At 53.7% G+C, this 54,649-nt stretch overlaps 1 protein-coding gene across 1 annotated transcript; it reads left to right on the forward strand.

The window, feature by feature from the left end:
- The first annotated feature begins 21,389 nt into the window (after positions 1-21,389).
- LOC111145687 (receptor activity modifying protein 1) lies at positions 21,390-47,674 on the forward strand. Its single transcript, XM_022500793.1, has 2 exons — positions 21,390-21,524; positions 47,089-47,674. The coding sequence occupies exons 1-2, from the start codon at positions 21,400-21,402 to the stop codon at positions 47,342-47,344; spliced, it is 381 nt and encodes a 126-aa protein (XP_022356501.1). The 5' UTR covers positions 21,390-21,399; the 3' UTR covers positions 47,345-47,674.
- Positions 47,675-54,649: the final 6,975 nt, after the last annotated feature.

Raw genomic sequence — 54,649 nt, forward strand, 5'->3', positions numbered from 1 at the left:
TAGTTGGAGGCTACTTGATGACAAATTATAAAAACACAACCCTAACAAAAGCTGAAGAAAAAAAAGGAAAATCAGCTTATAGTTGACAACTCCAGAAATGAATTCAGGTGTGGCTGGATCAAGAGGCTTCTGTCTTCATCTCTCTATGTCTATCACACACACAATCCTGAAATAATTAGTAATGGTTACAGTGTTCACCAAGAACTTCTGGGAAATAGGCACACAGGCAATGTTCCAATTGAGTACTTGGTATAGAGCTGTTTAACTTCTATTTATCAACATTTAGACTTACAAAGCAGTTGCAGAAATAGCACAGAGTTCACAATTTATAGAACCATAGCAAAGTAATCAAAACCAGGACATTAACATTGGCACAGTACTGCTGCCACAAACCTTACTCGGATTGCACCAGTTGCGCCCCTAATGTTCTTTTTTTGTTCAGGACCCAATCAATCCAATATGTCATGCATTTAGTTATTGTTTTCTGTACCCTTTCTAGCCTAGGTCAGTTCCTTAGTATTTTCTTGTCTTTCATACTTTGATGCTTTTGATGAGTATTGCTTGACTACTTGGTAGAATGCCTCTTAATTATAGTTGATCAGCTGTTTTCTCCTGACTAGACTGAGGTTATGCATTTTTTGAAGAGTGCCACAGGAGTGCTGTATCATCAGTACCTCCCAGCTGGGGGTACGTGATAGGTCTCTTACAGGTATGCCCTTCAGTTGGTTATGGTGGCCTCTGCTGGGTTTCGATGTAGGGTTACAATTTTTCCTGTACAATTGAGGGAGCTCTTTGACAGTATGAAAACACCTGTTTCTCTTAAAAATGTTTGCTCACTGCTTTCGGCATCCATTAGCAGATCTTGCCTTAAAGGATTATTCTTGTGGTATTTGTTTGATGATGATTTTGTGTCTTTCCTTTCTTCCACATTTATTACTTAGAATTTGCCTGTGAAGAAAAGCTGTCCTCCCCCCCACCATTTATTTATTCAATTGTGGAGATCAGTGTGGACTCACTGATGTCTATTTGGTCTGTGAGTTATATAATACAGTACTGTTATTTCTTATTTTGTTACTCAGATTATTTCTTAAGGGATTAGGAGTCATCAGCCTTTAGAGATTAGGAGCTGCGTTAGGTTGGGTTCTGTGTCTCTGTGAAAATCGTCATTCTTTCTCAAGTGCTCATTTTCTGCCACCACTATTTTAGGCTATTTTAGGCTCATCTTACCGGCCCTGCCCTGGAATCAACTACTTCTCCAACAAACTTCATTTTCCTTTTTTTTTTTTTTAATGTTTTATTTATTTGACAGAGAGAGATCACAAGTAGGCAGAGAGACAGGCAGAGAGAGAGGGGAAGCAGGCACCCCGCCGAGCAGAGAGCCCGACACGGGGCTTGATCCCAGGACCCCAAGATCATGACCAGAGCCGAAGGCAGAGGCCTAACCCACTGAGCCACCCAGGTGCCCCAGACTCCATTTTCCTTTATCGGAGAATGCTATCCAGGAGCCAAGCTCCAGTCAGCAGGGGTGCTCCCTGCTGTTGGAGTTGGTCTTGGGCCCTCTCTGCACACAGACTCCCCTCGACTTCCTCAGTTTGGTAGACACCTGAAGTGACCACAGTTCTTGGTGTCTTTAGCCTCACAGAGTGCTGTCAGGATAGCAACTGTTTCTGAATGTGCTCAGGTGTTTCCTATTCCTGACCGCCCCCCCCCCCCGCAGTGTGGTTATGTTACACATATGTAACAGCCTCACAAGAGGGGAGAGGGGTCCTCGGGTCATGTGTGTGCAATCTTATCTCTTGCTTTTCTGCAGTAGCTCTGGATAGGTTGACTTCTCTTACTATTTTATATAGTGTTGAGATACTTTAAAAATTATTTCTTGGATGTTTTATATCTTGGAAGTTAAGATTTAATCTGAGGGCCTGTGCCAACCCCTGTCTCCTGCCCCCCAGTTCTTCTCAAGCTCCCTGTGCTCACTGAGGTGGGCTGGCTGCAGGGGGGTGAGGGACATCACACTCTGGCATTTGGTGACTTTCCTCTTAGTTTTTGTGCAGCTCCCAGATTCTCCCAGTGACGCTGACAATACAGTTTTGTGCAGGATTTACTTTTCCCTTGTTTTTGTTTGCTTTTGGAGAGGGCATTTGGGGAAATCAGAAACTATGCAAGCCCTTCTCAGCCACTTGCAAGTCCCAAGTGTTTGGGTTTTACCAGCAAGACACCCTTGAGGGATTTGAAAAACTGAAGCCTGATGAAGCCGAGTGCTCCTGCGATGCTGTTCACGGAACAGAACGGAGTCATTACTGCTCATACACTTCTCTGGAACCCCCCATTCATCGCTGCTGCTGACTAAATCTTTACCTCTAACTCGCGGACCTAGTGGTGAGGATGCCAGCAAAATCTTCCCCTTTGTGTCAGCAAATTATTGAAAAATTGTACAGAACCCTTACAGTTTTCCTCTCCCAGTCCTTAATGCTGTTGCTGCGTCTGTGTCTGGTCGGTGCTGTTTCCCAGAAGAACGCTTCTGTCGTTTGAATCTGTTCCTCTGTATCGAAGGTGCTTTGGTCTGGCTGCTTGTAAGATTCTTTATTACTGGTTTTGAGCAACTGGATTGTGATGGGCCTTGCTGTATTTTCTTCTTCATGATTCTCATGCTTAAGGTTTATCTGTATTCTTAAATTTGTAGGTTTGTAGAGCAACATCTACACAGTAGTTTCCATATTGCTGTCTGACTGGACTCCCAGTCACATGTGGGTTAGGCCACGTGAGGTTGTCTTATGGTTCCCTGGTGCTTTGTTCTTTTATTTTTCTTCTCAAGTCTTTGTTCTGGGATGTAGTAGTTAATTGGAAATCATTTGGTTTGGTCAGTTCTTGCTTTTAGTCTTTGTTAGGTGGCCCCGGGGCAGTGTGTGTCATTTTTCTGACTACAAAGGCAATACCCTGCTAATTACTCCATCAGATGTTCTGCCTGTCTCAAGGTTTTTCCCCTAGGATTGGAGGAAGGTGGAGCCATTCCAGGCCCTGTGTGAGCTCTTGGGGATGGTGCCAATCTGTTCCTTTCCGGTGGTCCTTTTCTCTGCCTTAGGCAATGTCCTTCCATGTGAACACCAGTCAGTATTAGAGTCCCAGGCTCTGGTTGGGGGTGGGGGGCTGCGGACCTTCCCTGTGCAACATTCCTCCCCTGTACTCCCAAGCCCTGCCTCCCTAGCTGCCTTGGCCAGGCCTTCCCTGGACTCCCAGCATTCTCCTCGACTCCACAAGACCCCAGGCGCTGTTTGGGTTCCCAGCTCCCTGTGATCTAGAAGTTATAGGCAGCAAGCAGTCAGGCTATCTCACTAACATCCCTGCCATCCGGGATCGCGGTCCTGCCCTGCCTGTGGTCCAGTGTGACAACTGTGGCTTCATCAGTCTTGTCCAGTGTTTTTGTATAAAGGGGGGGATGGTAAATCTGGTTCCTGTTACTTCAGCGTGGCTGAAGCAGAGGTCTTCTTATGTTAAATTTGAATTTTTAGTAATGTTGAGCAGTTCTTGACCCCTCAGGGTTGTGTCTCTAACCTAGCTGTGCACACAGCCAAGCATCTGGCCATTTTCTCAGCTCTTCCATTGTGCACCTTCATGTCCATCTAGCTGGAGGTGCCTGGGAGTAGGATGGTTTTCCGTGCTCCCTACTAGAAGTCCACATGCTTCTGACAGAATCTAGCCATGGCAAAGTCACAGCCTCTTGTGTGCCATAGCTGTGGAGCAAGCGTGGAGATTGCTTGCGTTCCCACCCATGCAGAAGAGGGAACCTGTTGTAATTACTGGGCATCTCTTGACCAGACCCCCCAATGCAGACATGGAGACCCCAGGGTGTCTGCGGCACACCCACATACACACAACACACACACTCTGGCACTCTCAAGAGAATTGTGAACCTACACAGTTCATGAGCTTGAGAAGTACAGCTTGTTTTTTTAGGTGTGTCTGTCTGTTAGGGGGTATGTGTAGGCACATGGAGAGAGAAAGTGACGAATGGTCCCCCCCTTACCCTGACCTTGCGTCCAGTTGCTGTTGAGTTTCAGAGAAAATATTGCCAAAAAATGTTTCCTGCTCAGCCTCCTGATAAGAGTACAGGAGTCCCAAAGGGCCTGATGAGGAGAGGTCACAGAGAGGTTCATGAGCCAAGAGTGGGAAGGGCTGCGCCATCTATGAGCATAGGGCAAGTCTGATAGCCCAGCGATGCGTGCCCTTGGCCCTCCTGGTGGCTGATGTACCCTAGCACAGGGCTCACAGTGGAGCTGGCCCGGGGCTCTGGCCCTCACCATTCCCTTCCCGCTGGCCTGCAGTCCCTCTCCTGCACTGCCGCCGGCCAGCCCTCAAAATTCCCTACACTACAGTCGGGCCCGGTGTCCCACATCCCATATGTTCAGTTCCTGTATCTTGGCTTTTGGGTTGTTATCGAGAGTTTTAATTTGCCCATTAGATTCACAAACTGGAGGACAGGACCTGCATTGTTTACCTAGCAGAGTCTTGCTCACAGTAGGGGCTCTGTTGTCTATTAAATGAATAAAGTGGGGGAAGCCAGGCCGCCCAGTAAGGTGTACTTTCCTAAGGTTCAGGAAGAGGGGCTAATTAAGTCAAGAGAGCTTGTGCCCTGCCCCACCATCTGATGCAGACCCCTCACTCCTAGGACCATTTGGGGTCCCCAGTTGTAGGCATGCTGGCCCTGAGCGCCCTCCCAGCCTGTATTCAGAAGAAAATGGATGACTACCACCCACCATCAGCTGCCTCCTGTTCTCTGAGCGGACAGCAGGTGGCTCTGCTCCCTTTCATTTAGCTAGGAACCAGTCCTTCACTGCGGACCTGGGCCAGCCACTGGGCTAAGTGCATAAAGCCAATGTGGCCATTGCCCTCCAAGTAGCGATTCCCCCCGCTCCCGCCTTCAGTGAGCATAAGTTAATTTCTCAGAGTTCTCCTTGGAATAGGATGTTACAGGAAGGAACCCCTGGTGAGATCCAGCCACCAGGAGAGCTTTCTTATGTCTCCCATTCATGCCTCTGCACGGGAAAACCTCCTTCCCCAGGGCTCTCCTATGCATCCCTAGGAGCCCTTCTCTGACCATTCTATAAGGAGTGTACCCAGGCTTCTCGTCCCCTCCCCCTGTGAGTTCTCCAGGCCCGCAAAAGCCCAGAGTGACCGCCTTCCAAGGCAAGTCTAATGCTGTCCTCTTTCTGCTGGAGTTGGGAGTCTGGTGAGCTCCGGGGGCAGGTTCTCCAGCCTCCTCTGCCTCTCCTCAGCCATCCTAGGCAGCAATCCACGGGGGCGCCTTTCAGTCCTACCAGGACTCCCAGGGCCTTTGGGCACCCCTGACATGCCCCTCCTCCCCTGCGCCCACGCCATTGCTTATCCTGAATTTATTCCAGTTCCTCATTGTGTATCCTCTTCTGATTAGTAGGAGTCTCCCCAGGTTCCGGGGCTGGTTTCGTCCCCACGGGTGCCCCAGTGCCCGCACCTTGGGGAAGAGAGAGATGTAGTCTTGACCTTTTGCAGAGAAGACCCCCCCGGGGGCAGGAGCGAGAGGAAGAGCATGGTGCCCCTGTTGAGACTGCCATGCCCTGTCTAGGAGATCCTCCCTGACTTAAACAAGCTCGCCTTTAGGCAAACATTTCGGGAGCAACCCGGGCAGCGGTCGCGGCGCAGACTCCCCCCACCCCCCATCCCCCACCACTCGAAGCCCGAGCGCGCGTCCCCCAGGAAGGGTCCCGGCGACCCCGAGCTCGCTCCTAGCCGTGCGCGCTGCTCGTCGTGGGGTCGCCTTGTCTCGCGCGTCCAGCCTGCAGGTGCCGTCCCGGCGACCTGCCCGCCGCCCCCACCCCACCCCGGAGCCGCGGTGGGCAGGGCCAGGCGCGCGCCGCCGCTTCCCTCTGCGCCCGCTCCCGCCCCCGGCGCCGCGGCGGGCTCAGTGCTTGCTGGCGACCCGGCTCGGAGGCGCGCCATGGCCCGAAGCATGCTTGGCCTCCCACGGCGCGGCCTCTGGCTGCTCCTAGGTGAGTAGGGCCGGGGTCCTTCGGGGGAGAGGGGTCTCGAGGTGGGGGGGGCGGGGGCGCGGGAGTGCGCGGAGACACGGGCACCTTTCCCGCGCACGCCCGGGAACGCGCTGCCCCGCACCTGTGCTCCCGGCCCAGCGCCGCAGCCGCCGCGGGTGCAGGCGTCCTGGGGCTCTCGCGTGGCGTTGGAGGGACTCCATACTACCATACTACCGGGACTCGGATCCTCGGCCCACGGGTCCAGAAATCAGTTAAAGCTGAGAAGACGACTGGCATGTGCCGCAGTGGCTGATTTGCAAACAAACCTCCCTAGGATGCCCTTTGCAAACATGAGACTAACCTTCGCCCTCGTTTCCACAGCTTTTTTGTTTGTGAACTTGGCCTTCTGGCTAAGAGAAGTTCAAAGAGGGACTCTTGGTGAGGAGGCAGAATATACTCCGCTTTCTGTTTCCGGAGAGTTTATAACTGAAACCCAGAGGCAACAGGAACATGCACCAGACTTAGCATAATTTACCCTGAAATTATCCTCACAGGCTTTCCTGAGGCAAAGCTAAGAAGCCTTTCTAAACTCTTTTAGCCACTGATTCATCTCCTGTATGCAGTTACTTTTAAAAAAAAAGGGGGCACCTGGGTGGCTCAGTGGGTTAAGCCTCTGCCTTCAGCTCAGGTCATGATCTCAGGGTCCTGGGATCGCGTCGGGCTCTCTGCTCGGCGGGGAGCCTGCTTCCTCCTCTCTCTCTCTCTGCTTGCCTTTCTGCCTACTTGTGATCTCTCTCTGTTAAATAAGTAAAATCTTAAAAAAAAAAAAAAAGGCACTTAAATGGCAGAATCCTTCTGCCATTGGTACTTGTGGGCTTTCCCTGGAACAGGTGATGTGGGTCAGGAACATCTGCACAGGTGCCCCGAGTGCTGGTACTGGGGGAGGGCTGAGTGCTGTGCTGGCTTCCTAGCGGGGTGGCAGCTGGGGGCGTGTGGCTCCTCAGGGGAGATGGCCCAGGGCACCTGGAGGAGCGGGGCTTAGGACCACCTAGCAGCCCCTCGGTGGCCAGTGGCCAAGGAGTCCCTCTGCATAAAACCCTTAGCCTCTACCAGCCTGAAGTGTGATCAAAAGACTGATCTTGCCCCTTAAACTGTTTTGGCTGAAGTTACCTGTAAAGCAAAATCTTACAGTAGTATTCTCTCCTTTTGTGTTAAGATCCCTTTGGCTTGACATGGAATTTACTGTTTTAATCTCCTAAGAAATGAACATTTCTCTGCTAACAGAGCAGGGAGCTGGGTTGTGTCATTTTTTTTTTTTTTTTTTTTTTTTAGCATAACTGACTAAAGAAATGCTCTTTACTGGATTCCAGAAGCTGCACCTTCTAAAGACTGTGTAAATAAACACTCGGGCAGGAGTGCCTATAAAGACCTTCCTTGTTTACCGTGAAAATACACACGTAATGGTGGAAGTCCAGAGTTCTATAATCTTAACATTAGTCTGAGCGGTCTGGCTAATGTTATAGCTTTATTTTTCCAAATAAACACAACTCTGTGAGGTTATCAGTAAATTCATGTTATCAGAGCCCAGCGGTAATTAGTAGAATCATGGAGCACACACTGTTTTCTTCCCGAGATGTAGCAGAAGCCAGGTCTCCTTGGCGTTGCAGACTTAGCTTCCCAAAATAGCAATGTGGAATTTCTTTCTTTCCTTTTTTTTTTTTTTTTTTAATGTGCTGGTCTATTGGCTCAAGAACTTCTCTGTAACAGTCTTACAATCAAGCTATTGTAAACCTGGGCTTTGTGCATACTCTTCTGTTTACAGAAGACCCTGACATTACCACGTGCATCTTATAAATTTCATATACGGCCACTGAAATCTTTTCATCCATCAGCAATGAAGGACATTTGCAAAGCACCCAGGGTTATTCTCTGATGGCCGGGTCCGTTGTCAGTTCTGTCTGGCGCCCACCTCTGCTCAGGAGCGCTGGCTGACGCTGTCCTGGGAGCCGGGTGTGCCGGCTGCACAGGCACGTGCAAGAATGAGGACATTCTTGCAAGGCGGTTGTATTTGTTGAAATAAGGGACTCTGTATCGGCACAAGTATAACTGGGACGGGCTGGGACGTCGCAGGAAATGCAGTATATGTGACCAGATCATCGTGCTGGTTTGAATCTGAGGGTAGTTCTCACCCTGGAATCCAAAGCTGAAGGATTATTATTTGTGAATTTCCTCCCGTGTGTTTGTTTACTCTCCCTGTGCATTTAACTGCAGGGAGAAGTTTCTGGATTTTTGTGTCCCTTCCATAGGCACTTGCCTGTCAGTACAGGTCCAGCCAGTCCCAGGCCAGAGCTGTTGAGTGGCACTTACGTTCACACTGGAAGTGGTTGTGAGCAATTCTCCAAGGAAATGTGTTAGGTGGGACCCTTCCAGCAAAGAGCTGCTCTGTTCCTCCTGATTTTTTTCTCCCAGAATGAATCAGTTTCACAGCTTCTCATTAGTTGAAATTTGGGTCTGGCAGAGTGTGTGATGAGGTTCCGGGTTGTAGTGTGAATTCTACTGAAAACGCAGCACCCCCAAGCATGGAACCCCCAGGCTTGGCTGCCAGCGTCCCCCTCCAGTGGGGGCGGAGCCTGCCCTTCCTGGGGGCGCCCCCTGGCAGTGTGGGCTCTCCTCCCTGTGGGCCCCAATTCAGGCCTGTGCACAGGCTTGCCTGAGGGAGGGCAGGGAACCCTGGGGTTAAACCGTCTGTTTGCTGGATCCAAGGGAAAACCCATCTCTCTCATCACATCCCTCCTGCGAGCCACGGGTGGGGTTGGGGGGACCAGGACAAGACAGAGACAGAGCTCTCCAGACACCTTTGAGCCACTCAGATGGAGCTCCACCCTATGACCCCCATTACGTTTACAGGACAGCGGGTGGCAGGCAGTCCTGGGGGCTTGGAAACCTGCCCCAGGACCTCTTGTCCAGTGGGACGCAGGGAAGCTGTCCGGACGGGCAGTGCTGAGCTGAGAGGAGTGAGCAGCGGTGGGGAGAAGGGGAGAGGGGCAGCGGGCAGAGGCGGCAGTGGTGGCTTCACCTGCGCCAGTCCCTGTGCTGGCCGGCCTCTGCCCACGGCGTCCCCAGGGGCCCAGGGGAGACAAAGCTGCTGTGGCCACTTCAGTCTTCCAGCCCTCCCTGACAGGGTGACCTCTCGGGCAAGTCCTGTTTCTGGAGAACTCCCTTGTTCTTAGCGAGGAGGGTTATGTCAACAGGGCAGCAACAGGAGGGCTCCCAACCTAAACAAGACCTCGTTCATATTCACATAATGAAGTTACTGTTGTCCATGGAAGATTTTTTTTTTCCCCTGAGATTGTTTTTTCTTAGTATTTTCTTTGACGTGGAAGGACCCGACTCTCTTCATCCCTGGAAGCCCGGGCTGTGAGCAGGGGGTCCCTAGAGGCATGCCAGCCAGGACTCCACCAGGGGCCGGGGTATCAGGCGCCCCTAGTCTGAACCCCACAGCCAGGTCTGGCTTCCTTTGTTCCTCGAAGGGGACTGCCTGCCTCAGGAAGCCTTCCCTGGCCATCCCTGCCCCCCATCCCTGGGATGGGTGACCCTCCTCCCACTGGGTCACTCACAGGAGCTGGAGCTGGGGTACGGTGGACCCGGCCAGTGCCCACCCGTGCTCTCCTGGGCTCTGCACCCCAGGCCCACGAGTTGCCACCAGCAAGGAGTCTCCTGAGCCACACATGCCCGGGAGGGCAAAAGGCAGCAGCTGACTCAAGCAGTTGGGTACTGATGCCCTCCTCAGCCTGGGACAGCCCCTCGGCCCCATAAGAATGGCCCAGCACGAATGTCCATGGAGCTGAGGCTGAGAAGCCTTTCTTATAAACAGCATCTATGAAGAGTGCCCTTGACCTTAAAGGAAATGAGCCATGGGAGTGGAGCTGGAGATGGGGGCCCTTACCCCAACCCCCAAGCAGTTTAGAAAGAGCACCCCAGTTCCCCAGGATGGTTATGGAAAGGCCCTGAATCTTGGAATTTTCTGGAAGCCTTTATGGCTAAAGGTTGCAGAGAAGAGGGCATAGAGCAAGGCTCGTGTTGAAGGAGGACCCGGTTGGTCCTGTGGGCCAAGGTAAGACGTTCAGATTTTATTCCAGGGCAGTGGGCAACCCTGGGCTGTGCAGTGCCTCCAGTTGAAGGCAGGGGACTGGAGAGCGCTGGTGGGATAGAGGTGAGGGCAGAGGCTTGAGATGGCAGGAGTGAGGGGCCCCAGAGAGTCCCCAAGGTGACGGTGAGGGTCGCACTGTGGGGGTGGGGGTGGGCCACGGGGATGCAGGGAGGTGTTGGAGGGTGGGGAACTGGAGCTCCACAGCTGGCTCCCCAGGAAAGCACGTGGCCCCCGGTTGAATTCAAATGTTAGATAAACAACAAATTGCTTTGGTGTAAATATGTCGTGGGCAGTACTTACATACTTGTTTATCTGACACTCACACAGGACTGGGCATCCTGTGTTTGCTAAACCCGGCAGCCCACACCCCAGCAGTCGCATTGGGTTAGGTGTCCCCTTGGACACTCAGGGGACAAGGGCAGGCAGGTGTCCACGTGAGCCCAGGTCACAGCCGAGAGCTCTGGCCATGAGAGACATCTGGGATAGCCTTAGAGTCGGGAAGGTGTGAGAGCCACAGACAGAAGGGATGCAGAGGGGGTAGGCTGGGGACCAGAAGCCAAGGCGATGGGTGGATAGAGACATGGCTGCTGGGTGCCACAGGACACTTTGACAGGGCCAGTGTCCATGGGGTGGTGGGGAGGGCAGGCCGAGGTGGGGTGCTGTGTGGGCGTGGCCAGCTGGCGCCCCCTGGAAGGGGTGCGAGGGTCAGCCGGAGCATATGCCCCCCTCAGCCTTCCCCTGTGTGCCCTAGTGTTAAATATGCAGACTTCTGGTTCATCTGATGATGCGTCTGCGCTCGCGAAGTACCTGTCGCCGTTTGAACAGCAGTTGCCCTTACTTACGGACCGATGGGATTAACACCAGGACTGCCTGATTACCAAGCAGCAGTCAGTGCCTCCACCCTCTGGCAGGAACCTGTTTCTCCTGCAGAGGCCTAGCAGTCACTACAGAGGGAAGACTTTTGGGATGCCTGGGTGGCTCAGTCGGTCGAGCGTCCAATTCTTGATCACAGCTCAGCTGTTGATCTCAGGGTCGTGAGTTCAGGCCCTGCATTGGGCTCCACATCGGGCATGGAGCCCACTTGGAAAAAAAAAAAAAAAAAAACAACAAATGGGTTACTTGCCGCAATTTATTTCTACCCAGCCGCTGCTGGAGTATAATGAAGCTCTGTTTTGTGCATTTGAGGTGTGGCTGGCTGTGTCCCTGAACGTGTTCCTCCACTCCGTGTCCCAGCAACACTGTCTTCTGGCTTTGTTTTCATTCTCCCCCCACCCCACCTGCCCCCCAACCTTGACTTCTGCAGCAGATCCATAGCTCATCTCAGGAAGGCCGGTCTGGTCACCTTCTCCCAGTTGGGACCATTCATTTTGTTTTCTGCTCCCACTGGGTTGGAGGCCCTGCTGCTAGGGTGGGTGGGGTGGGTGACAGCAGCTGCCTCCCTTTGCCCCCTGCTGACGGCAACCATGCCTCCAACCTTCGTTCTCTCTGCTTTGGGCAAGATGCTTCTTACTTAATTCTGTCTCTGCCAGGTGGGAGGGGAGGAGGGAGTGAGGACGATCCTTCTTCCCACACACGAGGTCTGTTTTTATGATGGGAAGGAAGAATCCTTGAACAACAGCCTGTGTGCGGCCCCTCGGCAGCTGGCAGGATGGGGACACAGGTGGGATGGGGACATAGGTGGAGAGGTCTGCGGGCAGGAGTCTCCCTGTGTTTCTGGGACAAATGGAGTCTCCTGGGGCCTGGGAGTCTGATAACCGCTGCTCATTTTGAGTTTTGCTCGTGATCACTGAGTCAGGAGCCTTCGGCGCGTTCCAGGATGGGGCCTGGGTTCTCTTCCCCAAAGACATGCGTGAACCTCCATTCTGAGTTGGGGCGGTTTGCTCAGTGCCAGTGAGAGGTCCCCCGGGAGCCGAGGGGTCTTCGTGTCCACCTGCAGAGGCGTCTGGGTGGGACCCTTTCTTGCCGTGAAGATAATGGTGGGGGGGCGTCTTTCATGGGTTTCCTATTTCTTAGAGCGGTAAGGTTGTTTCACATTTTCTGTGAACTTGTCCATTTTATCCAACACATAATTACAGGGATAATTATCTTATTGTCCTAACTGTTCTCCATGGACATTCGCCCTTTTCAGCCCGACTCTATGGATAGATGACTTTGTGTTCGTTGGTCCAAGAGGATGGCTGCGTAGCTCTGTTAGGTATCCGCAAGCCCCACCCCAAAGAACCAGATCTTTTTCCTTGGGTGCCAGATGTGTTCGCTTTCGTTCTTCCTGCTTAGCAATGAAACTAGTCCTGTCACTCCTCTGCTTGGCCTCCGGGCTGCCTCCTGCGACTTTCTGTCCTCTGGCCATCAGTAATATTTTCTAGAGTTTCTGTGTTTGTGGTTTTAATTTCCTCTTTACCGTATGAATTATTTGGAAGCAAGTTTTTTAAAATCCCAGCAGCTCAGGCTCTTTGGATTTTCCCCCGGGATCCCTGCTTCTATTGTGTTGAGCTCGGGGAGTGGGTCACAGACCACCCCTGTGTGCATCAGGGTTCCTTCTTGGCCTTACAAGATTTTCCTTCTGTAAATGGCCCAGAAGCCCAGGAGAAGAGCGGGAGGTCTTGGGTGTCCCCTCCAGTCTTCACAGTGAACTCCGTTACCGAGGTGTCCTTGTTGACTGCAGTCTCCCTGAGCTATCTTTGGCCGAGAGCTGTGGGGAAGCTGTGGGGACCGGGAGGGCTCCCTGGTGGAGAGGCTGTGCTCGCCGGGCAGGTGAAGACCATGGGGCACGCATGTACCCAGCCCTGCAGGCCACGTCCTCCACAGCCCCCTCCTTGCTCCTTCCATTTCACTGTTGTATTTTTAATTGTGCTAAAATATATATAACATAAAACTTACCCTCCCTGCTGTCTGGGGCACGGAGGCCATTCACATCGCTGTAAATGCACCACGGCCATCGTCTCCAGAACTTTCCCATCTCCCCGGCCTATAACTCCCACCAGACTCCCACCCTGGTGAACCCTGGCACCTCCAGTCCTGGTTCCCGCCCTTCCACTCTCTGTCTGTGAAGTGGCTGCGATAGGTACTTGAGGTGAGTGGAACCAGGCGGGATCTGTGTCTTTGTGACTGCAAGATTCGTCCCCATGTAGCATGTGATGGCGGTCCTTCCCATCTGAGGCTGGACTGTTTCGTTCTTCCGTTCAGGTGTTGCCGGCCCTCAGGTTGCTCACCCTCCCGGCCGCTGTGACTAATACCATGCAGGGCCCAGGTACGCAGGGCCCAGGTGTGCACGTCCCTGTTGCAGTCTGGGTCACAGGGTAGCTCTGTTCACAGTTTCTGGCCACGACTGCATTCCCACCAGCAACGCGCGGGGGCTCTCGGCACCTTCCCCAACGCCTGTTCTTGTCCGGGTCCTGACGGTGGCCATCCCAACACGTTTGAGGCGCCCGTCGGTGTTTCGCAGGTGGAACCTGACTTTGTGGGGGATGCCAGTGTGGTGTCTCACTCCCTCCGGATGTTGTTCTGCATCACTTAGCATTTTAGCTTGATCAAGCATCCCGTTTTCTCATGGATTCGGGGGACACGGAAACGGGTGCCCCCATGTGCAGCACAGAACAGAGCGGCACTTCAAGGAGGGGAGGGGCAGAGGGGAGCAGGGTCTCTAGGCTACGGCAGGGGTGTGTCAGGAGGGTCCCAGTCAGACGAGCAGCAAATCTGCCTGATGAAGGCTCCGCCGGTGTGAGCTGCTGTTTGAACTGGAAATGAAAGGGTCCATGGGCCTGCGAGGGAACTTCCTCTTTCCCTTGACCAGCTGCTCTGAGCAGGGTCGGGAGCGGGAATTCCTCCTGCGGGAGATAGGGAGCATCTCAGGGGGAAGACGAGACTGCTGGAGGGGGGTCGGTGTGCTTCGGAGGGGAGCACAGCATCGGGGAGAGGCCCAGGAGCCATGTGGGCATTGCCGGAAGGGGCCATGGCAGCCACAGCAGCCACGCAGGGCCTGGCACAGGAGAACCAGAGCTGGCGTGAGGGAGGCAGGAGCAGCTGCTCTGACCAGCGGGAACACCCCCGCCCCACGCTGGGGGGCCTGGGCACCTAATCCTCTGAAACAGTTGTGTCCAGGGCCTCCTGGTCCTGACCCGTCAGTGAGCCCCCCACACAGGGATCTTGGCCCGTGCCGCTGCCCAGCATATTATCAGACCTAGTCCAGATCAGCTTCTTTAACTGGTGAGCTGTGAAAACAAGTTCGTAAAATCACGGAAACCTTTTGCCCTCCTGTGGCAGCATCACACGCCCCTGCCCGACGCCTGTGGTCTTGGCGAGGACGATGGGCTTGAGTTTGCATGGCCACACCCACAGGACTTGGAGGGCCCCAGGCCTCAGGGCCATGGGCCTCCCACCTCTGGAGCAAAACCCCTCTCGACCCCTCGTGGGGTAAATGGCCCCGAGGTGCCTCCCGTCGGGGGTCTGTAGAGGTGCCTTCCGTCAGGGGTCTGTGTGGATGTCAGTCATCCACAGGCTTCGGGGCTGCGGTCTCTGGCGCTGAGGGAGTTGCCCTCACTGTCTCTCCCGTGTGTTCTGAGATGAGCATGCCGAGAGCTGCGTACCGGCTCCTCCACTCCTGGACTGTGTGTCTCTGGGCAAGTCACTGAACCTCTCTGGGCCCCTCTGACCCACTCTGTAAAATAAGAGAATAATAATGTGGGCCTGACCAGATGCTTGCGAGGACTGAGTCAGCGAATGCCTGTGGAGGGCTTAGGACAGACTCAGGCCACGTAAGCTGTGGTTGTCACTCTGGGGCGGACATCCCCGGCAGGCAGTGGTGGGAAGGGAAGCAGGGAGTCCTCCAGAGCTGGGGGGGACCAACCTAGAGCCAGATCTACTTTTTATCTTTTGACACCCAACTTGCTTCCAAAAAGAACACAGATGGGGGCTCCAGACAGAGACACAGGGGTCCCAAGATGCCCGCCCACGACATGGTGTCACAGAGCACTGGGAGAGACAGGAGGAAGAGTATCTCAGAGGAGAGAAGGGAAAACCATTTCAGGAGACCCTGGCTGAGGTAAGGGTGAGGCCCGACCCACGTGGGGCTTTCCAGAAGCCAGAAGAGTCCTGAGAAGTGAAGGGGGTTGTCACAGGCCAGGATTGAGACGCCTCCCCACACATTCATTCCTTCACTTCTGGTGCCGTCAGGCCCCATACTGCCAGAAGCCTGGGGGAGCAGGCGCTACGTCCGGGTGAGATGCAGGCCCCAGGGTCCTGCGGTCAGCGGCTCAGGACAGGCTCTTGCTGGCAGTTACGATGGGGTCAGAGCAGGGCTGTGTCCTGGGCAGGGCCAAGGATGTGATAGCTCCTGGGACCTTGAGGGCTGAGTAGGATTTTTTACCAGGCACACAAGAATTTTAATTTTTTCAGTTTGTTGTTGTTTTGTTTTTATTTTCCCAAAAAGGGAAACATGTTGAGGGCAACATGTTCAAACCAAATTCTGGGTACATCGTGTCCTGGGGCACTCGGTGACAGCCCGGGCATGTCTCTTCCTGGGGATGTGGGTCCCCAGGGGATAGAATCAGGGGAGTCTTGGAAGCGGGCGGCTCTCTCCCCGCCGGGCCTGTGAGCAAGAAATGATTCATAGCCACCCCGAGAACCGGCTGAGCAAGGACTTTTCTGACAGCTCTTGGCAGATCTGCAGAGAACAAAGAGATCGCATTTCATCAGTTATATGCTTGTTTAACCTGTGGAAAATATAAAGGAGCATGAGGGAAAAAAAGCAAGATCTTCCAGAACCACACGGCTCAGAGATCCTGGCATTTCCTTTGCGTTTATTACGTGAAGCAGTGTCACTGAAGTCTGACGGACACAGAATAAACGCATTGTATTTAACGTTCACAGTTTGGACGGTTCTGGCATTTGTAAACACCTTCGTGGACCCAAGACTGAGCATATATCCCCCTCACCACTGAAAGTGTCCTGGCCTTTGTCATCTCCCCGTCCTGCCCTTCCCCATGACCCTCCCCATCACCCCTGCTGGCCACCAGGATCCAGGCTCAAGTGTCCCATGAGTTGCTAAGTGTGGCTCACGTTGAAAGCCCTGCAGAGGTGGGCTGCTTGTTCTGAAGTGGGAGGGCTTCTGAGAATAGCACATCCTATGGAACACAGTCCCGGTGGCCCACCTGGAACAGGAGGTTCCCACTTCACAGTCCAAGGAGTGAAGGAGACTGTCCATGCCCCAGGCCAGGCCGTCTCTGTCTGAGATCTCTGGAGACCCCTCCCCCAGCTCATGGGCACCTCGACTTGACATGGAGAGCTCGACTTGGCCCCCAGCTGTTCCCCTTCCCACAGCCCAGCAACCCCCCATCACCCCCACTGTCCCGGAGCCCAGGGTTCAGGACAGTGCAGGGTCTAGGCTTCTCTATCTGCAGATATGCAATCAGCAGCAGGCTGGATCCTTCCTGCTGGGTGAGCAAGCACAGACCAAGGACCCATAAAACAGGACCCATCGGGTTCACACTTCTGGGTCGCTCATTGCTCATTTGAAAACCCAAACCAAGGGTCTCCACGGGACCGTCCTGCTCTCTGCCAGGAGCCCACCCACCCTGTCTTTGTGGCCCCTGGTCCCTTCGCCCTGAGAGGTCTGCAGCCTCTGTGCGGCCTCCCGTCCGGTGTTTTTCTGCTGTGGAGAGAGGGAGCTGTTTCTTTGAATTCTCCCTAAAAGGACACCTAATTCTTAACTAACGCCCGTGCCAAGGAAAGTTCCTGTGCGAACATGCCGAGGACGGAACACAGGCTGCTCACGGCCCCCGCATTCAGCCTTTTAAAGACCCAACTTATGTACGAGGGATGACACTGGCAGCTGGGCAGGAATGGGACCCATTTGGCCCACACAGCTGGTTTTAAAACCATTAGGTACTGTCGTTCCAATGAAAGAAATCCCACAAGGCTGGTTTAAGAAAAACATTAAGTGCCGTTCTCCAGTACGTAAACAATGAACTTGGTTTCCAGATTCTCCCGGACAGCCCACCCGAGCTGGTTCCCGCTGTGGAATGGCCCGTGGCTCAGGGCTACCCCAGGACAGGAGCAAAGGGCAGGGTGTGTGTGGGGAGGGGTCTTTGAGCCCAGAGAGCGGGGTCCTAACCTGGGGAGGCAGCAAGTGTCTCACAGAGAGGTGGGGAGCAGCAGCGTCCAGGGGACTAGCCCAGAGGCCGGCCAGGGTCAAGGCCACGGGGAGGCTTGTGCAGTAGGGGTTGCGCTCACTGGGGTCTGGCATCACTGCTGGACCAACCAGACCGGGATGGCCAGGGGAGGTGGGGCCGGGAGGCTGTTCTCTGTAGCCCAGGGGACAACAGGAGATGGGCCTGAATGTACCTAGGCGGGGACACCACAACAAGAGGGACTGTAGGCTGAGGACGTGTCCCTGCACTGTACTCTCTGCTGGGGACCCCCCGCGGGGGAGATGGCACCCTGTACCCTCTGGGATGGTCTCTGCCCCTCCTGCTGTGAGCCCCTAGAGTCCTTTGGTGCTCACATGAGCCCACGTGGTTTCTGTTGCCAGAGCATCCTGACTGATAGGCACGATTGTCCTTATCCACCCTGAGTCTGACCATTCCAGAGCAGGAGAGGAGCCAACAGTGGGAAGCGCCCTCGCTCCACTCCCACGCAGAATGTCTGTGACATTCTGCTGGGGTCAGTGACGCAACATGGGACGATAGGAACGTGCAGAGCAGCTGCGTGCCAGGGAGGGCGCGCACGCATTTTGGAAAGGCTGGTGGAGAGGCGGCCAACGTTGTTCCAAGAAGAGGAAACCGCTCTAGCCCCTGAGTGAGGCTGAGGACGTGGATGGGGGGTGGGGGGCTCTGGGGTAAGTGGCTGGGACCCCTCGAAGGAGGAGGAGGAGGTGATGGCCATAGACAAGCCACATTCAGGCCTGGGGTTGTCTGGGGAAGGCCGTTCTTGGCAGGGAGACAGGCACGTGCTTGGGGCAGAGAGGCAGTGGGGACGAACAGAGGGGTGACCCTTGGAAGGAAGTTGGGATGGGCAACTTGGGACTCCTCCCATGAGTAGGTATCTGAGCCCTCCCCCACCCCCGAGCTCCCTGTGAGCCCCACACCGCGCCTGTCCACAGCAGGCGGGCTTTCGAGTCACTCTTTCCCTGAGCCTGCCCCGACAACACTAGGTGTCAGCCACAGCTGGTCCTTGGGGCGCACCCCCCGTGCCCATGTGGGCTCCATGGGACACACACCTGGGCTGTCGGGAAGTGGCAAGAACTCGGGTGGGTATGTGGCCCCTGAGGCCAGGGGAGCCGTCTGGCTCCGAGGCCCCCAAGAGATCCTGAAGTGCCCCGGGGATGTGCTCTGCCCTCCCAGCCTCCTCTGCTGCACCCTCTGGGATGGGGGAGGAGGGTGCTCCTTCCACGATGTCCAGGGATGGGTCACCTCACCCGCCTGTGGGTCCTCACCTCGGGAGACCCTCCAAGAAGCTTTCCCCACATGCCAGCCTTTCTTCTCCGCCCTCCCCACCTGCCCCTTCTCCCTAGCTTCTCAGGCCAAAAGCCCAGGAGCCTTCCAGGTGCCCCGCCAGCCTCAGCGGGACCCATCCCCAGGGGACTCCCTGCAGTGCTGTGGGCACAGGGAGGGCTGGGCCTCCCCTCTACCTCCGTGTGTCATGGGGTTTGCTGTGTGTTTTGTCTGGGTTTCTCTTTTTCTTTCATTGCTATGAGATTTCACTGTGGTGGCTTCAGCGCCCTGTGCAGGTGTGTGCTGCCGGACTCTGTCACTTCCTTAGTTCAACGAATTCGTTTTCCCTCCCAAGCTCATCTCATGTCCTGGTGGGATCGGTGGGCCTTGGGGCCTTCACGTAAATCCTCTGAAAGCCCGCAGAGCCCCCAGCCACTGCTGGGGTTCCCTCACTCTATCTCTTTCTGGAACCCCCAGGCTATCAGTTCCCTCGGACTGTAGTCCTTCTCTGACTGTGAGGCACAGCGTGTGGTTGCATGCTTGGGGCTGGCCACCTGTCCCCTTCCTGAGAGCTGCCATTTCCCTGAGGGGACAGCTCTTGCCCACTTGTGACATCTTGGCCTGTCTTCCAGAAACACAGGTTCTGACCAGACATGGGCCGGCTGCCTAGCCTCCGTCAGTCCCGCACCACCTCCCTCTCCGGGGGCTCCGGGAGGGCATGGGGAGGACACACCTGAGGGCAACTTCAGAGCTTTGCGGTCAGTGCTCCCCCACAGGTGGCCTCTGGCTGGCCTGCCCTCCAGGTCCTCAGTGTCAGGCTGCCCTTGTGTTGAAGCCTGCCAGTCGGCTCTGTTACCTGTAACCAAGGCTGTACTTTATCTCTTCCTCTCCCGATTTGGCACCTTACCTTGTGAGCCAGTTGTCACCCCCACCCCATCCAGGGCTTTGGCTTCCCACTCAACACTCCATTCTGGCATGGTTATGGGCTAGGTCAGAGCCCTGGTCTGCCATGTGTGGAATTCATTCATCCTCCCACTCACCCATCCATTTACCTACCTATCTTTCCATCCATCCATCCATCCCTCCAGTCATCCATCCATCCATCCATCCAGTCATCCATCCATCTATCCATCTATCCCTCCATCCCTTCATCCACCCACCCACTCATGCACCCTCCTTTCTGTGCACCTACTTATCTACCCATCCACCTACCCACTTGCCCTCCAGTAACTAGCCATTGAGCCCCCAGGAGTTGCATTCTAGAATGGCACTTCACAGCCTGCCCCTTCATCGTCTGCCCTCTCCCCAGGTCTGCAGCAAAAGATAGGTCACGCCCTCCACTGCACTGCCCAGCTTCTTGTCCAGCCCTCAGCCTCTTGGGACTGGGAATTGGTTGAGTGTGGGGCCTAAGGCAGGTGAGACAAATTCAGTCAAGCCTATACCTCTTCTGGGCTGGGACCTTAGGCCCGCTTCTGCACCCCAAAGCCTCTGTTTCCCCATCTAGTAAGTTCATGATCACAGTAGGACCTGCCTGCAAGATCTGTGCGCATATAGAGAGCTTTGAGCAGGCTCATGTATTGTAGGGGCTGGAGTACCATCTCCGCATTTTGCTCCTGAAAGATGGAGTCACATGGGGGGGCAAGAGTCTGAGGGGCTGTGGGACAAGCCCACTCACATACACACCACCTTCTAGGCCGTGTTTCAGAGTCAGACCCCAGAGCTCCCTGCATAGTCTGAGTGCCTGGAGGGCCACCACCCTCCCCTTGGGTGGGCCATCCCACCCACTGCCTTGTGGGCTTCCCAGACCCAAGAGCTGCAAGGAGCAGCTGGGTGTCCACACAAGCCCATGAGGCCCGACGTGGAGTCCAAGAATTCCTCTGGTAGCCCTGGCTTCCCAGCTCCAGGCCTCCTTCAGGAATCTGGAAAGGCCATGATGGTAGGGGTCCCGTGGGCAGAGAGCCAGGATAGCCTGATGGGCAGTAGGTGGGCCAGGCCTTGAGGAGGGATTGTGAAGGACCCCCACTGCCCTGGCCCTGCCTGGTCCCGTAGACAGGCAGAGGAGGCTGATGTGCAGCCTGAAAAGGAAGAGCAGGGAGGCCTAGGGGTGGGGACCCAGGGGAAAAATCTTCCTCACCTGTCAGCAGCCACCTGAGCCAGTTGTGGGCTTAGTGGGGAAGGGAGTGAATTTTGGTTTGTGCAGTGCCTTCCTTACCCTTTTGAGCTCATATGTATCAAGTTGGAGGATAGAGCACGTTTCACATCTTAGTTTGTCGGTGTGGTTTGTAACCAGTAAGTATCCAGACCTCAGCGTCATGAGCTGGGGCTCCTCAAGGCAGGTGGGCTGTCCCTGGGACTGAGAGCCAGAGCCTGGACCCCACGTTCTGGCCCAAATCGGCCAGAGGCCTGGTGGCATCAAGGGGGAGGAGACTGTTTGCAATCCCAGGGGTCCTTAGTTTCCCCACGTGTGAAGGGGAGGTGCTGGGGGCTGTGTCGGGGGGTTGGAGTGAGGATGGAGTGGTACCTGAGTGTCAGACCCTCCTGGGCTGCTGGGCTTCCTGCTCCTGGCGGTCAGTGGCCTCGAGGGGAGTTGCGATCCCCTGGCGCTGTGCATTCAGAGCTCTGGGAGGCGCCGTCTGGCCCGCAGGCAGCAAGCGGGGCTCTGGCTGGGTTGTGCCGGGTCAGTGCGCCCAGGCTTCCTCTCCCCAGATCGGGGGGAAGTGGGCTCTGGGCAGGCCCCTCGTGGGTGCGCAGGGAAGGTGGGGGAGGGCGGGCGGGGGTCGGCTGACGGTCCCCGGACACTCTCGTTGCAGTGCACCCCCTCCTCATGGCCACGGCCTGCCAGGACGCCAACTACGGCCCTCTCCTCCAGGAGCTCTGCCTCAGCCAGTTCCAGGTGAGCATGGATGCCATCGGGAAGACGCTATGGTGTGACTGGGGCAAGACCATCAGGTGAGTCTTGTGTGTCCCCTGGTTGGGGGTGGGCATGGCTGGGGTGGGGGCCCCAGACCTGGTGTGAGGAGTCCACTCAAGGCCACCGTGAGGGGTTCTACTCCATGGTCTGGGGTGACAGAACATGGCCACGGGTGGGGACAGCCTTAGGGTGAAGGAGGATGACAGGAACAAGTGAGTGTGGATAGAGGAGGCTATGTCCATGATGGTGACAGATGCCCCCGCTTACAGGGGTGTCTCTGCTGGTTCCCTTGGTCCCCGTGGTCAGTGTGGGGGAAGGCTGTTGCTATCACATCAGTATTTTTTTTCAAGGAATTGGTTTATACGGCTTGGGGTTCTGGCAAATCCAAAATCCGTAGGGCAGGCATGTATAGGTGGTATTGCTGGCCAGCAGGCTGACACAGAGACCTGGCCATCATAAATAAATAAAGATATTCTTTAACTTTGCTATGCTATGTCTTTATCTTATACTACATATTATTTCTGGTACTATACAATAGATATTTTTAAATCTTTTGTTTAAATTCAATTAAGTTAACATATTCTGTATTCTTAGTTTCAGAGGTAGAGGTCAGGGATTCATCAGTTGCATATAACACCCAGTGCTCGTCACATCCCATGCCCTCCTGAATGCCCATCCCCCAGTGACCCCATCGCCCCAGCCTCTCTCCCCTCCAGCAACCCTGTTTGTTTCCTATAGTTAAGAGGCTCTTATGGTTTCCCTCCCTCTCTGTTTTCCTCTTATCTTATTTTTCCTTCCCTTCCTCTATGCTCATCCTGTTTTGTTTCTTAAATTCCACATATGAATGAGATCATATGGTATTTATCTTTCACCAACTGATTTATTTCACTCAGCATAATACTCTCTAGCTCCATCCATGTCATTGTAAATGGCAAGATTTCATTCTTTCTTGAAGGCTGAGTAATATTCCTGTGTGTGTGTGTGTGTGTGTGTGTGTGTGTGTGTGCGCGTGCGCGTGCGCGCGCACACGCATGCATATGCACACTACCTCTCCTTTATCCATTCATCTGTCGATGGACATCTGGGCTCTTTCCATAATTTGGCTATCGTGGACATTCTGCTATAAACATTGGGGTGCAGGGGACCCCTTCAGATCAGCATTTTTGTACCCTTTGGTTAAATACCTAGTATTACAATTGCTGGGTCAGGGGCGCCTGGGTGGGTCAGTGGGTTAAGCCTCTGCCTTCGGCTCAGGTCATGATCCCAGGGTCCTGGGATCAAGCCCCACATCTGGCTCTCTGCTCAGCAGGGAGCCTGCTTCCTCCTCTCTCCCTGCCTGTCTCTCTGCCTACTTGTGATCCCTGTCTGTCAAATAAATAAATAATTTTTTTAAAAAAATTGCCAGGTTATAGAGTAGCTCTATTTTCAACTTTTTGAGGAACTCCATACTGTTTTCCAGAGTGGCTGTACCAGCTTGCATTCCCAGCAACAGTGTAAGGGGGTTCCCTTTCTCCGCATCCTCACCAACATCTGTGGCTTCCCAAGTTGTTAATTTTAGCTGTTCTGATGGGTGTGAGGTGGTATCTCAGTGTGCTTTTAATTTATATTTCCCTGATGCCCAGTGATGTTGAGCATTTTTTCATGGGTCTGTCGGTCATGTGTATGTCTTTGGAGAAATGTCTGTTCATGTCTGTTGCCCGTTTCTTGATTGGGTTATTTGTTTTCTGGGTATTGAGGTTCATAAGTTCTTTGTAGGTCTTGGATACTAGCCCTTTATTTAGATATTCTTTCGGCATTTTGTTTTCACCTACCGGTCTATGCTGGAAATCCATTCTAATCAGTGCATAGAGAGCTGCAGCACGCATTTTTGCAGCTGAATAACGTTGCTCTGTGCATAATTTTCCAAGCACTTTCCCAGCAGGAGGCATTTGGTTTTCCCAGTATTTCTGAATTTCAGGGAGTGTTGAAGGGAATGACCTGTGTGTGTGCATAGTCGTGCTCATGTTGTGGCATCTGCGTCCCCGCGCTGATGCCCTGGGTGCAGGGCTCCCGGGTGCGAGGTGGGAGCATGCCCTGCTGAGCACGCCTTGTTGCCCTCCAGGAGGACCAGGGGTGGGCAGCTCCACCCGCAGCATGAGGGAGCCATTTCCCACCACCCACCCGCACACCCCACTGTCAGGCTTGAGTCCTCGCTGCCTGCTCAGGCTGTCTCCCTGGTATGTTGTTTTGGGTTTCTCCAGCAACAAGTTCCTCTTCTGTTCTCTTTTCTGTGAATGTTTGTTTGTGTCTTTCCTCCTTTTCTGGTCAGGTTTCTGATCCTTTTTAAAGAGGTGTTTTTTTTTCTTTTTCCTAAGATTTTATTTTTAAGTAATCTCTACCCTCTATATGGGGCTAGAACTTACAGCCCCGAGACCAAGAGTCACGGCCCTGTCCACTGACTACACCAGCTGGGTGCCCCATAGAGGTGAATTCAGACCCTTGTCTGCCGCGCCTGAGAAGTTCTCTCCCAACTCAGGCACTGTCTTTTGACTCCCTTTCTGGCATTCCTGCTGCCACATAACCTTGTTTTCACATAGCTGTGCACATCAGCATGTCATCCCCCCGGATCCAAGTCACAGCCGCACGGCCTCTCCCCACGCCGGGGTTCCAGAGGATCCACCCCTGCTTTCCCCTCAAGTCCATGTGGTTTTGGGGACACATCTCTGTCACTGGTGCCTCTGGGCTTCATTCTGATGGGCGGCATGCCAGGAAGCACACTCTCTCTTCTTCCCGATGAGCTGCCCCGTTGTCCTGTTCATTCCTGAGCCCATCTCTGCCCCCCGTGGGTTGTGATGGCCCTTTGTCCTGTGTCATCTCCCTCCACGCTTTGCCCACACCTTCATCGACACTCCGTGTTTCAAGCCTTCTCCTATTACGTCCATCTACAGCCTGAATTCTCCTCCAGAACAGTTAGTCTTTACTGTCTACCCAAGCCTTACTTATCACTCACACCATTTCAAGAAAAGAGTTCGTTATTACAGCTAGCACTTATTAAGCACTTACTGTGAGCTCAGCATTGTGACAATCCCTCAGCCTCTGTCATCTTGTGTAAGTGGCAACCTCAGGAGATGGTAGGACAGTCATAATCCCTGCCTTATCTGCCCAGGGGCACAGCTCACAAGGTCTCTTTGGGTCCAGAGTCTCAACTCATGACACTCCCCAGGGGTACAAGATGGCTCCCTCCTGATTCTCTGGGGAGGTGTGGGGACATCCCAGGGAAGTGGTTGATGGCCTTCAGTGGCCATCTCGGCTGCCGCCAACGTCCAGGGGGCCTGGTGGGGCCCGCATGCAGTGGGCTACCAAGCCTGGTATTCAGGCCAAAAGCAGACTTTCCAGAGTCCCCTGGAACAGTAGGGGCAGTGGGGCCAGGGGATAGCAGACAGGGCAGGGGTCTGACAAAGGGTGCAGGTACGGGGACAGACCCCCTCCCTGAACCAAGTGCAGCCGGGGCCTGTTGCTGGGCTGCAGGCAGTGCCCCAAGAGCAGACCTGGGAACTCACTGGGGCCTGGGATCGAGCCCCAGGCTAATGCTGCGGGTGGAGAAATCCAAAGGGAGTTCAAGGCCAGAGGTCCCCAATGCCTGCTGCTCAAGGTGATGGCTGTCCTAGCAACTGGGCTGGGCCTGCAGGTGGCTTCAACATGGCCGAGGGATGTTCTGGATCCTGCTCTGAAGTCAGAGGATTTAAAACAGCTGCATGGCAGAGGGGACTTCCCTCCTCCCAAGTGACAAATGAGAGCCCACCAGACTTCCTTAGGATGCATGCTCTGGAGGAGATGGGGACAAAATCCTCTGTGGGGCACATGGGGGCCTGCTCATGCCCTCTGGCCCCCAAGCTCGCAGTGCCACCTCCTGCGTCACGGCAGACTGAGAGGGGGGCCCTCATTTGCCCTGCTTCCCTTAGGACACTGGATGGAAACATTGGGTTCTTTCCAAAGTACTTCTCAGCAGCACCGTGCATCACTGCTCAGAGAGAGAGCCCTGGAGAGAAAGCAGAGGGCTAACGAGCATTTGGGCCGTGTTTCAGCAAGAGGACAATGACCTGCTCTGGGACTGTGGGTCTCTTTGTTTTTGCATTTCAAGAGTTGTAAGGGAGCTTATCCTGGGACCTTAGCTGTCCAGCATGGTTCTGCATTTCAATCAGTCCATGGCCTTGGACCCTGACCCTTCTCTTCATCTGAGGGTGGCTTGGGGGCTGCTCCTGAGTCCTTTCTTGTCTAGGGATGCCTTGGATTTCTGATTCCCCCGGTTTTTGACCTGTCCTGGTTTCACGTCTCCTCAGGGCAGATGCACTCAGCAGGACAGACTGCCCTGCCCCCTCCCCCACCCCACCCCCCAGGCTCCAGGCCCAGCCATGATTCCCCAGGGGTTAGCTTGTTAAACAGCAGGCCTGGCGTGCTAGTGGAAATGAAAGGTCATTCAATGTATTAACTGGGAATATAATCTAATTTAGGGAGCTACAGAGAACATGGGAAAATGTGTCATCAGAAACTCTCATCTCCAGAGATGTTCCTGCAGGTTTTGGGGAGGGAGAGAAAGAGCAGAACAGATAAGGAGAAGAATCTCGAATGTGAGGAACTCAAGCAGTTTGATTTACCTGCATATGGATCTCCTCCCCAACACGGAAAGTGCTGGGGGGCTTCAGGAGGCACTGCTGCCGCTGCCACTGCCTTCCCGCCCCGTCACTGGCTCCCAGGTGTCACCTTGGACAGGGGAAGATGTCAGAGGGGTCCCCAGGGAGTGGGTCACCACCTTCCATGACCAGCCATCAGAGAACCCAACTTCACCTTCACACCCCTCCTGTCTCTGTCTGGAAGCTTCTAGGTTTGTCGCTGCTGACTGGGTCCTGCTCAGTGCCTGGCAGCTCCCTAACACGGTCTCCCTGGCCTGGTCCGCCTCCCTGCAGTCCCTTACTGTGTGCAGACCCTGTGCAGGGTGTGGAGAGGCCTCCAGCCCAGACCAAAGAGCACCCCAATTCCGAGGAGCGCTCTCCCACCCTGGGAAGTGGGGGGCAGCCTGGTGTGTCAAGGGAAGGACACAGAGCGGGGTTCTAGGGGACAGGCTGCCGTGCTGTGTCCTCATCCAGGAGCACAGGCCCCAAGCTCCCGTTCCCCAGGGACTGCTGACCAGAACAGGGTACCTTGGCCCCCCTTGGGGTCCGCTCTCTGCTGCACAAGGAGCCTTCTTCTGTGTCTCCCTTCAGAGTCAAGTCAGGGAGTTCTTCGGGCGGGGCAGCAGGCCCGAGCAGCTGCTCTTCTTAGGAATTCCAACAGGAACTGAAAGGGAGGCATCTTTCTCCAGGCGCAGAGGTCTCCCCAGGGCAGTGGCTGTGTCCTCCAGGGACTCTGGCTGCACCCGGCTGTGTGGCCGAGACCTCGGGTTGGAGCACGTCCAGGGTCCTCCACGCCATTCTCTGGAGCCTGCGGGCCACCTGGCATGGGACGCCTGTCCCCATGGGGACCTCCCATCAGGCTGCGAGCATGGCTGGCTCCAGGGCTGGCTTCAGTGCCGTGGTGGGTCTGTGCTGCAAGGCTTCTGCCTCGGGAACCTGCGCCATGCTCACGAGGGCTCAGCCCGCCAGCTCGTCGGCAGGCGCCGGCACAGGTGTCCACCCCCTGCCCCTCTGCCCACCTGGCTTGGGGGGAGCCCTTCTGGTGTCTGCAGAGCCCAGGCGCACAGGGATCCTGACCTCTGGAGGCCTTCAGGGAGGAGAGGGGCTGTCCCAGGAAGGTGACCCAGCCTGCCTTTGGAGCCAGGCTCCTTCTGCCGAGGCCATTCCTCCTGCGCCCCAGCCCCGGGGCCTCATTGCGGGGCTCCAGCCCTGTGGGAAAAGGTGTGGACACCGCCTTCCAGCACCAGGGTGGGTACCCTTGGGTGAGGGTGTCTGCGGTGGTCCTCCACAGCTCTCCACGCGTCTAGGCTCCCCCTCCAGTGCTCCAGGTATGCAGCCATGGAGGGTGGGCATTCTTCTGCTGCTGGGGTCTGCAGAGAGGAAGGACCCCTGAGCTGGACCTGGAGCTCCCAGCAGCCACCTCTGGAGTTTGTTAGGCCAAGGCTGTGACAGAGAGGCACTGTGGGACTCAGAGTTCGGTGGGCGGGCAGAGGAAAGGGGGGCCCTTTTCCTCCACCCTCTCGAATCCAGCTTCTGAAAGTCAGCACCAAGGTGGCTTCTTGAGGAGAAGTGTACCACTTGCACCACCAGGACCCCACAGCAGCAACAGGGTGGGGGGGGTGCTGTCGTGAGCAGGTGTCCATGCAGGCGGCAAGGTCAAGGCCGGTTGGGCCCATCCACCCTATATCCGGAGCTCTGCCACAGCCGACCTGTGGTAGCAGATGGAGGCTGGGGCAATGGGACCAACCACGGGGGAGCGTGGCAGGCTGAGGAAGGAAGGAAGGAGTTGTCTCAGGCTTTGTGCACCTAGATCTGTGTTCACAGGCAAGCAGGGGGTGGGGGGGGGACAGAAGGTTCTGGAAATCCACTTTCCCCCAACGTGCACCTAGAGCCAGCCCTGGGCAGACAGATGTGGGAAAGAGTCTAGGGACCCCCTAGGGGAGAGCCTCCGACCATGGCTCCCAGCCCCACCCTGCCCCCACTGTGTCTTCGCTCCCCCACAAGGTAGCCCTCTGGCTGTGCCCCAGCAGGCAGAGCTGCTGTCTGCGTGTTGGGGGTGGGAATCCCTCAGGGGCAGCAGTAACATGTTGGGCTGGGGTTGCCTCATCTGTGTGCCTGCTCCAGGGGGGGTGGTTCTCAGATGATCACAGAGGGTCTATGGATGGCCACCTGCTGGACTTGAAGCTTTTAGGGAGTGGGGAGGAAGAACCCCACTCCTCCTTGAGAAAGCTCCCAAAACGTGTGTCTACAGAGGCCAGAAACCTAGCAGTCCTGTGTGGCGGGGGGACGCTGGGAGCCATCGAGGAGGACCACTGGCCCTCGTTCCTCCATGTCCCTGGGCCACTGCCTCATCCTCGACCTCCCTTCCTGTCCGCTGGCAGCAACAGAGGGCACGGATGCTTCCCCAGACACGGCAGTGACCACGTAGCACCACGCCTGCTTTGACATCTGTTTCCATCATGGGATGCACTGCCATCTTCCCCACCTCCTTGGTCTGGGGATGAAGTCACAGTGTAGGAGGTCAGCCATGGGGCGACACTGAGCAGATCCTGGCTGAGCCCACAGGAGCAGGCAGGTGGGACAGATCCTAGTGATGGGGACTTGTGGCAATGTGCCTTCCGCTCCCGCCTTGGAGAGGCTGTTGTGACTCCCCACACACCACCCCCCCTTCCCCCAGGAAGGCCTCAGAGACGTCCAGGCTGTGAGCACAGGAGTTTGCTGTTGGGGAGGGGCGCAGGCTGGCTCACAAAGGGCTCCCCTGAGCCTGCTCTAGGGCAGCCCCCCCAGGGCTGTGTGCACCTGGGAGGGGCAGGGAGCACGAAGTGGGGAGGATCAGTGGGTGTGGCAGGGCGGGGTTGCAGCAGCTGCCCCCTCCCACCATTGATAACCTTCAGCCCAGCTCTGCTCCTGCCCGCAGGGTCTCCCAGGACCCCTCTGTTCATCCGTCATTCTGTTGGTGGCCGTCTTTCTAGCGCGCTTGGGCCCAGCGACATTCCATCCACTGGCAGGGCCCCGGGGAGCTGTGGCATGGGGTGGCCGACCACCTTCCCCGCGCTTATTTTGAAGACCGCTTTCTCCCTCAGTGGCTCACAGGACTTCAGCCCTGGACGCTGGCTTACAGGGTGCCCTGCCGGACATGCTCAGGTGCCCACTTCTCTCAGCCAAAAAAACAAAAACAAAAAACGGAGAACCCACTTTCTTAAAAATACACTCCTTTTGAGTAGTAAGAGGGGAGTTTACCTTCGCTGCCCGGGGCCAGCTGGACGCAGCCTAGCTCAGTAGCAAGAAGGCCAAGTTAACATCCTGATTTTCTCAATCCTGTTATGTTGGGCCATTTCCAGGTTTTTACTGTTATAAATGATGCAGCTCTGAGAGCTTCTCTACATGCAGCCTTACTTCTTTTTTTGACTAATTTCTTTAAGAATTCTTGCAAATGGACTTAATACAGCCCGTGCCACGAACATTCTGTAGGTTTTTTAAAAGATTCTATTTATTTATTTGAGAGAGAGGGAGCACAAGCAGGGGGAGCAGTAGAGGCAGAGGGAGAAGCAGGCTCCCCACTGAGCAGGGAACCTGATGCGGGACTCGATTCCAGGACCCTGGGATCATGACCTGAGCCGGAGGCAGATGCTTAGTGGACTGAGCCACACAGGTGCCCCCATTCTGTGGTTCTTGATAAGTTTTGCCCAGTTGCCATTTTATTTTATTTATTTCATTTCATCTCATTTCATTTATTTTGGTGCAAAGAGGTGGTTTTATTAAAGCATGGGACCCGTGGACAGAAAGAGCTGCCCTCCCAGTTGCCCTTTTAAAGAATTATACGAATTTTTATTACCAGCAACACACGAAACTATTTATTTCCTCACATGTCCCTGAGTATTGAGTTTGTAGAGATCCTGGTTTTGCAGGTTTCAAATGAGCCTCCTCTCATCTGTTGTGCCTGCCTTCGGCTGTCGGGAAGGAGAACTGTTCTTCTGAACTTCTCTGCAGTTTGTTTCTTCTCAAGTGCAAAGTATTTGAGCATAACTTTAGCTACTTTATCTTCTGAGTCACTGGGACTTTTATTAACCTTATTTTATAGACTCCTGAACGTGGTAGAAGTTAGCTAGTTGTTGTTTTGTTTTAAATATTTTCTCTTCACATGTCCCTTGTGTTTACTGCGGTGCTGTTTGTGTCCCGTGTGTGATATATTAATTATTCTGCTTACGTGTATGCCCTGACTCACTCCTCAGAGGTCTGTGACTTGGCCACTGTCCTATCTGTTCTGGAAATCCAATTGTCGAAATTTGGAGGGAGTCCTATGGCCACAATGTTATGTTCTGTTTCTATTTAGTTGTCACGTGTTTTGAAATAACATTTCTCCTTCCTAACACAGTGAGTAGTTTACATTAAGACCTGAATTAAAATTTATTTCCTTCCTACTTCGATGATGCTAACATCATTTGTTAAATAGTATTTCTTACCTCTGTTTGGTAATGCTTAGCTTAAAACATAACACATTCGGGGACGCCTGGGTGGCTCAGTTGGTTAAGCAGCTGCCTTCGGCTCAGGTCATGATCCCAGCGTCCTGGGATCGAGTCCCACATCGGGCTCCTTGCTTGGCAGGGAGCCTGCTTCTCCCTCTGCCTGCCATTCTGTCTGCCTGTGCTCTCTCTCTCTCCTTCTCTCTCTCTGATAAATAAATAAAATCTTAAAAAAAAAAAACACACATTCGTGTGTGGATTAAGATCACATCAGTTGATTTTTATTTATGGCTTGGGGCCATACCCTCGCTTCCCATCACCGTGCTCTGTAATATTTTCTACAGTTTAGACGATCTCATTCGCTTTTAGTGTGTGCATTCTCATTGCATTTCACATTACGTTTTGCTTTCTTTGATAGACGTTCTGCCTGTTTTTCCAAAAGAGTGAAAAACCATTCTGCAGGGGCGCCTGGGTGGCTCAGTGGGTTAAAGCCTCTGCCTTCGGCTCAGGTCATGATCCCAGGGTTCTGGGATCGAGCCCCGCATCGGGCTCTCTGCTCGGCGGGGCGCCTGCTTCCTCCTCTCTCTCTGCCTGCCTCTCTGCCTACTTGTGATCTCTGTCTGTCAAATAAATAAAATCTTTGAAAAAGAAAAAAAAAACATTCTGCCGAGTTCCATCAGAGGTCGTACTAAGATGCTAATTGAGAGGGCCGTCACCAAGCAGTCCACTAGAGAAGAGCCATCTGCTCGCAGGGATCTTCCCACGGCGAGCGTCTTTGGCCCCCGCGTCCTGAAGAATGGCAGCAGGCCTACTTGGCCTCATTGGCTGTTACCTTCAGATGTTGTCTCAGCAGTTAGTACAGAACTCACACAGTGGACCGGGCAGAGAACTCAAATGGAACCCACTGTTCAGGAACCCTGCTGATTCCGTCCCTGCCCACCCGCCGCAGGCCTCTGTTTCCTCCCCAGGAAAATGAGTATAAAAGTATTCACTTCTTTAACATCTCCTCATTTCCCTCCGTACAAGTTTCCCAGAAGTTCTAGGATTAGGGTCATCGTTACCTCATGGAATATATGTGCTCAGCTGACTATTGGGGTCAAGAGGGGGAAATAATTCATCTGACGGGATAATTATTCATCCCTTGCAAATGTGAATGAATTCATCACTAAAACCATCAGATCTGCGTTGGGGGGTGGGGAGGATTTCTTTTTCTAATTTCACTGTTGCTCCATTTGGGCTGTTTTTTGTTTCATGTTTGTTATTTCATCAGTGTTTATCGGGTCTGTATTCTTCGCATTCCTCCCTGAAACATAATGACACATATCATCCCCTTAAATGTTTCAGATCTTCTATATTCAAAATTGTGTTTAATCTTTGTGTTTTTCTCGTCCTTTGTGTTCTCTGTATAGAGGTCATCTGGGTCAGCAGAGGCAGATGACAAGAACCACTTTTGTATTCATTGTGCCCATTCTTAAAGGTCTTTAGAAAATGGGTAGATTTTAGATAGCAATGTCTTTTAAAAATTTTTTGGCTTTAACTTTCATCATTTGCTTTTCCCTCTTTTTCGCTTCCCCCCCTTTTGCTTCTTTCACGACATAGAATTTTGATGCTTATTGTATCATCATTTTTTCTCACCTTTTTTTGAACCTAATGAGGCCATGTGGTTTCTCCTTCTGGACCTTCTTTGCCACTTTCTGCTGGTTTTGAGATGTCTGTGTTTTCGTCGTATCAGACAGTTTTTTCCGTAGACAAGTACATTTTCATTCTCAAATGTTGTATTTCTGTTTGGTTCTTACTCTCTTCTTCTCTTGACAGAATAAGAGAACAGAGAGCAAATAGTTCCTGCTTCCATATTTTTGTTGAGATTTTCCTTGAGATCCTGCACATGACGACCTTCTGTAAACACACCGCCAGTCCTTGAAAACGAACCATATTCTGCTCGTTCTGTTTCATTCCCACTGAAACAGCAACGGACTCCGCACTGTTGTGCTACTCAGCTCCTTCCCGTGTTCCTGAACTTTCTGTGTGCTTGATAATGAGCAGTGGATTCTTCAGTCCTGGACAAACTGGCATGGTTTCTGTGTCGTTCTCCCAGCAGGTGTGCATGCATAGATCCTGCTCTGTTACTATAGCATTTAGATGCCGCACGGTTATGCTGCTGACATCAACCGTGAAGTAAGGTTACGACTCTTGCCACGTGGGATGGTTTTTGCCTGTGTTAATCTCGGCCTGGTGTTAGCACTGAAACGCCGGTCTGCAGCCCCTTGAAGCTTACTCACACCTCCTCTTCCTCTTCTGGTGTGTCTTGTGAACAGCATGTTGCTGGATTTTGTGCTTCCGCAGGGAGAGCAGTGAGCCTCATAACTTGAGAAATGACCTTGTATTTGTCCTTTCTGTTCAACCTTTAGGTGCTCCTTTTTTTGTCTTGATTTTTTATGTTACGCTGATTTCTTTTTTTCTTCCCATTGTTGAAACGTGATGTCTTTTCTATTATCTTTCTGATGAGGCTGTCGGAAAACTTCTTTTCACTCAACCAGCCGTGAAATGTGAAACACAGATGCTCTGATTTCTGTGCTGGTTTTCTTACAGGGTCAGACCACATACCCTGGCCTTTCCCCACCACCACCACACCGTGGAAGCCTACCCCCCCACAGAGTCTCTGGGTTTTTGGATTCCTGGACTTTTGCTTTGTGTCTCTGTCTCTCTTTCTCTTTCTCTCTCTCTCCCCTCATTGATTTGGGTTAATGTTCTAGTATTTTCTTTGTCTTTCTGTCCTCTATTTTGTTTTTATTTTTCACCCTGCATGGTTCTGACTTTTGTCAGTAATAACCCTTGGTCTGATCCGGCTCGTGGCTACTCATCTTTGCAAATAGGCTGTTAACTCAAGCATGTCTTACTATTTTTAACTCATCGTTCCCTTTCACACGCGCCTTTTAGATTCCGGCAATTATTCGAAGTAAATCCTAGGAATAAACTGTATGATTAATACGTTCTCAAAAGCAAAAATTTTCTAGGGCGCTTTAAAAAGCTGCCTTTCTCCAGGAGTGACAGCTTGGCAGGTAATACAATGTGATGAACAGCCCGGTTTTCTGAAGTTGGTGTAGCGGGCGTTCCATTGTCTCTGGGTTTTTATCATGTCATCAGAGAAGGCAGAGAGATGGTTTCTTATCTTGTAAGCATGACCTCTGCTTTCCAGGGTTGGGGAGGGGGGTTGCTTGCAAGTTGCTAGAGGCAGGGACTGGGAAGGGACTGTGAAGACATGGGGTGGGCAGGAGGCAGGCCCTGAGCCCCATGACTGTTTAGGGACTGCCTTCAGGGGGCCTTTGGGCAGTATCCAACACAGACCCTCAGGCCCTGGACTGACCCTCAGACCAGCGCCTGACTCCCCTCCTTGGACCAGGACCAGCTTGTTCTGGTGCCACTGGGGGGGCTTCAGGACCCCCTCCAGAAAGCCAAGTGGGCCTGCAGGTCCTTGTGACCTTGATGTCTCTGTGTTCCCATCCTCCTGGGCTGCTGGGGCTGCTCCAGGTGCACACTTGTCCCAGGCTGATTCCCAATCACAGAGAAGCATGGCGGATGGCTGGAATCTTCTGTCTCGCTGTGGGCAGCCTCAGCCTCCCAGCTTGCAAGAGCACACGCTCGCTGGGAGGTGGGACAGAGCGTTGGCAGGCCAGGGGCCGCTGGTGGCTGCTCTTACCGAGTCCCAGTTGTGGTTCCTCCTTAAAAAGTGAGATGAGGGCGCTCGGGTACCATGAAGGAGTTCAGAACCAGATATTTAAGTGCTAGCCTCTGCTGCGGACCCCACAGGGGGCGGGTCCATGCTGTGGCTGGTGGGGACCCAGGGGCAGGACCTTCAACCCCTCCTGGGGCTGCACCCCCATGGGTTTAGGCTTCAGCACCTGCCACACGGTGGCTGCTGGGGAGCCCCTCTTTCTCCCTCAGGGTGAGCCCTGGGAGTAGATGGAAGGTCCACAGGTGAGGGTCTCGGTGCTGGCAGGTCTCAGCAGAGTCAGGAGGGAGAGGATTGTTCCTTCCTTCCCTCAGGCACACTCCCTCCAGGCCGGTTCTGGGGAGACAGTTGGTGCCTGGCCTCACAGGAATTCTAGGCTAGAGGCAGAGGCTCCCCAACAGCTATGGGGTCCCAGTGGCCAGGTGCCATGTGTTCAGGGAGTGTCCAGCTCAGAGCAGGTTTCCCCAACTTGCTGTTAGCTGGGGACTGCTACGTCCCCCTGACAGCTGAAAGCACAACAGCTCAGTCCTTGGTCTCACCACCGGGCCGGATACTGTGGTGTGGAATGTTCCATGGCCCTGCTCTTCCCCCTGTATTTGGTGTCACCCCAAACTCCGAACGCACTAAGACTGGGACAGTGAGGGCACGGGTGGCAGGGGCCACTTGGACGAGGAGGCCACAAATGGTGGGACATGGCGGGAGGGCAGGACAGGTGTCCCTGCGGGGGTGGGCGGAGTGGGGTCCCAGCTGAAAGTGGCATCACAGAGACAAAGGGGCTCCAGGGCGGGACGGGCAGAGAGCTGTGGGACAAGGATGGGCTCCAGGGAAAAGCCCTTCCCTCCCATGGCCTGCGTAACTTCACAAGGATAATGTCCTGGGGTGTCAGTGTCCAAACATAGCGCCCCACTGTCCACCTAATCCTGGGACACAGACTCATGGACACCCACATCCCAGCAAGGGTGGGAGTGGTGGCTTCACCTTCCTAGACCTGGTGTCTGCACCGGGGTCCCAGATCTCCACAGGGGTCCCAGCGAGGACAAGGGTGGGAGGGGGCTCACACCGATGCCTGTGTGACAGCAGGCACAGCTTGGTGAGCTTGGTGATCAGCCACAGTTCCCTGGCTTCTCAGATGCCTGCTGGATTTTACAAGTGCAGTTTCATCGCCCTGAGCTCCAGACCCCAGGAGCCTGGTTCCTGCCCCAGCCTGTTCTCAGAAAAGGCATTGTGCCCTCGCCCGCACAGCAGGCCCTCTCCGTGGGGAGCCTGGTTGGGCAGCATCCTGGGCGCTGTGTCTGCTGCCAGCACAGACTGCGCACGGGGCCAGGAATGGATTTAGAAACCTCTGCTTCCTCCCAGTGTGAACAGAGGCTCCAGAAGCTGTTGGGCGCAGAGCCAGGGGCAGGAGTCGTGGAGCAAGACAAATGAGGCCGGGCCCCAGTTGGGTGCTTCCTCCCCAAAAGGGGCTTCTGAGGCCAAGCAGGGGAGGAAGGTACGTGCATGGAGGAGCCAAGCAGACATGGGTCAGACCCCTGGGCGCCCCCTTCACTGTCACCCAGGGTCACCCACACGGGCCACCTCCGCAGCTCACTTTGTAAGAAGAGGTTCGGAACGCTGGTTCAAGGAGTAACTTCCCATATTCTATGGGAATGTGTCCTAGGATCTCCTAGCCTGTGGAGGGCAGAGAGCCAGGGCATCTGCAGTCCTGGGTGGGGACTGTTGCCCTTAGCTGCAGGGAGGCGTGTGGTTGACACCCCAACCTAAGTGGGTCCCCATTCTGTATGCCCACAGCTCCCTGGATGGCTCCATGTGACCTCCTTAGTTTCAGGTTGTCCCTCGCCCAGAGGACCAAGACTGGGCTTGGCCTGACCCCAGGGCCAGGCAGCATGTGCTCCCAATAGGAACCCACAGCCTGACCCCAGCAGGGCGGCTGGAGAGCTGCCCCACCACCTTCTGTGTCTCTGTGGCCTCAGGTCCCCACAGCCTGATCTCCCAGCACAGTACCCTGTGGTGCCCCAGTCCCTTTAGGCACACCCGTCCTACCCACCAGTGTTTGCAGGCTGCTGCTCTGTTTGCAGACCCCGAGAGGAGGGTGCTCAAGCCATACTCTGGCCCGATGGGGGCCAGGCTCAGGAAACCAGGGCTGGGCCTAGAGCTGTCTGGTATGACAGCAAAGCTGTATTGTCCACCAAACTCTGATTAAATCTTCCAGAAACACAGAAAACACTGGGGTCCCCTCAACAGACAGCGGTCACCTTGACTGGAGCTTCCCCCATGGGTTTGGGGGTGTGAGGGCCTCTGGGTACATTGGCTCCCTGGTCTCCAGCTCAGCCCTGTGATGGTCTTCTCAGATGGAGAAACCACAGCTCAGAGACACTGAGTATCTTATCCAAGGACACACTGTAGCTTGGCGGGTTGGATCCTTCACAGGGCGGCTGGCCAAGGTGGAGGCTGAAGCCACATGGCCTGCCTGGAGGAGGGGGCGCTCTTCCCCATTCCACACAGGGCCCCATGTACTGCACGGCTCCCATGTGTCCCCCACCCACTGCTTCCAGGTAGTGCCAACCAGCCTGGTTGCAGAGCTGAAAAATGTTCCCAGGGAGTCTCCTATTGTTCCCCCAAAGTGTGCTCTGGGTTCCAGGCCCAAGGGTGGGCTCTGGGACTGGCACAGGAACACACAGTTCTATGTGTAGGGACTGCGGGTCTGTGCTTCTGAGACATGGGTCTAGTGGCCTTGGGCCCGCCTGCAGGCCCTGTATCCAGGCAAGGAGCTCCAGGACAGCCCAGGTGGGAAGGGACCGTGCCCTCTACCACCTCTCCCTCCTGGCCTAGGTTTGGGGATTAAGGGCTCCAGATGGTTCCTTTGGGGGGGCCCAGAGTCACAAGCATATCAGCCTTGTGCACTGAGCCCTACTGTGCCCCCACACAGGGACCAGGATTCCACGGGGACCTGAGAGGAGCCACCCCATTTCCCAACATCCCAGTCCGGTGGGGAGGCAGATAGCAGACAGGCAGCTGCAATTGGATGGAGGGGATAATATGGGGGTTGCGGGAGGGGGCACCACAGGGTCAGGGGACTCAGCCAGGGCGCGCATACCAAAAGCACCAGGCCTGAGTCCTGTCTTGAGAGGAAATAGAAGAACACGGGCAGGGGGTTTGGGGGGCTTCAGGAGGAGAGCCACAGGCCTGTCCTGCCACCCTGCGGTGGAAGCCGGGTTGGGGGAAGCCAGTCCTCTGCAGGAAAGGAACCATGGAATCCTTTCTTCACGGGATGGGGTCACGGAGCAGGTCGTGCGTATGTGCATCTTAAGAAGCAGGCAGAAAGCAGAACGTGGGAGAGGAGCCAGGTTCAGGCTCCCAGTGTCTACCACCCACATGCCATTGGGATGGGGGTGTGGGGGTCACTTCCAGGGGCAGGGCCCTCAGGACCTTGTCTGTAGTGGGTGAGAGGGCATTGCCCACCCCCAGGCAGCATCTTTCTGGGCCAACACGCAGGGACTGAAGTGGGGTGACCCTAGACCGCTGCCTTGCGGTTTTCCCCTGTAGAATGTCTCTGGGGATGGGAGCCCAGGCTGGCTTCGGGCCAGGAGATGGGAAGCCAAAGGTTCAGCAGGGTGGGAAGGGGGAGCACTGGCTGGAGGAGGCCACAGAGGGCTGTCCCACATCTGTGTTCTGCAGTGGCCTCGCAGGGCGAGGTCTTTCCAGCTCTTCCCTGACCCACTTCTGCTGTTTATCAGCTGACGCACATCCCAGGTGGGGTGCAAGTGGTTCTCGGGACTGTCGCCTCCTAGCCAGCGTGAAAATGCCAGCTGGTCTCCATGGGCCTTCCTCTTCCCTGGGACCCTCCCGGGGCTGTTTATTCTCTGTTCTGTTCATGTTCTTCATTTTCTGAGGCAATAGCACTTGCCTACCTTCCTCGGCCAGGGCCTGGGGGTCAGGGAGGTACGGTTGACCAGGGAGCTGACATGATATGAAGTTACCTGCTGCTCACAGGGTTTTGTATGAAGCCTGTCGAGCTGTTTCAGTTCTTTGTGGCCCGAGTGTTGGTAGAGACCTTGTAGTCTGTGCCCGTGAATGCTGCGAGTCGTGGGCCAAGCTCCCTGGGCACACGGGTCTGCCAGGATGTCCGGGGTCCCCGTCTACAAAATAAGGAGATCCGCCATGGGAGGAACCTTGGAAAAATGCATTTTTCCAGTACGCGTTTGCATGCAATGGTCACACTAATGCCAAAGCCTTCTTGTCTGAGCGCTGTGGCTCAGCCCTGGGCGGCAGAGATGCTCAAGGCCTCCTATCCCTGGGCCTGGTCACAGACTTCCTTTGACATCCCCCAGCATCAAGAAAAACAAAAGATGTCCCATCTTGTGCTACCTCCAGGCAGGAGGGCCGGCCTCCTGACTCCCTTGTGTGGGGGCCCACAGAGATAGAGACCACGTTGGCTCAGTTAGCCACCTGCCACCCCCCCGGTCTCTCTGGGGTCCGAGGCCCTTTGTAGCAATGAGCCAGCCTGGCACGCTCACTCCAGGCCTGACGCTGTGTGGTTTTGCGTCACCAAAGGAAGTAGCCCCAGCGGTGGCCAGCCCCGTCCTGCCTAGGAAAGGCTGCGCGTGACGACCCAGTTGTGGGTCGGAGCCTTGACCCCAGAGGCGGAAACCACAAGGGAGAAGACATGACCACTTGAAGATGAAGTCCACCTGGCCTGTGATGAAAATGCCCCCAGGGTTCCAGTAATGGAACCCTGTGGTTTTACAGGGTTGTTTCTTTTTTTTTTTTTTTTAAGATTTTATTTATTTATTTTGACAGACAGAGATCACAAGCAGGCAGAGAGGCAGGCAGAGAAAGAGAGGTGGAAGCAGGCTCCCTGCTGAGCAGAGAGCCCGATGTGGGGCTTGATCCCAGGATCCTGGGACCATGACCTGAGCTGAAGGCAGAGGCTTTAACCCACTGAGCCACCCAGGCGCCCCGGGTTGTTTCTTTTTAATCAGAAATCAGAAATCAATGAGGGGCACCTGGATGGCTCAGTCATTTAATTGTCTGCCTTTGGCTTAGGTCATGATCCCGGGGTCCTGGGATCGAGCCCTGCATTGGGCTCTCTACTCAGCGGGAAGCCTGCTTCTCCCTCTGCCTCTGACCCTCCCCCTGCTTGTACTCTTGTTTGTTCTCTCTCTCAAATGAATAAATAAAATTTTTAAAAGTCTTTTTAAAAATCTGAGAAGAAACATGGGAATGTTAATAGAGAATTACTTTATCTCTTTTTAATTTTATTTATTTTTATTTGTCAGAGAAAGCACAAGCAGGAGAAGTGGCTGAGGGAGAGGCAGAAGCAGGTTCCCTGCTGAGCAGTGCATGTGGGACTCCATGCGGGACCTGAGCGGAAGGCAGATGCTTCACCAGCTGAGCCCCCCAGGCGTCCCACCCCTACTTTTCTTCTACCGTATAGGATTTAGAAATATGGCTGGTTTCACTGCAACTATTTTTCTAAAGAATCAGCATTTTAATTTGCTGATTATTTTACTATTTTTAAAAATATCCCTAAATATTTGTTTCTAACAATTAGTAATGCATTTAAATGATTTGCCCTTTGGAATAATTTACTTTGCTGTTCTTTTTAAAACTGTCTTGATTTGGAGACTTTCTTCGTGTATTTTCATATGTTTTTGTTTAGTAAGTAAGTTTAGGAGAACAGATTTTTCTCAGGATTGTTTGTGGGCCATCCCCTAACTTTTTTTTTCATCCCCTTAACTTTTACAAATAGTATTGCCATTGTCTTCTTAATAGTGTGTAAATGAATTGTCAAATTCTCCTCAGACCTCAAGATTATAGGAGTCGTCTTTAATTTCTGGACAGTTGACTTTTTTTAACTTATCCTTTTCTTACTAATTTCTACTTTTGAATATTGTAGTCAAAGACTACTAATGTACAATTTCTTTTTGGGCTTCTGTCATTGTTCTTTGCTGCCGCAGTAGAATCTGTGACTTTTGAAAAGGTGATTGATTCTCTGCTGACCAGGCACATCACAATGCTTCAGTGAATGTGGTTTGTTCACATTATATCGGTTTTAATCTGCTCAGCGCTGAAAGGGAGTTAAAGTCTCCGACGTGAAGGTGTGGTCAACTCCATCTCGTGCTTCTGACATATGTAGGCTGTCTCTACACTGGGGAGATCTCAGAACACTGTCACAGTGGGAATGTCACTCTTGGCGCCCTTCCATTGAGGGATGAGCAAAGGTTGGCCTTGGGAAGATGGGGTTAGGAGCCTTCCAAGCAGAAAGCAAAGACCTTCCAAGCAGCATGTGCAAATATCCTGAGTCAGAAATGTTAGCCAGCCAAGCTAGCGTGTAGCCAGTGAGAAGGACAGGACATGGTTGAGGGTGGGTAATAACCCATGAAGACAAGTTACTTCTGCCTACTCCTGGGCCTAGAGATAGGGCCACGCAGGAAGGGAGGGGACAACTCTGGAGGAGGTGAGGAGAAGCCCATGACGCCTCAGGAGCTGGGCAAGGTTTCCCAGGTGGTGGGAGAGGGGGCTGAGGCAGGGATAGCCTGGAAGTCAGCTGTGTTGACAGCTGGATGTGGACAGAGGCGAGTTTCACATGCAGGTGTGGAGGGTCACAGCTGGCCCAGGAGCCAAGGAGCCTGCAGAGTATGGATACCCCTCCCCGCACGGGGTAGGTAGCAAGGACAGGGGAGCCTCTCGGTGGGGACAGGTCAGGCTGCTGACAGAGGGTAGAGGCTCAAGGGAGGAGGTGGCAGTCAGGAGAAGCATCCCCAGGAGAGGAGACCATGGAGAGGAGCTGCCCAGGAAGAGCGCTCTCTGGTGGCCCTCCTGAAAGGCTGCGGGTGGAGCTGGCTGTGGAGACCATTGGTGGGGCTGGGAGCCCCCAGGAGGAGCACAGGGGAAGCTTTTAGAAGCAGTCTCCTTCACCCCTGTCCAACTGTTGGCTGTTTTTCACAATCAGAAAGTTGCAGTGAACATCTCGTTACGTGACTTGCGTCTGCATTTTATGGTATTATTTTAGAATAATTCCTAGAAACAGAATTCTTGGATCAGAGGGTATCCCCAGTTTTGAGGTCATTGACACGTACTGCCAAACTGCCTTCCAGAAAAATGTCATTTTATCGATTAGTGATGATGTAAGTGCCCACCTCATTCCACTACACTGTTGTCAGTGCAGTCTTATTTTTAAATCTAGGAGTTCACTTTTTTTTTTTCCCCTAAGCAGTGAGGTTAAAGTTCTTCACAGATGCATATTAGTTGTTTGGATTTCCAGAATAGCTGTCTCACTAGGGGCGTCACGGGTATCTGGCTCTGCATCCCGCACCCACCCACAGGCTTCTCCCACTCCCCAAAAGCCTCCCTGCCCCATGTCATCTGGCACTCTGACAGGCTCTCAGGCCAACTGCTCTCAGGCTGCCAGGCCACCACCTCCCCTCCCCACAGGGGTGGGGGGGGGTGCAGAGCCACTGGAAACACTGCACAATACATGATCCTGGACAGGTGGAGTCAAATACTGAGGCAGATGAGCTAAACCAAAAGCACTTCCTCCTCCGATTTTGGAGGCTGAGACACGTGTTGCCTGGTCAGCGTTTGCTCAAGTTGATGGAACAAGAAGCGTGTACTTCAAGAGTCACACGCCAGTTGTCTGGGAGGAAGCGATGAAGTAACATGCATTTATTGGGCACCTGCTGTATGTTGGGCCCTTGACCTCATTTAACTTGATCCGCCCTGTAACCCTGCCAGGTAGTCTCCTCATTAGAATAGAAGGAGGCCAGGGCTCACTCGGATAGGGGTCATGAGATCCCCAAGATCACTCGTGATAAGTCATGGAGATGGGATTTGAATCCAGATCTGTGGGGTGTCAGGGCTCAGACTCAGATACCCCACACATCAGGGCCGGTCAGGGCTAGCTGGGGTAAACACCAACCACAAATGTCCCCAGAGCACACCACTTGTCTGGGGCATCCATGGGCATCAGCCTTCTTGTCGATAAGTAAACACCCGTGAGTCATGGCACCCTTGACTTGGGACCCAAGTATATGGGAAGCTCCCACCATAGTGTTCAGAAACATGCCAAGCAAAGTTTGCTTAAGGGCCCAGAATAGAAAGACTCATATTAAAAAAAAGGGGGGGGGTAATTGTTCAGTTACGTGAGAACTGAAAATAGAGGGTTAAGGCAAGAATATTTTTCATGATTATTTTGGGCCCTTCAGTCAGTACTATGTTCTGCTGAAGAGAAGAATGTCTGCGCTCTGAGGGAATTCTCTTATCACACCCTTGCTGACAGGGCTCAAAATATTTATTGAAAGTTTCAGCTGTCACTTCTATATAAATAAACAGAATGTGGATGGCCAACTGCATGTTAGAGATATTTTTAGACAGGGGTGGCTTTGCAGACTGGAGGGATAACATTTCAAGGAGAAAGCGCCTGATCCCAGAATAGTCCACCAGAGGCTCACCTTCCACATGGCCTCAGTGTGGGGTCTGATGAGTCTTGTCTCTTAGGTCGGGAGCTCTTCTCCATCCTGGCTGGCCAGCCCAGAGATGGCAACCCCAACCCCTCTTTGTAGGGACATCCCATCTCCTTTCCTTTAGGCACAGAGGATGGGGAACGATGTTTAGGATGGATTGTCACTGGTCCCGCTGACTGGATGGGTCTGCTGGGCCTGAGGCAGGGGAGAAGGCAGTCATTCAGACCAGCGCTTATAACACGTAACCCTGTGGTTGACCAACAGCCAGCCCAGAAGGCTGGACTTGGGGCTTTTACAATATGTGACACGTTCAGCGTTTCCCCGGGCCAGCCACTGGATGCACGCTGGTTCCTTCCCTCTCCCAGTGAGACCCAGCCTGTCAGGATTTCCTGCCACTCTTCCCACTTCTGTTTTTACTTGAAACATGAATCCTTGCTCACTTGGGAAAACCGCACACCCCGGTGGGTGTGGGTCCCCTGCAGGTCCACTGCTGCCACCTCAGCCCACTCTCCCCCTCCTGGGGCCTCCACACCCCGCCCTCCCACATGGACTGAGGGGGCCCCATGGTCCCTGTGCGCTCGCAGCAGTGACCCAGAGAGCATCCAGGGCAGAGAAAACAGTGACTTAGCGATTTCAAGGCTAAAAGGAGCTATGTAGAGGGGGCACTCAAGGCTGCAGACGCCCTGGCCTTTTCCATGCAGCCTTTTCAAGCCTCCTTGGGTAGTTCCTCTGGTCTCTGCTCCCTTTACCCACTTTCTACATCAAAAATCAGGAAGATCAGAAATGTATCTTTTAAAGATCCTCATTTTTACTTTTCATAGAGCTCTTCATCTTGCTATGTTCCTCTGACTGAAAATCTCAAACGTTTCTTATAACCCAGATCTGCTGGCAGTGAATTCTCTCAGTCTTCAGTTCAACTTCATGTGTGGAAGCTATTTTTGCTGGGCGTGGAATTCTGGGCAGACAGAGGTGTGTTCCCACTGCCACTCCCAACACTTTGTCACCCCGTTGTCCCCTGGCCTGCACAGTCTCAGGTCAGAAGTCTGCCGACATCCTGTCATTGCTCCTCCGTAGGTGTATTTTTTCTTGACAGGCTCTAGGATTTTTTCTTTTGGATTTTTTTCCTTTATCTTTGGTTTTCAGCTGCTAGTTTGAATTTGATGTGTCTATATGGCTGTTTATTGGCTGTTCCTGTCACTTTGGTTTTTGCTCTATTTGGGGTTCTCTGACTTCTTGGATTTGCAATTTGATATGTCACTAATTTTGGAAATTTTTGAGCCATTATCTCTTAAAAACTTTTTCCGTCCCATTTCTTTTTTTTAAAAGATTGTATTATTTATTCGAGAGAGAGAGAGCACAAGCAGGGGGAGGGGCAGAGGGAGAGGCAGGAGCAGGCTCCCTGTTGAGCAGGGAGCCCAATGTGGGGCTTGATCCCAGGATCCTGGGATCTCTGACCTGAGCCGAAGGCAGATGCTTAACCAACTGAGCCACCCAGGGGCCCCTCTGCCCCATTTCTTCTCCTCCTTCTGGGACTCAGATTACAAACTGGAGTTGATATCATTGGCAGTGTTATTAATTCGCCACAGACATGCTCTGTTTTTTCTCTTTGTGTTTCTGTTTAGTAATTTCTGACCTACCTTCAGGTTCACCAATTCACTCCTCAGATGTCAGGTCTGCTGATGAGTCCATCAAAGGAGTTCTCTCTGTTGCTGTGTTTGTTTATTTGTTTTCTACACCTTGCATCTCTGCTGAACTTCTCTGTTTGTGTCTGTTGGCTATTTTCCCCACTTAGACCCTTTATCATAGTTTTCCTTTGAAGTCCCTGCATGATCGTTATGACATCTCAGAGTCTGATTCTGTGGATTGATGTATCTCTTGAGAAGGGGTTGCTTGGATTCTGTTGCTTTGGAATGAAAGTTCATGATTCTGTATTGAATACTGAACATTCATGTATAGGAAAGCCGAGACTGAGGTAACTACTGTTTCTACCTGGAAATGGGTGAGCTGCTCCTGCCAGGCTGTTCGGGTGGGGTTTTGAGTCAGTCTTGTCAGGAACTGGGCTGGGCTTGGGGCTTGTGGTTGTCGCGGAGAGTTTCCGAACACCACAGGCCTCTACATCTCTAGCAACAGGCTACTGTGGCCTTGTGCTCAGAGTCGGGCCTGGTGACATGTCCTCAGTGCAGCATCCCACCCTGCATGCCCGGGCCACACACAGTGGGTCTCTCCCCACCTTGTCTGGGCAGCAGATGGTTACTGCTTGTTGTCTGTGTTATGCCCATATGAGGGGGCAGAGCCTCAGTTCAGACAGGCCCCTGCCTTTGGGCCTCTCCCATGGTGGCCAAACCTTGCCCTGTATCTGTGGGGCCTTGGCGAGGAGAGTCCTGCCTCCCTCCCAGTGGCAGGAGACCTCTGTTTGGTATCACCCAGGATCCTAGGCCCAAGATGGGTTCCTGCTGCTCTCCCAAGGGAAGACAGTCTTTTCCCCATCCTTCCCTCAGCCACCGTGCATCTTTCTTGTGCCCTGGGCTGACAGGCTGTACCATCCCTCCCTCAGCAGCTTCAGGCTTTTGCTTCCTGGGAGAGAAGGGCCTGGGAATGTCAGAAAGGCTATGGGTCTTTTCCCTCCTGTTCCTCCAGGGGTCTAAGGCTGTCAATTCTTACATGAGAAGTATTCAAGAAACATAGAGTGCCGGGCCACGTGTGACAGTCTCCTGCCTGCCCCAGTCCTCAGGAACGCCCATCGGCTCCTCATGGGAAGACGTGATGAGTCAGTGTGTCTGGGGCCCCAGAAATTCCAAACTGACCTTCTAGTCCACAGTTGGCCTTTGGTAGTTTTTTACAAGTGGATTTCTTCTCGCATCTGGTATAGCAGCTGTGTCTCTTTCCCACGCGTGGCCCCAGGTGGGACAGTTCTGTCTTGAAATAAGTTACTTTACTGCTTTGCAGTCTCAGCTCTCTGACGGATTCCAGAAAACATACCATTTCTTAGTCTCTTTGGCTTTTTTTTTTTTGGTTATCATTCAAGTAAGAGCAACACGCTTTGCAGCTTTCTGCCTGATAAGCAGAAGCAAAAGTGATTTGCCTTCTGGAAACTACATCTTCCTTTCCCCCCATGTTGACTCTTCACTTATTAAAAAGTAATTTACCCAGAGTGTTAAATGTAGACCCACCGTATCCAGCAGTTACACACTTGGGAGTACACCCAAAAGAATTGAAAGCAGGGTGTTCAAGAGACGTTTGCCCACCCATGTTTGTACCAGCTGTGTTCCTCCCAGTCGCTAAACGTGGAAGCAACCCAGGTTGTCCATTGTAATGGATAAACAAAATGAAGTAGGTACAAACAGAACATGATTCAGCCTTGAAAAGGAAGGAGTCTGACACCTGCTACAACATGATGAAACTTGGGGACGCTTTGCTTGGGGAAATAAACCCATCACAAAAAGACAAATACCTTATGATTCCACTTACCCAAGGTCCCTAGAGCAGTCACAGTCAGAGACAAAAAGCCGCTTGGTGGGTGGGAAGGGGGAATGGGAAGTCAGTGTTTCATGGGGACAGAGTTTGTGTTTGGGAAGCTGAGAAAGGTCTGGAAATGGTGCTGATGGCTGCATGACAGCATGAATGTACTTACTGCCCCTTACTGTGCACTTAACAAATGGTTAAAATAGTAAAATGAAATTGTGTTATTTAAATTTTACCACAATAAAAAAAGAAAGAAAGAAAGAAACAACTGCCTGGTGATTGGCGTGTGCTGAGTGCTCTTCCAGGCTCTGCGATTACAGGTGTGCAAAGCAGGCCGGCCCTGTCCTCACGGCGCTTACATATGATACATACATCCCTCCGTACAACAAAGGGTGATGGACCCTGTGGGAGATGCCAGTGAGAGTGGGAAGATGGGGGCTGGGAGATGAGGCTCCTGCCTTCCAAGCCGAGGGGCAGGCATGGGGCGAGGCTGGAGAAGCTGCGGATTTGTGCGCGGATGGCTTGTTGACCCAGGCTGCTGTCTGAGCAGGCCTGACTGGCCCACCTTTCAGGCTGCCCTTACATATGGCATCCTAGTCCCTGGCACCCCGGAAGCATGGAGGGATGGCCCTAAGCCCCCGCTCACCTTCCAGGGCCTGGCCACGTGCAGGACATCTGGGGATCCCCCACGACACCGTCTGGGGCCCCCCTCTCCTACAGCCAGGGCTGCTGCCCCTGGGCCTGGACTTCTGGGAGTGCTCACCATGGTGGGCAACTGGGTCCTCCCATGGCCCTCGGCCCACTCAGGGGCTGATGAGCTGCTTTCCCATCTGCAGGAGCTACAGTGAGCTCACAGACTGCACCAGGAACGTGGCGACCCAGCTGAACTGCTTCTGGCCAAACGCAGCTGTGGACACGTTCTTCGTGGCCATCCACCAGCACTACTTCAAAAACTGCCCCGCGTCCGGCAGGGCTGTGCGGGACCCGCCCCGAAACATCCTCTGTCCCTTCATCGTGGTGCCCATCCTGGTGACCCTGCTGGTGACAGCGCTGGTGGTTTGGAGGAGCAAGCGTCCGGAGGGCATCGTGTAGACGCGCAGCCCCGGGGGGCCAGGCGGGGAAGGTGGGGAGGCCCAGCCTGGCCTGGGGAGAGCTTCTGGGGCCCTAATGTCAGTGCAGGCCCCCGATCCCCCTCACTTCTCTCCAGAAAGAGTAATCAGGATTTCAGGGTGGTTGCAGTACAGGCATTAACACAGAAAGGCTGGAGGTCAAAGCGACCGAGGTGGGGATCCCCAGTTCTAGGAGGGAGCAGGAGTGTTACCATCACTGTACCTGGGGAGGGTCCCAAGTTCTGTCTCCCAGTGTCCCAACCTCAAGCCAGACTCTGGATAAGCAGTTTGTGATTAAAAGGATGTCCTCAAATGTGGGCAGCATTATTATTTCTGGGGATGGATCCCTGAGGGAAGAAGTTTGGAGAAACACCAGCCCCTTCAGATTCCATCTGCCTCTGTGCGAAGAGACCATCCCAGGGCCCTGTGGGGGGATGATGGGCAGCTGAGGAACTGTGTGCCCCGAAGAGGCTTCTGAGGGACCCTAATGCCCCCACGCCCCCTCACCCTTACCACAGGAGCTGGAACCACTAGCCCTGAGGACTGCGGTTCACAGCCAAGCTGAGGCCCCTCCTCGGAGATGCCTCACCAGCCCTCAGGTCCAGGTACCCACCTCCATTCTGTCCCCAAGAGCTTTGCCGGCTGTTTTCAGGCGGCTGCTGCTCTCCCATTCACAGTTCTTTCCAAACCCTGCTTACAGCTGCCTTCCAGAAGTTTCTGAATCCACCAAGGGAGATTCCATGCTGTTCCTCGCCGATGTCTTCTAAGCTCTGACCTGTCCTCTGAGGTCCCTGCCGCCCCCAGCCTGCCCTGCCCTCCAGGGCCTCCTGGCCCAGGACCTGCCCCTTCTCAGGATGACTGATGGGATGTCACACACACACACCTCAGCCTCGGCGTCTTCCTCTGCCCTGCAGGCCAGCCCACCCAAACACGGGCCCAATGCCATTACCTCTAGAATGTCCAGCAAAATGGCCCACAACCACGTGGGGTCACCCACCACCCCACTCAGCAGCCCAGTGCCCAGCCGGACTCCCCCAGCCTCTTCCTGGGCACCTGCAGTCCCAGCACGGGCAAGTCTCTGGTTCGCAGATGGTTCCCCTCATGGAGATTCTCAAGCTTCTGCGCTGAACCGTGGGTACCCAGAGTGGTCGTGCCTTCTAGGAAAGGAGCCCAAGTGGTCCTAACTGCAGGACAATCACCTCAGGAACCAACAGGGACTCCATGTCCACATATGAGGACCTCAGGGAGGGGCTGGTCAGGCTGCAGTGTTAGGCCCCAACTCCCTCTGTCTTCACATGTACACTTGGGGGTCACGTGAGCTGGAAGGAAATGGGCCTTTGTGTCCCTTCATCTCTGCCTCTTCCCCGAGGAAGCCATGGTATGAGCGGGTTATGGTTCAGGCTATGGGCAAGGAAGCTGGTGGACGAAGAGCTTAGGGCTCCAGGTGTCCATGGGTCTTGGCTATGGGCGAGACCTCAGGAGCAGGAGGTGGCAAGGAATGGGTGTCGTGGGCTGGACGACACCGTCACCAAGAGCAAAGGTGACAGGAACCAGAGGTAAGAGGACAGCCCCCAGCCTGACCTCGCTAGTCATTTGTCCTGTCATTAGTTACGTGTGTATCCACTAAATGTACTGGTGTTACGAGCCTGCAGGTCCTGCTCCCATCAATGCTGATCCAGAGGCAACTTTCAAGGAATCCCTCTTATCCAAGATCATACCCCTGGTGACAGGGACCCAGGCCCCCAGCTGCCAGGGCAACCCCATCATCCTCAGGCCCCTGTAGGTGGTTAGTACCCCACGTAGCCCCACTGCCTCACGGGGGCTGAGTGAGGAATCCTTCCAGAATCAGCTTTAGGGCTATGGCATCTTCACGGACAGGGCCCCCCCTTCTTCCTAAGTGCTTTGCTGGCCTGAGGTATGTGTGTGGTATGTGTGATGTGAGTGCATGGGTGTATGTGAGGTGTGTGGGGATTCTGTGTGCAATGTATGTGGTGTGGGAGGATGTGGTGTGGGGGATGCATGGTATGTGTAGGTGGGGAGTGAGGGGGTTGGTATATGTGAGGTGTGTAATGTGTGTGAGGTGTGTGGTATGTGTAGTGTGTGTGATGTGGGTTATGTCTGATAATGTGTGATGTGAGTGTGTGCATGTGAGGTACATGTGATGGGTATATGTGGGCATATGTGTGGTGGGTGTGGGTATGTGGCATGTGTGGTGTGTGTGGTGTGGTATGTATAAGGTGTGTGATGTATATGTGTATGTGGTATGTGTAAGGTGTATGATGTGTGTGAGGTGTAGGTGTGTGTGGCGTGTGTAAGGTGTAGTTGTGAGGTAGGGGGTGTGGTACGTACAAGGTATGTGATGTGTGTGTGATGTGTATAGTGTGTATGATGTGTGTGTAGCGTGTGAGATGTAGGTATGTGTGGTGTGTGTGAGGTGTATGATGTGTGTGGTGTGTGAGGTATAGGTATGTGGTGTGTGGGAGGTGTGCGCAGTGTGTGTGTGTGCGTGCTCACAAACATGGTGACATTCCAGGAGGAATGAGTCCAGTTTCTGTGGCTTCGTGGGAGAGTCAGACGTGGGTTTGTTGGGTCCGGGCAGTAGGGGGCTGCTGCGGTTGGGATGCCTGGGTTGCGCTTGGTGGAAACGCTGCTTCACGCCTCTTCTAGGCAGATGCTCTCTTCTGCTGGTGCCGGTGGCTGCAGATTAGTAAGATCTTTCGGCTTTGACCGAGGAAAGTAACCTTTCATGGGACAGCAGACCCTTGATGCTCACGTCTTAACAGGAAGCCCCTCACAAGCCATCGTCACAGGAACAGGAAACTAAAGAGAACCGGTCACTGAAAGTCAAGAGGCCTGTTTTATGTGTAAGAATGTGTTTTCAGAGCAGATGAATCTAAAAGTTCCACTCAGAGATTTTACCACATCTCATAAAGTTCAGAATGTTGGGTGTTCTGGAAAAATAACTGTGTGCCTATTTTTAAACCTTCAAAAAATGTGTTTCCTGTCATCATAGCTGTGAAGAAATAATTACAGTAAACCTAGCAGAAGAGGCTGAGCTCAGCCTCAGAAGTGAGCCCCCTTCCTCGCTGCCCCCGCCCCCTCTGTGCTTCCATATCCTCATCCATGAAATGGGGATGAAGGCAGGGTGTCCCCTCAAGGGTACTACTGAGGTAGCTCGGATGTGTCCTGGTCCGGGTGCCCGCAGGCATCAGGGCAAAGGCCAGGGAGGGAAGCCCTATGGGGGAGGTGCTCTGAGAAGGCTGGGCAGGGCCCTGGGGTCAGAGGGTCCCTGGGCCAGCACACCGGCCAACAGGACTCCTGGGAAAGCAGGCCTCGCTTGACCTCACCCGCCCAGATTTGGGGAGCAGCCCCTGATGTTTTGCCCTGAGATAAGGCCATAGGGTTTTGGCGGCAGCAGGGGCCCTGGGGCAGCGCCCTTGTTCACAGTTGTTAGGACAGAAACACTTCACAGTACCACCACTGAACAGTGTGATCACTTCAAAGCCATCCAAGCTAATGGAAGAGAACAGAAGGATCATTTTTAAGTATCTTGGTGGTTTCATGAAACGTATATTAAAGTACATGAAAATTGGGTCTTGAATTTAAAGATTTTTATGTATTTACTTATTTATTCATGAGAGACTGAGAACGAGGCAGAGGCAGAGGGAGAAACAGGCTCCGTGCTGAGCAGGGAGCCCAATGCGGGACTCGATCCCAGGAGTCCGGGATCATGACGGGAGCCAAAGGCAGATGCCGCTTCCAGTCGGCGACGGGAGAAGAATTAGGCACAAACAAGTCAGCTGCAAGAGATTGGGAGCCGGGGACAACAGTCGAAAAGACTGCTGCCACGAGCAACTCCACAGTCTCACTTTTATTGGATAGAAGCAATAGCCAACAGAAGGACCGATGAAGGTCAAACTTTAGTCACCTGTCTTGCGGACAAGCAAGGAGGATAAAGTTTATAGTTAACCAAGCACATTCTAAGGACTCATCTAACAACGGGTGCTTCTGGGAAGAGAAAAGAGCGATAAGAGAAAGGGGAAGCAGGCGGTATTTCGTTCCACCCTGAGCTGACTGGGCGTTCCCGGGTGCTCGGCTTCCCTGACGCTGGCGGCGTTCAGCCCCGGGCAGGCCGGGCATCCCCAGCTGCCCAGCTTCACGGTCGTATATTGTCCTTCTCCCCAAAGACCTGTTGCCAGTATAGGTTTTTCTTAAGGCCATATCTAAATGTGCTTGGCAACTAGTAAAATCCTCCAGGGGTTATAGTTTAAGGAACAAATTTTTCCGAGGGGCAATAGCAGCCAGATGCTTAACCATCTGAGCCACCAGGCGCCTGGGTGTTGACTTTAAAGACAAAGTTCTTTTTGCTAGTTTCCTTTTTATCGTCGTAAGAATACTTAACATAAGGTCTACCCTCCTAAGACATTTTTGAGAGTACGATACGACGTGCTCTGTAGGTCCGGGGTCGTGCCGCAAAACTCTGGAGCCCATCAGCTTGCTTCCCTGGTACCTTCGGCCCATCCATTAGCGCCTCCCCTCTCTCCTCCCCCAGGTCCCCCTCCCCCAGGCCCCCAGCCCACCATTCTACTCTCTGCTTCTGAGAAGTGGACAACTTCAGATAGCTCATACAGGTGGCTTATTTCATTTAGCACAATCTCTTCCAAGTTCATCTTCCATGCTGCCCCGTGGAGAGAATCCCCGCCCCCTTTTTTTAAAGGTGGTTGATATTCCATTGTGTGCTTATATCACACATTAACTTTTCATCAGCCAATGACATTTATGCTGATTGCATAGCTTAGCTACAGTGGATAATTTTTCAATATTTAGGTTTGACTTTGCAATGTGTGTTTATAAGTACATTTGCGTATACGTGCACCTGATCTATAAGTTTCCTTCCTGTGAAATAGTTCTGCTAGGAAGGAACCCGAGAGAGCATTCAGATTTCCTCAGCAGGTCACCAGTGAGCAGGTATGTGGCTGGATGGAGGCAGAGCTCTACCCTGGCCAGCGCACTTCCTGTCCAGTCTGCATTCATGGCCAAGTGTTTGCACGTCACAGGGCAGAGGGCAAGAAACCAAATGCCAGCAAATAAGGTGCTTAAATTGAATGACTAGAAGCAGACTTTTTTTTTTTTTTAAGATTTTATTCATTTATTTGACAGACAGAGATCACAAGTAGACAAAGAGGCAGGCAGAGAGAGAGAGAGAAAGCAGGCTCCCCGCTGAGCAGAGAGCCCGATGCGGGGCTCCATCCCAGGACCCCGGGACCATGACCTGAGCCAAAGGCAGAAGCTTTAACCCACTGAGCCACCCAGGCGCCCCTAGAAGCAGACTTTTTATATTGTTAGTACGATTGAGACCTTATCATAAATAAGCAAATGAATAAAAAACAAAAGACTTTCATTATTCATTTCTTAAGGCTGCCTTTAACAAATGAACCCAAACCAGATGGTTTAAGTCACAGAATTTATTCTCCCAGTGTTCTGGATACTAGGAGTCCTGAGATCGAGGTGCTGGCAGGCCGTGCTTTCTCTGAAGCTCTCGGGGAGGATCTTTCCTGCCTCTTCCTGCCTCTGGTCTTTGTGGGCCTTCCTTGGCGTTCCTTAGCTCGTAGCTGTGCCCACTAGTCCCAGCTGCCTTCTCTCTGTGTGTCTCCATCTTCTCTTCTTACTAAGGACACCAGTCATGTTAGATGGAGTCCACCTGAATCCACTATGACTTCATTTGAAATTAACGAATTATATCTGCAAAGACTCTATTTCCAAATATGGTCAACTTCTGAGGTTCTAGGTGAACACAAATTGGGGGACCAGTGTTCAATCCAGGACACTCGGCAAACTCAAGGGCCTTGGTTCTCCCTGACTCCTCCAAGATGGGACAATTTTGGGAACTGATAATGATCTGACACGAAAGTGTCTCCAAAGCCCAACCAGTCAGAACACAGAGCAAGGCCGGGTGTCCCAGGAGCTCCTGAGAAAAATGCTTTGTTCCCAAAGCTCGGATGTGGGCCATTATTCCCACGGATGGTCTCAGTCCACCTGTAATGGCAGCTTCGGGTCTGGCTTTAAAAGCCAAGGACCAGGTCTGCGTGTGTGTATGTGTGTGTCTGTGTCAGGGGGTGGGGGGGAGCAGGGTGTGCACCTGTGTGTGGTAAGAGGAGGCCTCTGGCAGCCCTGTCCCAGACCCCAGGCAGCACTGGCTCTCAGCCCCTTCTGTCCCACATCCCTGGGGATGGGGACCTCTCCGAGGTTACTGAGGAGGCAGTTGACATTTAAAGGAAAATGAGTTTCCAGGGGCCGGAGAACCGTTCCTGGAATCCCTGTTCTTGGTAGCCCACCCTCCAGGGAGGGGCTGGCGGGGAGCCAGAGTGCCATCAGGGGGCTGTGTGTGAAACGTGCACCTACCAAGGTCACCTTGCAGGACATCCCAAGGCTGCTGCGCACAGCATGGTGGCCAGGTCAGCAGAGGGGTGTGGAACTCCCTGCCACTCCCCACGAAAGGTCTCTGGGGATCCGTTCTGGGGTGGGAGGGGGAGCAGGAGCCGCAGGCCCCCCCGAGGGCACTGACTGCTTAGGCCCAGGGATCCCGAGATGCAGGGGTGACACCCACACACAGCAGCACCAGGCCCCCCATGCTCCCTCGGCCTGCCCTGCTCTGCCCTTTCCTCAGGGGTCTGTCCCAGAGCTACCTGCTAAGTACAGAGGGGCCATGAGGACTGCACACCAGTCACACACGTTCACCCTCCCTGTGTTCTCATGTAGAGTGCCCGGCCGAGCAGCAGGGTCCCAGGGATAGGGAGGCTGGGTGGGAGGTGCCACCCTTCTTTGGCCTCCTCTGATGTCCAGGGCGGGGAAGCGGGGTAGTCCCACGGCTGGATGGGGGTCCAGGAAGACTCCAGCAAGCCTACCTCTCCCATCCCCAGCATCGAGGGGCTCCTGGGACCACTAAGTGATGTCTCAGCAACTGGGACACGGCGGTCTGATCCGAACTGCAGTGTTCTTACTGCTTCCATGAGTCATGAGTCATATTATAGGATCTCCCCCTGTTTGATAGGGCCTGGGCAATGTGCTCACACAGCCCACACTCACCCGGCCCACACTCACCCACGCACACACACTCACCCCACCCCCTCACACACATACTCATCCCCACACTCTCGTATCTCCATTCACACACACACCCCCCACCCATACTCACATGCACTCTTACACACATGCATAAAATTCACATGCTCACCCACACACTCACCCCCACACACGCATGCCACACTCCCACATACTTACTCATATA

The sequence above is a fragment of the Enhydra lutris genome, unplaced genomic scaffold, assembly GCF_002288905.1.
Source record: "Enhydra lutris kenyoni isolate GAN:26980312 unplaced genomic scaffold, ASM228890v2 scaffoldscaffold1, whole genome shotgun sequence".
NCBI classification, from domain to species: Eukaryota; Metazoa; Chordata; class Mammalia; order Carnivora; family Mustelidae; genus Enhydra; species Enhydra lutris.

Excerpts from the sequence above, each read along its gene's own strand:
- LOC111145687 (XM_022500793.1), top strand. The coding sequence starts at position 21,400 with ATGGCCACGGCCTGCCAGGACGCCAACTACGGCCCTCTCCTCCAGGAG. Across the intron at positions 21,525-47,088 it reads GACTGGGGCAAGACCATCAG|GAGCTACAGTGAGCTCACAG; the intron begins GTGAGTCTTGTG and ends TCCCATCTGCAG.